The 71,604-nt window shown below is 41.2% G+C and overlaps 4 protein-coding genes and 1 long non-coding RNA gene across 7 annotated transcripts in view; 2 read left to right on the top strand and 3 right to left on the bottom strand.

Moving 5' to 3' along the window:
* The window catches only part of LOC307043515 (betaine--homocysteine S-methyltransferase 1), a 4,134-nt gene extending 741 nt beyond the window's left edge, over positions 1-3,393 (bottom strand). The window contains exons 1-7 of the mRNA XM_079688011.1: positions 3,275-3,393; positions 2,418-2,550; positions 2,132-2,244; positions 1,699-1,890; positions 1,457-1,604; positions 839-1,021; positions 1-66 (exon numbers count right to left, since the gene is read on the bottom strand). The exon at positions 1-66 is cut by the window's left edge and continues 163 nt beyond it. Coding sequence (XP_079544137.1) covers positions 1-66; positions 839-1,021; positions 1,457-1,604; positions 1,699-1,890; positions 2,132-2,244; positions 2,418-2,550; positions 3,275-3,292 — 853 coding nt within the window. The 5' untranslated portion in view covers positions 3,293-3,393. The remainder of the gene's footprint in view (positions 67-838; positions 1,022-1,456; positions 1,605-1,698; positions 1,891-2,131; positions 2,245-2,417; positions 2,551-3,274) is intronic.
* An 824-nt stretch (positions 3,394-4,217) lies between these two features.
* LOC307044352 (betaine--homocysteine S-methyltransferase 1-like) lies at positions 4,218-7,001 on the bottom strand. The gene is made up of 8 exons (XM_079689506.1): positions 6,853-7,001; positions 6,049-6,181; positions 5,820-5,932; positions 5,493-5,684; positions 5,249-5,396; positions 4,979-5,161; positions 4,666-4,894; positions 4,218-4,564 (listed from the first exon to the last, which is right to left on the bottom strand). Exons 1-8 carry the CDS (start codon positions 6,868-6,870, stop codon positions 4,375-4,377), a joined length of 1,206 nt encoding a protein of 401 aa, XP_079545632.1. The 5' UTR covers positions 6,871-7,001; the 3' UTR covers positions 4,218-4,374.
* A 3,221-nt stretch (positions 7,002-10,222) lies between these two features.
* On the top strand, positions 10,223-13,775 carry LOC307044357. Its single transcript, XR_013809611.1, has 3 exons — positions 10,223-10,401; positions 12,029-12,185; positions 12,666-13,775. It is a non-coding gene; the product is annotated as an uncharacterized lncRNA (long non-coding RNA).
* A 3,798-nt stretch (positions 13,776-17,573) lies between these two features.
* LOC307043583 (LHFPL tetraspan subfamily member 2a protein-like) lies at positions 17,574-29,260 on the top strand. Its single transcript, XM_079688110.1, has 3 exons — positions 17,574-17,806; positions 25,658-26,358; positions 27,421-29,260. The coding sequence occupies exons 2-3, from the start codon at positions 25,947-25,949 to the stop codon at positions 27,675-27,677; spliced, it is 669 nt and encodes a 222-aa protein (XP_079544236.1). The 5' UTR covers positions 17,574-17,806; positions 25,658-25,946; the 3' UTR covers positions 27,678-29,260.
* A 259-nt stretch (positions 29,261-29,519) lies between these two features.
* LOC307042208 (secretory carrier-associated membrane protein 1-like) lies at positions 29,520-39,371 on the bottom strand. Of its 3 annotated transcripts, XM_079685973.1 has the most exons (10): positions 39,088-39,363; positions 37,767-37,847; positions 37,474-37,587; positions 37,334-37,345; positions 36,946-37,051; positions 33,784-33,912; positions 33,387-33,546; positions 32,663-32,764; positions 32,460-32,577; positions 29,520-32,049 (listed from the first exon to the last, which is right to left on the bottom strand). In XM_079685973.1, the coding sequence occupies exons 1-10, from the start codon at positions 39,142-39,144 to the stop codon at positions 31,888-31,890; spliced, it is 1,041 nt and encodes a 346-aa protein (XP_079542099.1). In that variant the 5' UTR covers positions 39,145-39,363; the 3' UTR covers positions 29,520-31,887. The 3 variants fall into 3 exon arrangements, with proteins under 3 accessions (XP_079542099.1, XP_079542101.1, XP_079542100.1); XM_079685975.1 differs by lacking the exon at positions 32,663-32,764 and having other exon boundaries at positions 39,088-39,371; XM_079685974.1 differs by lacking the exon at positions 37,334-37,345 and having other exon boundaries at positions 39,088-39,359.
* Positions 39,372-71,604: the final 32,233 nt, after the last annotated feature.

The raw sequence follows: 71,604 nt of genomic DNA, 5'->3' as shown, positions 1-71,604 counted from the left end.
CAGTATTGTAGGCCTCTCTGGCGTATGCGTGCATGTCCCAGCGGGACAGGATCCTGGGCTCCAGACCTGGCAGAGGATTTATACACATTTTATTCCTGAGCGGTTGCTTTTGGGTAATTTCTTTATTTCTATATCAAATAATTGACCTTGCTGGATTAAGTAACAATACACTAGCAGTGGTTATACTCTATGTGCATGCACACTGAGAAAACTGCTTTTGACAGTTAGCCCCAAAATAAAAAATACACATTATCCTCTGACGTGTAGTGCTATATATTAATAAAGACACCAGCTAAGTGTATCACTGCACAGAAAGAAGTGTGCATCTATTTGTGGACGAGAAGCTTTCCTGAGCAATCTAACGTTACAGCCCAGCAAAGGAGGCACTATTAATGTTAACATCTCCAGCTGTCATGAGCCTCTCGTCCACGGGTAGATGCTCACTCCATTTGGTGCGGGTATACGGTCGGCAGATTTGGTTACGTAAAACAAAAAAAGTTCCTCCAGGAACCTACTCCCAACAGGGTCTGTATCATCTTGAATACTGGGTCACAATTAGGCTACTGGAAAGACGCTGTTAAGTTTTACAAATGTATTTTTTGGCACTTTGAGCACCACAAGCTGAGTGTGGTCTAACTTCTTTATATTCAAAAGATAGCAGGAATTTGTATAGCTGATATCCTCAACACAAGGCAAATCACTGCAGAACAATTAAGATTGATAAAGATATTACAGGTCAGAGGAAAAATATGTATTTTTGATTTTAGGTTTAAACTGCCTATGATATATTGTCATATGTGGTATGGTCAAATTTAAATGCAGCACAGTATATTATTACCAAAGGGGAATTCTGGCAGATCGATGAATCCCTGACAGCTGCAGTCTGGGGTGTGGTATGCCAGAGGCTGCACCATGTAGTGAGCCTTCAGACCGGCCTTCTCCACTCCCTCCTTCATCATCTTGACAGCTTTTACGCAGGTCATGGGGTCAAAGTGACAGTTGATTCCCACAATCTGAGCTCCTATAAAAGAATGTGAATTTATGTCAGCTGACTCTTACAGATGGGCAAAAAAAGCACACATGACGAAGAGACAGCGACAACTGTGGTTGAAGATTTTGGTTATATCTATTACACATTTTGCATTTGGCTGGTTTCTTTTAATGGTAATCATGTTGGTGCTGGTGGTGACATGACAAAGCAACTGCCAAAAAGGTTTTGGCACGTAGGCTTGGGCCAGTTGTTAATTAATGATACCAAGAGTATACAAACAGATGTGTCTTATCTTGTGTCTACCAGTTAGAAATCGGACCCTGCCAGGTCACACTGCAGAGAGGTCATGAGATGATAAGATATGTTTATATGAACAAGTTTAAACCTGAATCTCTAATATTTCGCTATAACTACTTTTCGTATCCATTAACTAGTTCTGTTTGAATTAAATAACACTGAACTCACCAGCTTTGACCAGCCTGACGGCACACTCTCCTGGTGAGACACCGTGCATGTCTCCATCTGGTCCGATACACAGACAGGCAGCGACGGGCTTTCCTGTCTCCTTCAGCACCTGCACGGCCCACACAGCCTCTTCCACATGCTCAAAGTACTGCAGGACAATGACATCAGCATTTTCTTAATATCCAGGAAAAAATCAAAGAAATCTGGAATGAATATGGTTATTCTAACGTTTTTATCCTGACCTCAGCAATCAGGAAGTCGACATCTTTCTTGACAAACACATCCAGCTGTTTCTTTAAGATGGCTTTAACCTCTGTCTCACTCTTGCAGCTCAGGTAGGATGGAGTCTGACAAACTCCCCCGGCAACCAGAGCGTCGCCCTCGTTGGCAACCTCACGGGCCAGATCGCAGGCGGCCTCGTTGATCTGAGCTCCCTGCAGAACAGAGCCAAAGAATGGTCAATAAAGGTGAGAATCAAAAAGACAACCCTGATACACATAAATACATATTTAAATAGAAAGTTTTCATTGAGATTAACAGTTTAATAAAACTGCTAATGTGCATTTCATCCGAATGTTTTATTTAGTTTGTTGTTTTAGTCACTGTTTTCAATGCGCCACATGCAGGATATTCTGCTTATTCCTATGGCAGTGGTGTGATGCCCCATTAACTTACAGTGAAGGAGAGCTTGTTGCCCCTGTTCTCCAGTTTGTCATCGCTGGCGTAGAAGGTGAAGGTCTGCATGACATTGGACCCGGACCTCAGGAACTCCCTGTGCAGCTGTCGCACTGAAATCATTAAACAAATAGGATTGCATAAGGGAAACATCCATCTTAACTGTAACATACAGTAAAATGCATAAGGAAAAGGCATTTGCAGGTAATACATGCAAAGGATTATTTTAAGGAAGTTATTTTTAGGTTGAAATAGAGAAAAAGCTGGTAAAATAGTTGGTTCTCACCTGCTTCAGGGTGCTCTACGGCGGCCTCAGGTGTCCAGGGACCGGCCTTTACGTAGCCTCTCTTCTCCAGAGCAAACACAAAACCTCCATCGCCGATCACAACCTCTCCAGCGTCAAGACGCTCCAAGATTCCCTGTCATGACAGGACAATATCAACTTAGAATCAAGCAGAATAAATATGAATATTATGCTGGTGATGAGCCTCTAGAATAACTCTTGTAGATCACAATGGCTCACTCGGATCAGACTGATTCTGTTTGATTAGGCCGGAGGAATAAAGACACTGGAATATGGATTATGCTTAGTGGTTTCCCAAATGTAATCTTACATGCCCCTTCTCTCAATGACCCTGATTCGTGAAGACAGCAGCACATGTCTGACAACAGCTGCACAGCTCCTCATGACTGAAAACTAAAGTCAATATAAATGAGGGATAATCGTCATCGCTATATTTGTCCAAAAGGAAAAACAGGTTTATTTAATCATTATTGTATAGCGAGGGGTCGAGAAGAGTTTTTGTCTGGTTTTTTTTCAGGACACATTATAACTACATGTCTACCTGAACTGCTTGAAGGTTAATTGGTCAGTGACATCTGACCTGATATGCCAGTTGTGCTGAAGATGCCTTGGATATACTATATCCCTCTGCCCATAATAAGCATCACACATATATGGTCATGGTCTAAGACACAAATATCTCAAAACCTATGGCAAAAACATAAACCATTCTTTAGTTTGCAGCTCAATATAATAAGACATATCAGACATTATAAATCCACAGAACTAATTCCCTGTGTTGTTCTTCTGCAGGATGGTCTCAATAACACACTCTTCCTAAAACAAAAGTTCACTCATACCTTCTTTGCTGGTGCCATAATCCTGCAGTAGTGTGGACCCCTGACTGGATTAGAAGGGAGCAGGAGGCCACTTTAAATCTCTCTGGAGGAGGGGAGGGGTCAAAGAAAGGGCTGCTCTGATTGGCAAGAGGCAATTTACACAACTGCAATATTGACTCGCTCCCCTCCCTTCTTTAGCTGAATGAGAGTATTGTGAGTGTCCCTGTTAATTATAGGTTTTGGGGTGTTTTTCTGTCTTGTTGATTTATGTGGGTCTATGTCTTTTGGACCCTGACTGGACAGATTCATAACTTGATAGTTAGAACCACTTTTAACAAGCAAGGCCCAAATCTGTGCATAATGTGAAATGTACGACATACAAACCCCAATTCCAATAGGTTGGGACGTTGTGTATAACGTCAATAAAAACAGAATACAATGATTTTCTAATCCTTTTCGACCTATATTCAATTGAATACACTACAAAGAAAATATATATAATGTTCAATCTGATAAACTTTATTGTTTTTTTGTAAATATTCAATCATTTTCAATTTCGCGCCTACAACACGTTCCAAAAAAGCTGAGTCAGGGGCCACAAAAGACTGGGAAAGTTGAAGAATGCTCGAAAAACACCTGTTTGTAATATTCCTCAGGTTGATTGGAAACAGGGAAGTGTCTGGAACGTGTTGCAGACATCAAATTCAAAATTAGTGAATATTTACAAAAATATATAAAGTTGATCAGTTTAAACATTACATATCTTGTCTTTGTAGTGCATTCAATTGATCATAGATCCAAAAGGATTTGCAAATCATTGTATTCTGTTTTTGTTTACGTTTTACACAACATCCCGACTTCATGGGAATTGGGGTTGGTATTTATGGTACAAGACACTGTTTTATATCTTTCTTAGAATGGAACAGTCTAAAAGTGCTTATTCCCCAATGAAAACACATAAACATAGGTGACAAACTCAGGTTTATTTTTGGGGGTTTACATAGGGTTATGTTTCAAGTGCTTTTGACATCCAAACTGAACCCAGAAAGACTTCCCTCCTTCCCCCGTCGCTCTCTTGTTGACAAACTGCAGGTATGGGTGCCTCGGTTTCCTCGACTTGCTCATGCAGATGACTTGGCCTTCTTCTGCATCTCCATCAGATGCTTTATCTCTTGACTGCTGGTGGCCTCTTTATGCTGCATGAGCTCAGCATGGCCCTTGGTCACACCCCAGCCTTCCGGTGTGGACAAGGACGGGCACTTGGGACGTCCAGATGCGGGAGCGATGTGCTCCCAGTAATCGCGACGAGCCCTGGGGGACAAAAAGACACATGTTACACATAGATACCTTGTAAAAATGATCTATACAAAAATGTGTGCATTCAAGTATAATCAATATTTGGGCTGGTGTACCTGGCTCTGACCCAGGGTTTGGTATGCATCTCTAGACCAGAACCCCACATTCCATGTTTCTCTGAGGCTGGGGGAAGGATCCCTCTCTCAGTGGCCAGCTCCTCAGCTATAGCCCTGATGTGGTAAGGCTCAAACCCACAGCAGCCTCCAATGAAGCGGATGCCAGCCTTGTAGGCCTCTCTGGCGTACGTATGCATGTCCCAGCGGGTCAGGATCCTGGGCTCCAAGGCTGAGAAAAAGGAGAGAGACAACTGTGAAAAGATGCCATATACACAACTGTTCCCTACATTTGTTTCCAAGACAAAAATATTACCAAAGGGGAATTCTGGCAGATCGATGAATCCCTGGCAGCTGCAGTCTGGGGTGTGGAATGCCAGAGGCTGCACCATGTAGTGAGCCTTCAGCCGCGCCTTCTCCACTCCCTCCTTCATCAACTTCACAGTCTTCACGCAGGTTTCAGGGTCAAAGTGGCAGTTGATTCCCACAATCTGGGCGCCTGGAGAAAATAGGAAATGCTTTATGAAATATCAGATAACACAGCTGACTTTAAGTAGGGAAACTAAGTCGTACATTGAAAACGTACCGGCCTTCACCAGCCTGACGGCACAGTCTCCTGGTGAGACACCGTGCATGTCTCCATCTGGTCCGATGCACATACAAGCAGCCACAGGCTTTCCACTGGCCTTGAGCACCTGCACAGCCCACTCTGCTTCCTCAACATGCTCAAAGTACTGCAAGGACAAAAACAACACAGAGGTATTATTTGCTCTACTGATTATATTTCACATTCATTGAAGTATCTATGATATGACATGACATGAATCCACCTCAGCAATCAGGAAATCCACATTCTTCTTCAAGAACACCTCCAGCTGTTTCTTGAAAATGGCCTTTACTTCTATCTCACTCTTGCAGCTAAGATAGGAAGGAGTCTGACACACTCCACCAGCTACTATGGCATCTCCTTCACTGGCGACTTCTCGTGCCAGGTCACAGGCTGCCTCGTTGATTTTTGCCCCCTGAAAGATTAAGGCATTCTGTTGATGACCATTGATCACACTCTTTGCAAATCACATTATGTTTATTCATAAATCAGCGTGAAGTAAACTAGAATTTGCAAGACTTGCACTGTGGTGCTTTGGCTCGGTACTCACAGAGATTTTTAAGTTCTGACCCCTGTTCTCCAGTTTGTCATCGCTGGCGTAGAAGGTGAATGTCTGCATGACATTAGATCCTGATCTCAGGAACTCCCTGTGCAGCTGCCGCACTGAAGGAAACACACAAATGTGTCATTTATGAGGCAAAACGTTGTTCTTTTAGGTCTGTGCACCTTCCCTCCATGTCGTTTTGGATACAATTATGTGTATGTACTACTTGACTAACCAGCCTCAGGGTGTGTGACAGCAGCCTCAGGAGTCCATGGCCCGGCCTTCACATAGCCTCTCTTCTCGAGAGCAAACACAAAGCCTCCGTCGCCAATCACCACCTCCCCAGCATTCAGACGCTCAATGATACCCTGTGAGGGCAGAGGGACACATGCATATCACACTTTTTACACTGAATGGTTTAAAAAAAGAATCCTGATGTTTTTATCGTTTTCATTTCTCAACAAGGACAACAAGGAATATATACAACTTCCAACAAACCAAACAGACAAAAGAATGCATGTGATTTTAAGTAATATAAAATACAATTTGATGTCATACAGTTCTGCAGTACCTTTTGCATTTTACAATTGATACATGTATGTTCTGTAAGTGTTTATGTGAGAGAAGCTGCAGTTCAAAGGTGCAAAGATAAAAGCAGTGTTTTGCCCGAGACTCTCCAGCAGTGACCGCTTTAGTCTGGCTATTACACAAACCTTGTGCAAGCTCACCAAATGCACACACACCAAAAACCTACACTGACAAGGTTTCTGTAACAACAGCATAGTCAAGATCAAGGGGAAAACTATGACCTGCAGTACATAGATGAACATGTTGCATACACAAAAGATATAAATGTATGTTTCCTCAAAACACAACATAGAAGTAATGCACATTCAGGTTAGTTTACCCTCCTGCTGTGTCCAAAGAAAGAGTTGATACAGTATCTGTGTGGAATGAACGTTATAACTTTGAACCAGATCTTTGGGAAATATATTCCCTCCACCTTAGCATGGAAAACTGGTGCTCGTGTTTTACTCACCTTCTTACCAGATGTCATCTCTTCTTCCCAGTTTGAGTTAGATCACTTATCACTTGGTAACAGCAAACCCCTGTTCTAGCCCGAAGAGTGCACACTGAGTTGCTGCCCACCACATTTATACTGCAGAGTGAATATGGGTGGATTTAAATTCGATGCCAAATTCATGGGTAATTGGCCCATGTCTGTTTGGACATTGCGCAACACAGTCGAGCTCACAGATCAATGCAGATGACATGGGCAGCAGTCAGTTCAAGTGAGGCAGAGTCATGTGGTCTAATATAGAAAGAGAGATATGCCAGTTTAAGGATTTTATGAATATCACTAGTTTAAGAAGTAACATACTCCCAAATCATTTGTGCTTTGCTGTAAACTTACATTTGGGAGACAGGGAACTACAGTGGAGTGTAACACATTAAAGATGTTTCAAAGGCCAGAGTTTGTTTGAAAAGTAGTTTCTGCAAAATAAGCCAAAATGGTTAAATATCAATATGTTATTAGTAAACCAGCCAGCTAACACCAATACAAATCCTTCAGGTATTCGTCATCTTCGTGTGACCCCAAAGTGTTTGTTGCAATTAGAGATTTAACAAACTTACAATGTCCCAACAGTTGGAGATGTCTCCAAAGTCATGAAGATAAAAACACTTGAAAGACAAGATTGATAATACATTACAGCAATGCTCCCTGTTCGAGCTCCTGTGGCTGATCTGTATGTTGTGGCTTTATACCAAAATCTCATAACAGAAGGGAAAGATTTGTGATTTATTCATTTTAGTCTTTGGCTGTGCAAAGAATCTATAACAAACTGAAACAAATATAAAGCTGCAACAAATCAAACAAAGTCATTGACATAACATGTATTAGTTTGATATCTCCTATGACAATTCCATTGCACATTTGTTTTTTTCTGATGTCTTTTAGATAAAACATTTAATTGAGAAAATGACCAACAACTCAATCAATAATTCAATTGTTGGTTATATGCAGCTCTGGACATATTATATTTTTCGAATTCAGCTTTTCCTGAATCAGAGCCCTGATGGACCATTTTGATATTTTCTCTGGATTAATAAAAAAAGTGCTGCATGTAGATCATTGCATTAGTTAAGGCTAACCAGTAGCTCGTCTGCCCACAGTCTTCATTGCTTCATTGCTGTCAGACACAGATACGTGGATATTGACCTTCAGTAGAGTGCGGCCTAGTTCTGTCAGCTCTGGGTCTATCCAGTTTCAGGGGGAATGTTTCAGATTGCCCTCCTCGAGCTGTTTATCAACAGAGACAAAGTTCAGAATACGCCTCTAATCTATGGTTCACTATAACATTTCCTCTGCTTGCATTGGGGAAACACAGTTACTCTCTGATCATCTAATAAGACTGTTTATTGCATTGCATAACATTGTTAGATCCAGACATTTATCTGGCAATAGTTTGTAGATACGCTGTTTTTTCTACAGAAAAGTATTTTCTGTCATTGAAATTCATGCTCTGCAGCCAAGCATTGTTCAAACTCATCGGACTAGACTTGATGTTGGACTGGAAATAGCAACAGGATGTGTTAAATCTTTAATGCATAAGACTTCATATTTCCATTTCATGAACATATCAACCCTATTTGGATATGTTACTCAATAAAATCATCACATATCTAAATGAAAAGCCCGGAACACATTTATTTAAGGGGAAATAAAAGGGGAAATTAGACAGATTCTTGTTTACAGGTTGAGGTATCTTTCTTCTGGCTTTTGCTTTTATTAAGTGGCATCAATCTAAAGGCCCAGATACACCGGCCCGAAATCGGCAGTAAATGGGAGTCGGGCCGAACAAGAGCGTGGGCACGCCCTATTCGGAGTGGTGTGCGCCGCACTGTCGGGTCTTTTCTGCCGACCTGACGCCTTTTCTTGCCGATTCAACATGTTGAATCAGCATCGGGAACACCACCGGAAGTCGGACAAAGGGATAACACTGATTGGCTGTTCAGCTAGCGAATCAGTGCATGAGAATTGTTAACGGAAGTGAGGGAGGTAAACAAATGATTTAAAATGGAAGATGGAACACACACGGACGGCTATTTCACCTCATCGGTTTATAGAGCTCCTGTTCGTTCATGTTTTGGATGGACGAGAGTGAAAATGGAAAGAAAAACGCTATTTGTTGTTTGTTTATATCACGGAGTCTGTTCTTCTTCTCTTTCTTCCGGTTGTTCCGGTTGTTGCCTCTTTTGAATGATGAATACACACTACCGCCGCCTGCTGGTGAGGAGAGTTATTGCCACTCACGCATGCGCAGTTCATACGTGCTCGGCTCGGATTTGCGGTGTGTTCCAGTGCGCGAAGTCGCCAAATACGGTGACTGGCCGGTCACCTGAGAAGTTGCCGACGCCGACACCGACTGTTGCGTCGCCGGACTCTCCTGCGTATTTGCCGACTTCGCGCACTGGAACACACCGCAAATCCGAGCCGAGCACGTATGAACTGCGCATGCGTGAGTGGCAATAACTCTCCTCACCAGCAGGCGGCGGTAGTGTGTATTCATCATTCAAAAGAGGCAACAACCGGAACAACCGGAAGAAAGAGAAGAAGAACAGACTCCGTGATATAAACAAACAACAAATAGCGTTTTTCTTTCCATTTTCACTCTCGTACATTGAAAACATGAACGAACAACAGCTCTATAAACCGATGAGGTGAAATAGCCGTCCGTGTGTGTTCCATCTTCCATTTTAAATCATTTGTTTACCTCCCTCACTTCCGTTAACGCTTCTCATGCACTGATTCGCTAGCTGAACAGCCAATCAGTGTTATCCCTTTGTCCGTCTTCCGGTGGTGTTCCCGACGCTGATTCAACATGTTGAATCGACAAGAAAAGGCGTCAGGTCGGCAGAAAAGACCCAACGGTGCGGCGCACACCACTCCGAATAGGGCGTGCCCACGCTCATGTTCGGCCCGACTCCCATTTACTGTCGATTTCGGGCCGGTGCATGGGCGCGGGAAGGGGGGTGCTGAGGGCGCTGCAGCACCCCCTAGCGGCAGGCAGGGGGTGCGGAGCTCCCCTGTCTGAATTATTATTTGACGGTTATTGCTGCTCCCGCTGTGCATAATCTGTGTAATATGTAGCCAATAAATTCCACATTGTTGGTAAAATAATATTTTGGCCTGCCCCGAATGTTTTTTCTGGAGCCCCGGACAATTCTACCTCAATAATATAATACATTAACCGTGCTTTACGTGAACCTCATCAAGACACTAGGAAGGACGGCAGGACTGTAATTTCCCGTGTTCAGTGAATGCAACAGAGGCAAGACACCAGACCAATCAGAGAGTTGCATGGAAATAAAAGTGTGCTTGTGTCATTCAAGCTTGCGGCTCTGTGTGTGTGCGGAAATAGCGCATTTAGTGTGTGTGAGAAAGGGGGAGAGAGAGAGGGACCGGTGCCAGCAGCAGGGACCGTGTTGTTAGCATCTGGTTAGCTAGCTGCACTAACGGACATACGGAGCTGTTTGTTCCACAACAAGCTGGAGGAGAGCTCTCCTCTCAGACTGAGAGGCTCAGGTGAGCTAAAGGACTCTCTGAGTGTTTAGATAGTTAACTTTAGTCTAAGTTATCTCAGTGGGTCTCAAACGGTTTGGTCAAAAATTATTCAAAAGATTATTTCCGCGGCACACCTTCATATGATCATTATAGTTATAAAAAAAAAAGAGAATAAAGGAAAAACAGTTATGAAATACTATATGGCAGTAAAACAAGAATACAGTTTGAAAGGGGAGTGATTTGTAAAATATCCATAAAGAAAAAGAACATCTGCTTACAGTTGTGTTTCATCTGGGTGTTGAGAGATGTATCCATAGATCTCTTAATGTTGCTCTCAAAGTGCACCAGATTGATGCTTTTAACTTCAATATTTTAAAAAAATCTTCCCGGGGGAGCATCCCCCCGGACCCCCCTAGAGGAGGTGAGGTCCGCTCCCCACTCGTAAAAAATAGCACTTTACCCCTGCCTATATTGCCGTGAGCTGATTATCGAGCCTTCATTGTAACAGTCGCGGGTTTACTGTGTGTTTGCGTCTGGGGAGTTTTTTTGTGCGTGCTCTATAGTGCCCGTAATAGTGTTCACTGGAGTCCAGCACCTCAGCACCCCCACTCAAAATACCTTCCCGCGCCTCTGGGCCGGTGTATCTGGGCCTTTAGCCTGCAAACAGGGACAAAACAGAGTAGCCAGGAGAAAAAGTTAAAAAGTCACTAAAAGCAGTTTCTCAAACTGGTGGGAAGGTAATGGCTGTTTACATACTACCTAGCATTCATCAAACAGAGAAGTCGTTTCTCCTCACAGGCAGCTGAGTTGTTTTGCACTGAGTGGTCTGTTGACCATAGGTGCAGTGCTACAGTAGCTGCACTTGCAGAGGAATCACAGCCGCACAACAAGAACTCTCTGAGCCCTTTCCTCAGGCACAACTGTTTAAGTGTGTTGTGCACATGCTTTCTTCAAGTCAACATGTTTGCTAGCGTGTGGTATTTATGTGTAGAGCAGACATAAAATATGTGACAAGTGTCACTTAAGTGCAGAGTTGTGGAAAATCTTCATGGGAGAAGAGACCCTCAAATTCCAAGTGCAGACTGACCTACGAGCCTGGTCTGAAAAGAGCTAAACAAATGCACCAAAGTGAACTCTGCTCCGCATGACCCTTATTAACTCATTTTGACCGACCTAATGTTATCCATTACACAACGAAGGGACCAAAGGAGCTCGAAATTACACAGGGGTTACTCTCCCCAAGTGATCAGTTTCTTTTGGGAAATGTACTGTAACTTAATTGACCTTCTCTTTCTCAGAGTTATAATACGATACAATACGATGCGATAAGACTTTAATTATCAGATCAAGTCTGGTATTTGATTTGCATCACAGCAGCTCTTTCTGTAACATCAACATGAACAAACATCAAGACATAATACATGGAAAAAAAACTAACATTTAACATCACAACCACTGAGAAAAACCCTTTAGCGTACATTTGATCTGGGATTTATTTAACATATGGGACCATATGATTTTCATTCAGTTCTATGAAATCTATTTATATGGTATGTATCTACCATATCTTATTAGTTATTCCAGCTATTCCAGTCAGAGTATCATGCTTTGACCAGCAGCTGTACTCAGTGACATGTTTTCTTTGCAGCCACAACTAGTTCTCGCAGGCTGAGGCTGGAACTGAGGCCGTCCGTGCAGCTGCAAAGAGACCAAAGGCTGAAGCAGAGGGTGAGGGGAAGGACTGATGGCTGATTGGGAGGGGGAGGAACACTTCACGGTGGGCTGGAGCTCCAATAGTTGAAGGGGTGAGCATCATGAGTGAGACTGGCAGGGAAAAAGGCCAGATTTGATGCGAGAGAGCGGAGAAAAAGCGTGCACAAAATTGCATGCTTGGTTCTTTCTGTGAGGAAACACCTAATATGTGAATGACCTGGGCTGACACTGATAAAGTTGAGGTTAACTTTTAACTCCTGATGAACTGATCAGATGTTGGGCTTGTCACATGGTTTTTTGGTCAGGTGGTACACAAGTTAAAAAGATAGAAGGTGGTCCAACATTTGAAATTGTATGTTTTTATATTGCAAACTTTATCACAATGAAGGTAATGTTGCTGAACGTTAACTTTAATTAAGTTTTCACAATTTCTTCAGTTTATAAGTATATCATTGAAAATTCACAAGTTTAAGTGTGTGTAAAAGTTCCCCATGTGCTGAGTACCCTAAGCAATATCCCACATACATGTTGTGTTTCCTGTGTTGCCTGACTCTCTACTCTCCCTGTTATAGAGGGACTCCCTGTTTACCTCCACCCCTTGCTCTGGTCCAATCACAGCTCAAGCTGAAGAAGACATTCTGCTGAAACCGTCCATTCTTTGTGGATTTGAAGGCCGCAGAAAGTCAGATAGGGAGAGAGACTTGAGTGTGAAATGAGCCAGAGAAAGAGAGGGAGCACTCTGTGACCTTTTAAACTTGATTTAGTTTTCATAGGCTTTTTCTAAAGTCTCTTACGATTCCACCACGCTATAGTGGTAGAGAATAACACTAAGGCATACTTTTTCATAGGTTCTTGAAATGTTTAAAATGTACTGGATAAAAAGAATGCAGTAAAATGATACACTGCAATACTTCTTTCAGACACCAGAGGGCACAATAGTACACTTTCTTCAGTATCTGCTTTGTATGGACAAGAAACTTGATTTAATGGGTAAAGAAACATGAATCAGATGTTTTATACAAGAGATCACAGAATGGTGTATTTGTAGTAAATATGGGAATTACATGTTAAGGTTGTTATGGGTCATCAAAACTCAATTTATTTAAAGTTGAGGTGGCGTGTTGAGGCTTGTGTGCTATCCAACAAAAAACACAAAATGAGTGAAAATCTTCTGAAAAACTGTTCATGCCATCATATATACAGAAATTATACATGTATATTTCTTAATAGGCTATACGTTTTTACACAAGCATTAAAAGACAAAATAAACCCAAAAGGCCTGGGCATACAGCTTCTCAGGGTTGCTATGGTGTCCAGTTATATTGTCTCTTAAAGGTGGGGTAGGTAATTTTGGAGAAACCAGCTCGAGTGGGCTAGAATTTGAAAATACACAACAGGGAAAAATCTGCCACTTCCTTACAGAGCCCCTCCTCCAACACACACGAACACGCACATGACCAATGAGGGCACGAGATAAGTTTGTGCACAGATGGAAGGCTGACAGGTAGGTAGGCCATCCAGTTATTTTAGCCTGGCCGGCTAAAATGATTGGTCGTGCTTTTTAGAGCGCCACGACTTCCACAGATGAAATGTTTTTATGTATTTATTGTCAAAGCATTTAATATATTCATTGTTATCGGGATGTTAAGAGCATTCCATGGAATATAACAAAAAGTGTTTCTGAAATAAATTACATACCCCACCTTTAAGTGTCAGCATTTTTGCACTATGTTGACACTTCTCCACATTTGTATGTACATTCTTGTTTCAAAGTTTAAGTTTTTCAGCACACCAGCTACAGCTCAGTCATAGCAGCTGCATCGCAACAGGTGAACACATATTTTAGATACCCATAAAGTTAAAAGAGGTTTGATCAAACAACTTGTAGTTCACTGTAATAAAGCAGCTGCACAGCTTTTCATTACATCTTGTTAAGAATACATGTAGAACTCTATAGAAGGTGTACATCAACGTTTCACCTTCTTCTTATAATCACACAGCTTGACTCCAAAGAAACCTGTTGAATGTGCATAGAAAGATAATCACATAGGAAACATAAAATAATACTCTCTTTACATCCTTGTCACTATTATAGGATTATGAAGAGCACTATTGAGGAATGAACCTTTAAAACTGAGTTAGCTGGTGCCTGTTGTTTGTTAGCAACCACTGATGTGTTATCCAAATACAATTCATTAATCACCATCACCAAAGCGTTGTGTTGATTCTGGCTAAACAAACTGCAGTGTAATGCTGTTGATGTTGGGTTGATGTGCTTGATCTGATTTTAGTGCATGCTGCTGCCTTTAAGGTTGTTACTTGTGTCTTCAAGTTGATTAATATGTTGAGATAAGTAGAAGAGGATTTGTCGGATAAACAAAATTCGATAAGCAAGACTCAAAATATTTGTAAAGGATGTGGTGAGCCAAAAGTAAAAAGTCCACAAAATCACCATATATGATGATCCCTTTGGGTGTTTATGTCTACACGTGTGAGTCACACACAGACTGCTTTTGTTTATGCATTAAATTAAACACATTAATTATCTATCATGATGAAAATATGTTTTTCCTGAAAGGAGATATACAAGTTTTTTCTGTGTCTATTTCTGAAGCCTTAAATCATGCACAGCTTGTCCCAGCAAGGTCTGTTTGAGTGACTAACCCGGCTCGTGTCACCTTTATGTCATTCTTTATTTGTGTTTCATGTGAGTTGGCTGTGACCTCATTTACAACATCAAACTCTATAATAGAAACGCAATACTGCTGTGAAAACCCCCCAAAAACTAAAATAGAAATAATGGATTATCCTCGTTTATTTTTGAAATCCATGTGACCACACTGCTGCCTGCTGTATGCTCACGTTTACCTCACTGGACTGAAGTATATACATTATATATATAGTAGTTAGTTCAACCAAATTCAATACATGGTCAAAGTTGAAAGAGACAAAACGACTTACACTGAACAATAATAACTCCATCTACAAAACATTTACATTTTCATGTTTAAGATGTTCTTTTGAACTACTTTATTTCCCCAAACAATCATTATACAAAATGGATTGCTCACAACATTTCCACAAATAAACTCCACAACTCAGACTTAAGTTTTAGAAACAGTGCATATATATTTAAAGCCCTACTGCAATTAACACAATTATACCAGCAATTATACCAGCCCTTATTTTCAGAGTCAAATACATATCTGTGCACGCACCAGGAATGGCATCATGGCATTATTTCTGCAAGGAGAGTGTAACTTCCTCCCCACAGCCACTAACCATCAAAACCAATCCTCTCTCAGTGTCTCTTGGGTCCTGTCTGTGTTTCCCATGGAGTGGCCCTGCAGCTCAGAGCATCTTCCTCCTGAGACCGGAGCGCTGTGGTCACCACACATTCATCTATTTACATACTCCCCTGCCTCCCACAGTGTTCTCACCAGGAGGACACACACAGACAGATCTGGTGTGCAAAGAGGAAGTCCTGAAGGCAGGCCCGACCAAATGACACAGTGGCTGGGCCGCGGTGGAGGAGCAAGGCCCCGTGTGAGCGAAGAGACAAACTGTAGGGTACGAAGTCTCAGGCGGTGAAGAATGTCAGCAGGGCAGCGTGAAGAGCTGCACTCAACAACTCCCACTGCAGCATCCCACAGAGGAAATTAGAGCTGGTGTTAACAGGCTGGGGAGAGGAGTTGCTGTTGAAGGGTTTTCTATATGGTCTTGTAGAAAATAACAGAAACAGCATGCAGTGAGAACGCAGTAAACCAATGTGGTAAAACTCATAATGATGGACTTGCTCAGTGATACACACAGTACAAATATGGTTTGGCAAACCTATAACAAACTTCAAGATGCATGTCAAACACATGAAGTAATCACAATTAGAACCTCATCAATGTGACACTTTGTGGGGTCTTTGCTTATAACATCATTATTTATAGTCTCAACAAAATATGTACAGCTTGATCTTCACCAAATTGTGAATTACTGCAGGGATATTGGACTATACTATGAAATATAACATAACAAGCTAACTGAACTGATATTGTAGTGGTAACAAAGAATAAAAATGACATTGATGACCGTGCGAAAATATGTGTCTGGCACAAGCTGTATTATTTAGTCATAGTATACCGTGTGTTAGATTAAAGTTCAATTAAAAACTGCAAGACCCCAAAAAGACAAGAACGGAGAATGTCTACACCAGATTACTACGTTATATTTGTAAATCAGAACAAAAGTCACTAAATAGAGCAGGTAAAAAGATATTCAGTCTTCTCGGGTCTAACTTTAAGGGTGTATTTGATATGAAGGTAAGACTAATTACAGGACATTTCATTCGAATGGGTAGCTTACAGAGCTTGCCAGAAAGCTTAAATAACAATAAATAAGAAACACCAGCATGGGTAATTTAGGGCATTAATGATTTTTTTTAAAGGCTAAAAAAAGGTTCAAGAGGAAGAGAAACAAATAGAGGAGCGAGAAGGATAAAGGAGTACGTTTTTAATATTTCATTTTTAGTAGAAGAGTTTACCAGTTTATTCAGATTTAAAGTAAGTCCTCTTCAGCTGCAGTATTTGAATTACATTTTGTGATTTTGCTGCTTCATGTTTTTAGTTTGGACTCTTGGATCTGTAAGCCGACTGCTTTATGATTTAAACCAGACTTATAGACAAGGAGGAATATTTTAAACATGATTCCAAAACACACCAGAGGCCAATGCAGAGAGCTGAAAAGACCATTGTTTCCATTCTGCACAAAATAAAAGCATGAACATGTTTAACAAACCTGTCTGTAAGGATATTCTGATATTCCAAGTGACTCTAAACAGATTCTATATGGACTTCCTCCAGAAATGTATCACTGTCAACATTTGACCATTGCTTACAAGCCACACACATCCTTCAAAACATGCAGTTAGGGCCCAGTGACATTCACTGTGTGGTTAATGTCTGTAGCTCAAGAAGAAATAACACCGTTTATTTTTTACAGGAGACACAGTTTATGATTTAAAAATGTTTCTGGAGCCTCACATGAAGAAAATAATGAAGTGTGTTCTCTTGTTACTTAGTGCTGCCTAATGAAGCTAAACAAAGCTACAGTGGAGACACTACTGTTTTAGATCCAAAGCCATCAAAACACATGGACATGAAAAATAATAATAATTAAATACAAATTCAAGAACCTATACCTGGCAATGTTTAAAGAGTTAATCAGGTCAAATCATTCATATTTAAAGGATGTTGCTTTGAAGTTTTTTAGAATCTTACTTTTGCCTTTGACCTGTGAGAAAATGCATTGTGAGCTTACTTATAAGTAGGCAACACTGGAAAAAAAGGAGAACTTGAAACTGAGAAAAAGCTGAAAAAAAAGCGTGACTAAATTAGCCTGGATAAGTTTCATGGAGTTTTTGGGAAGTCGCGTTTCAGGAAGTCGTCATCATCTTTGACATCATCTTCGCAACTTGTATTCTTCTTTCTCTCTGACAAACGGAGTGGGGGAAGGGAGAAGTGCGAGGGAGGAGAGAAGGGGAGAAAGGGCGACGTCAGACGGTGGTGGGATGGATCTATGTGAGGGGAGAAGGAAAGAGAAAACGTCCTGAAGAAAGGAGCCTGGAGTGAGTGAGCGCTGGGCTGCACCGGGAACACAGCAGCGGTTCAAAACAGAGGACGGCTCCTTCACGTCGGCTGCAACATCATACCACGTCGGCTCTGTGAGTAGAAGACAATGCGACGAGCAAACACAATTTAGCTCTTTTACGTTAAGATTTCACACATCTCCTTTTTGGCTGGTAGATTCAACTCGTGTTTCTGAAAGTGTCATTTACGAAATGGTATTTTTTCTGATTGGCATACTCAATGCAAGAAGTCTAGCTGACGTTCAAGTTATTCTAACTGTCAGAACACCTACTTTAAACTTTTTTCTCAGTCAAGCTCCTCTTTGCATATCTATGTATTCCCAACTGTTATGGAGAAAGTGTGCATGCTTCATTGATTCAGATGCTGAAGCAGCCACCTACATACAATTTGAATGGAGGTAGTTGATGAATGTGGATTTGGAGAAAGTGACATTTCTACAACTTGGTGTTCAGGGACACCATCTTGCAGCATTTGACACCACAGCACAGTAGCAATTAGAGAAATCGCCTCCACTAGAACCTTAACTATAGCATTTTTTTGTTATTATTACTTAATCCACCTTTCACATGTCCATGCAACAGCCTTTTTGCTCTAAGTTGCTCTTTCCACCACACAAGGCCATGTCCTTGAGGTGCAGGGAGGAGGTCAATCTGTGTGAGAGCCACCATGGAGCTCTCTGCCTGACACACACTGCACTGAGAGGGGAAGTGGTGCAACATCATAAACCAAACAAAACCAGGAAAAGGTTCAGTGTTTATACTAGCTGAGTTCAAGGACAAACTAAAGTGACACGATGAGAGGAGGGAATTATCACCACCCATTCAGTGCTATTACACTTCTATACTGTTACAAATCAGAGTTTTTGTATTAAATATAATACATTCCAGGACTGATTTTATGATGAAATTGTGCTGTATATTATCTAAGTGGGATTGCTCTCACCTGCCTCCTTTTCCTAGAATTAGTTTTGACAAGCGCAAACTTGTCAATGCTAAATGGATAGAGGGAGGTTTTATTCAAAAGTGAAAAGAAAAATGTTGATGCTTTAAAAACTGTCTTGTGGCTATATGTCAACTGGATTTATAGAGATTTTTTTACCAGATATAGAAAACATTGATTACTATGCCTCTTCTGTGATTTATTTCGTCCCCTGTATTTGGAACATCAGCAGAAAGTTAATGAAGAAGAATCCATGAAGAACTTGACCGTGATTTATGATTAGAACTACCAGAGAATGAAAGACTCCTTGTATGTTATAATATGTATTACTCATTGGCAGTTCTTCACATTGTTGCTTAGTTTCTTACTAGTTATTTGAAGGTTTAGGTTACTTGATGAATTTCCTATCTTCTAGGACACTACTGTCCCTCTCCATCTTGCAATTTTGAAATGATCTGTCATGGATCCTGAAGTTCAGTTTTCTCAGACTAAGAAGTACTTTTCATTAGAGGTACACTGATCTTCTGCACGTTTTCATATTGTATGGAAACCAGCAGCTACCAGTATAAGCAACTTTAAGTTAGTAATTATTCAACATTAACCAAAACACCTGTGAGGTCCTTCAAACATCACTAAGGAACAGTATAGAGTTCTTAAGAAAAATAAGAAGTGAAAAGTTGGCATCCATCATCTTAAAAACAAGTAAGAAAAGACGATGGGCTATAGCAAGGCCATGTAGTTCCTGTCTTTGTGTCAGTGAAATGCGAGGGTCACTCAGGGGCTTTGCTGCAGAGTCAGTGCGGGGAGTGAAGGCCGGGGTGTTGCGCAGATTGAATAGGTTAGGGGCCAAAGCGACCTGCCTTTGAGAATGAGGGAGTGCATTCGGGGCCAACGGTGGCATGTCTTTGAGAGCTGAAGAGTGCGTGAGGGGGCCGGCGTCGGCATGTCTTTGTGCAGCCTTTGTTTAAGTTGAGTGGCACCAGATGAAGTGGGCCGATTTTATTCAGGCTTTTTGGCACAAACACATGCACACAAACAGGCTTGGCTGATACTTTCCTCTAGGGAAGTCGTGCGTTTTGATGCGATTATAGCTTGGACAAGTGAGCACAGGATGGCAGCTTTCACAGTTTATGGCTGTATATTTATTTATATGTTTGTGCGTCAGTAAAGTGGGTTGTATTGTTTCAGAACACTGGTGGAGGGCTCATCACTTGTTGTGTACATTTCTACAGACCCCTTTTGTCATCGAAAACCTCAAGCCACCTCGTTGTATTTGAAAGCTGAAACTTCTGCCATGTCTTTAATCTCAATACACAGTCAAAGAATAACAACTAATGGCTTTAAGCATCTTGAATTGTTTTATAGTGTTTAATCTGGGTCTGTAAAATACATCCAAACTAACTCCAGAGCAAACAAATATGCTTTTGATGGCTGCAATCACTCACAGAAGTTATGAGACACACAACTTGTGGTAAGTGTTTATCCATGGGAAGCATTTTCCCTCTTGCAACTCTTTTATTCGCCGTTTATGGAGGGCTACCAAAGCAGTGGCTCACATGGTTATGCTTAGCAAGAACGAGCTCTTTAGGATAGCAGCTTGAGTTGCCTCACATTATCTGGGAAAATTGAGAGAGCTAAACGTATCTCTGTCTGTTTGTTGTGTTTTGCAAGACTCTTTTGTCTTCTGTCCTCTGTGTGTAGCACACTGTGAGAGCAGCTGGATGTTTGCCACCCTAAGGCTTCGGTGTGACAATCAAAGGGATGTACAACTCATTAGTTCCTCATGCAAGTTCCATCCTTTTGTTCGAAAGGCTTTGTTCTCTCTACTTCTGATGGTTTGGGTTTCTTAAGTTCACAGATCTACTTTCACACTGCTAAGGGCAACTGGAGCACATTGTTGATCTGTTGTTGTTCAGCAGGTATAAATGAGAGTTCATGAGGCATTTCTGCAGGGTATGGGCGTCTCTATTCGGACTGGTGTTATGGCTTGCCTGTTCTTACATCATCCACTCTGCCATGCCAGCACAGATACTTTATAAGGAATGGGAAGCCTTCCCTTTCCAATGACTATGACATTTATTGAGATATTGAGAGTTGAGTGTGTAATGGGTGTGTGGGAGGTTCAGTATTCAAGCTACATTGCTTCATTCTCCCTCACTCCACCTGGAGCTCAACGGCATTCTTTTATGAAAGAGGGATATGTTTGGTCCTGCCCAACTCTGACTGTTTCATATCTCTTAGGTTTTTGGATTCTTGGAGATACTGATGGAAATGAAACCCTCAGTGGCCTGTGATTTCCTCACCATACACATTTTGTTTGTGTAGCTGTGTGTAGCCTGAAGATGGTGAAGCAGCCTCTTATGTGGTTTTGGTTTGAGGGCCTTCCTCCTGGCTGGTCCAGATGCATTACCAGAGCAGACCAGCTTGGGGAACAGATTGCCTTGGTTTGAGGTCTCTGGTACAGGATCTGTGCGTCAAGAGAAAATGAGCTAATCGAGTCCTCCCAGCCCAGATCAACTGGGGGGTCATCGGATCTGGGCGGTGGATCTAACAGCTTGAATACATTTTCCTAAACAGGGACACGCTCTTGCCATTATAGAGAAACAAAATAATTTCCATCATCTCTCAGAATTGTTTTATTTTTGTAAATCAATGGAGTTGTTTATCTCAAACTCTGTGTCTCACCTCTTTGAAGAACAATCTGGGTCAACTGAGCTTCAGATCTCTGCACCACCCACCTTCAGTCCTCATTCACTTTCACTCTCAAGAGCACACTACAGCGGCCGGCCCTCATTACCTCAGCACATTGGCATGCTACCAGAGCTTTTGCTGATATCTCGGACCAATTACTCTAGAGTTACTACTCAGTGGGCTCCTTTAACCAACGGCCAACCGACTGACCCTCATATGCTTTGAGGCTTTGAAAGGGCTCCACTCAAACTGACGCTTCATTAGTAGACATGTTATTGAGCATATACTTTAGGGCTGCCTGGCCAAAAAGTTTTCACAGCCAAACCTGTAGTCCACATGGCTGGCTGCTGGCCCGTGGTTTGTATTTTTTGTGAATTCCAAAAGAGGAAGTTTGTCTCATAGCAGCAAGGACACTGTTCATGTTGGCCGGCTCAATGAAGGTTTGGAGAACTGTGTGTAAGTTGGCTCCAGGCCTTCACTACATGAATATAATCCTGTGTGGCAGCACTTGGGTTTTTGTCAGGACATGAAAACAGTGTGGGAATCTTTATACAGTCTATGGTGGGAATGAGCCGGTCCAGATCAGATGCAGAACCACATTACTCCTTTCATCTTGTATAGTATCTACTGTATCATCAGTTAACTAAGTATCGTGGAGGATTCATGAAAGATACACAAGACCCCATGACCTGTCAGTGTTAGTGATAATGCATATCTATGTCGGTGTCTCCACAGGCACATGGAGAGCTGCAGTAAAAAAGATCTGACAGTTCTTTAAGATACATATCTATCAAAAGCAACTTGGAGGCCGAGACCTCTCACCCACAGCGCCTTGATTGCGGGGTTATGAATAAGTCATAATTGTGATGTGCCGCGAAGTGTAAAACACTCCTCCCTCAGCGCTCACTTAAACACACAAAAAGACTTGACCTTACCAAGGAAGTGCTGTTCAAGCACTTTCCCAGAAGTCTGTTTAACAACCAGCAAACAAGCGGAAAGTATTCATCACTTTCAGGATGTAGTGACCTTTCTGCTCGCTTAATGACAAAGCAGCATACACCCTAACACACACATACACACATGCAAGCATGCAAAAACATACACACAAGCAAATCACCAGATTTCTCAAACTCAAATGATTTTAACACCAAAAAGTGCTAAAGATGTATTCATATTTAGATGATCAGCTAATATATAGCATTTAAACACAACTGATTCTTTAAATAAAAAATAAATATGTTAATTGGGTTATGAAGGTGTTAGAATCATAATGTTCATCCTCGAAGACAACATACTTCGTCTAAATTCTCTGCTCTTTGCCCCACTAATACAAATAAAAAGTCCTTTCATGTTTCCCCCTTCCTCTGAGTGCAGTCCTCTGTGAGACTACAGAGAGCCGTGATGAGGTATGAGTGAAGATATTTCCTGTAAGTACTGGGGGAGATCACACACTGTGCCTTCTGACTACCTTGACAAGGCATGTTTAGGCTCCATCCCGGTAGTTTAAAGAGGCAGAACTGCTAATTTGAGGGCATTGTAGTCTCAATCGAGAGCACCATGCCCGGCCTGGAGGGGCTATAATCTGCTGTAAACAGAAGACTTAACGTTCACTGAGAATCCAAGACTGTTCACAGTGTGGCTAAAAAACTAAAACCCATTCAAACAAACATAGGCATTTACACACATATGTTTATTCAGGATGCACACACACAACATCAGTAATTGCTGTAATGCTAAGGTTTGCTTTAAATAGTGCTAAAAGACGGCCGGGCAGAGTGAGAGCTGTTGTTGAAACCATTGAAACTTCTGCTGAATGGAAACTTTGATGACAATAAGGACAGCTATGATTTTGAGAGGAGGCCTGGAATGGACTAGAATAGAATAGGGCACACCCCAAACCACCCTCAAACACATAAACACAGTTCAAATATGAACATCTGATTATATTTCTTGTTGCTGTCATTCCTGGAAGTAGAAACACAAACGCAAACATGTTTCTTCAGAACATTTTTTTATAAGTTTGGTGGAAACTTGCTAGAAAATTCAGATTGAAAGACTTTTTAGCAGTTTATCATGACATACAACAATGCTTCCTGTTTGCTTCCTGCTTGTTACGGCCGTTGCCTTTGTAGGCCGATAATATTGTCGTTATAGTGTCTTACATGTCTGCTATAACATTCGGCTCAGTTGAAACTGAAATGTACCTCAGTTTATCTTCAAGCTGGGTAATTATATGTAGACAGTGTATTCTGGCTGAGGGTTCTTGAAATCTTGAATTAGGATGCAAAATTGTAGAATGAGAATAAAGCAATGTTAAGCAGAGACGTTCCTGTGATATTCCGCTTGAGCAAAGTAGATGGTAAGATACAAACTTGACGGTGAATGTTAGATGGGCATCAATATCAAATTCAAGACAAAGCAAACTGGGAGCACAACAAACCTGTCACAACTACAGCAGAACTCCTTGAAAACACAACCGTGAAGTGCAGACATGAGTAAATCTCGCTGAACTGAGTTATGCCCGCATCTTAAGTGTTTCACATCTCATACCTTAGCTCTTTAGATGTTGTCATGCCTGTGACTCTGTTTTGCTGGTTTCTACTCGACCCCGGCCTCAGATGAATCAGTCAGACTTTTAGCTGCATGAGATAATGCTCTTAGTTTGAGGCCGGGGAATTGTGACTCAGATCATATCAGACAACATGCAGGATAGTGTTCATTCCCTGCAGATGTAGTGGGATGATTTACCATCCTGACTGGAGGCGTGCACGTTATGGATAACCTAATACCACATTCATTCCCCTCAGGTCACCAGACTGACTTTTAATTAAAGTTTTTGGACAGAAGTTTTCATCACCAACAAAATGACACACATTCAGTTAGAATGAGAGCATTAACATGATAACAGTCAACTCATCTGTTTAGCTGCCCTTCACTTTTAATGTGAAAGCTTTGAAGAATTTCTTTCATTTTATAGTTAACAGCAATTTCTCTTTCTAGAAAAAATATCCTGTTACAAACCTCACTGTCAGCAGTTGAAAGGGAGCTTTACTTCAGTAGGAAGAGCTGTTTCCCCCCATGGGACAATCGATCGACAAAACAGAGCTTTGTTGGTGGAATTGAGAATATGGACAACATCATCTAATTACAGAGCAGGAAAGATAGCTAAATCCATGCGGAGCAGAATACATCAGTACATCATCACAGATTTTTTAAAGTTGCTTTATCAAAGTTATAGCTGGGAAGCTGACCTCTACTGCATCCTCTGTTACAAAATAATTATGCTCATGCTGATGGGAACGTCACAAGAGAAAGTAATCCTCAACTAAAAACAGGAACAATCCTCAAATGAGATTAAACAAATAGGCATTTTGCTGAGGTAATCATTGAATTAGATTCTATAGATACTACTAGAGCTATAACAGCAGAGTCAACCCTGCTGTGTTTAAACCCAGATCCCACACACTTTCCTGTGTGTTTGATAATGCTGGATGATGACATCAGAGGGTTTCTTAGAAAGCCTCGGTGCTCCCATGAGACCATAGCTGTGTCGAGGCCAGTTTGGTCACGGCAACTGTATCATAACATAGCAACAGTATCACAGTCACTCTGATTGGGACTCATTTACGCTCACTCAAATACACAGAGTTCCACCCTGAATCAAATTCAGACACACATGCAGCAGCATTGAGCACTCAAGTCATCTGTTACAAGTTATACTTTTTTTTGTAATCAAGTATTGATTGCTGTTGAATAAAGAACAAAGACATTTGATTTTGATCCAGACTGTAATTTGAATAGTGAACTCCAGTTGGTGTGACGTGGATGCTTGCCCCTGCATTTAGGATCTGGCATGTTACCCTGTGTGTTACTGTGAAATGTGACATGCTGTAACAGAGCTCGGCGCTGATCTGTGCTGACAGCTGCTCAGTTGCAAAACACACAAGGCTCCTGTCATTTCACAGATACAATCAATGACTCAAAGGCCAGTAGTCACAAGTAAAATGAAGACAGTATAAACTTGCAGTTTTGTGTGTGATTCATCGTCCAACAGACATCTGAAAGTGTTGCTCATGCTACACTCACAGCTGGCTGAATATGAAGTAGCTTACCATGGGAAGACATTAAACATCCTGTAGGACAAACCCGAGGGAGTTTGATGATTCATGGTGGATGGGAAATCATTTGCCGTTCACCCTTCTTATCGTGTGTCAGGCATTTCTCCCCCTTATCCCCCCTTTTTAAGTTTACAGATTCTGCTTGTGTCTGATCCTCTTGTGTCTCTGTGTCTATAGGTGTGCTTTCTCAAACGTTACCATGGCTGAGGGAAGCTGCTTCGGTGCGTTGTAGCTGTTTGCGATGACCAGACCTTGCCCCATTAAAGAAGAAGAAGAGGCGAGAGCAAAGAATACTGACTGAGAGGAGGAAAAACATCTGCTCAGAGAGGATAAGAACAGAACAGGGAACCTACTGGAACCTTCTCTTTGTAGTAAAGGAATTTAAACTCCCCAGTATCAGTCAGTTGAAGGGTTCAAGAATTATATATTTTTTTACTTTGTGACCATCTCAGAAAGAGTGAGCATCATGTGCCATGTTATTGTAACCTGCCGCTCTATGCTCTGGACACTACTCAGCATTGTGGTGGCCTTTGCTGAGCTTATTGCCTTCATGAGCCCTGATTGGCTGCTGGGATCCCCCCGCTCGGACTCTAGTGCGAGCGGGGCGGGCGTGGACTCGGGGGAGTACCGGCCGTCTCTCGGCATGTACAGTCGCTGCCTTCGTGTTGGGGCCCGGGGAATTGGGGTGAGCTGCGGGCCCTACGCTCGGACATTTGGAGAAGTGGCCAGCGGCTTCTGGCAGGCGGCCATGTTGTTTCTGGCAGCAGGGATCTTAGTTCTAGCAGGAGTCGCCTGTATCTCCATCTTCAGCCTGTGCTTCCAGAGCATCCTGAAGAAGAGCATATTCAACATCTGTGGACTGCTCCAGGCTATCGGAGGTGAGATGTCCGTTTGAGTTTATGTTTTTCATCAACTTCTTCAAGTGTTCATTAGGAGTTGACATGAAAGATTTGAATGAGATAAAGAGATATCCGACCACAGGGCCAACAGGAAACCTACAATAATATACATTATTTGTATATACTGCAAACAACTTAAGTATTTTGCAATATATCTTAATTTCAGACATTTAATTATTGTGTCCTTCTTAAAAAAGGCTGGTGGACTATGTGAACAGAAAATACAATGGAAATATGTCTGATATCATGTATTTTTATAACTTTATAATAATGTTGTCACCAAACTGAATGGCAACTATTTCCAGACAAAACAAGATGAGGATCTCAGATCAGACTTCTGCAATATAAAGATGTGATGTCAAACAAAAATCTGGATCAAAATGATCAAATATTTTGTGTTAGTTAAGTAAATTAGAAGTTAAAAAAGAAATAGATTGGAAGTTGCTACAATAATCCTACCTGTATTTTTCAGTGACTGATCTCAGGAAATGTAGGGAAGAGCCATCGAGAGACTCAAAATGCTGAGCAGCTGGATTGCATTTATCGTTGCTAATGCTAATAGTCTAGGATCCCGGACACAGAGTTTATAGTGGTTACATGTCTATACAAGCCTATGATGGTTGTATTATCATGCCTAGCCTTCAGGGAATGCTTGTGTTGTTATTAAGTTTACAAGTTGAAACATCTACGTTCATAAATTGGCATCATCTAGTTGCGTTCCTTCAAAATGTTCCTAGTTGTAGTTTGGATATTCCAACCAAACCTCTCCAAGTCTCCTTCATATTTCTACAACAATGGCCACAGGTCTGTTTGATTGCTCATGTCTGTCAAGTAGGTAATCTATCATTATGTGACATGTGGTCAAATGGGGTCTTTCCTGTCAACACAAATCAAGTGCTTGTCAGCTGAAAAATACATGTATTCTTTCCCAGAGTTGAGTCACCATGTTCCCAGCTGCACTGTGATCTGTTTGTGCTTTCTTCCCCGATGTTTACGCGTACGTGACTAAACAACTGGTCTCATCCTCTGCTATGCTTCCAGGCCTGTTGCTGATGGTGGGCCTCATGCTGTACCCTGCTGGTTGGGGATCAGAGAAGGTGATCAGCTACTGTGGCGCTGAGGCCTTGCCCTTTAGGCCGGCCCTCTGTTCCCTAGGCTGGGCCTTCTACGCCGCGATAGGAGGAACGCTGGGGTCCTTCCTGTGTGCCGTTTTGTCTGCACAGGCTGAGATTGCCACTTCCAGCGACAAGGTCCAGGAGGAGATTGAAGAAGGGAAGAGTCTAATCTGCCTGCTCTGAGCCTTCAAACAACCTGGGGAAACCATCCTTGGTGTCTTTTCTCTTTTACACACATTTTTAGATCTCGGTGGAGGAGAACAGACATTTCTTTCTGCAATTTTCTTTATGATGAGATCGCTGGTTGTTGAAAAAATCGAAGCCCTGAAAACAAAATGTTAATATGCAGATCACGCTACCAATATCATCCTACCTAATGATAAACATGGACAAAGTAAAACGTATATTTCCCTTCTACAGCTGCAGGTTGAACTGCCAAAAATGCTCTTGTACAGCAGCAGGCTAAAGAACATTACCTGCAGACGTATTCAATGTTTTTGAACAAGATAGTGTTTATTTTTCGAATTATCTTTGCCATGAACAAACCACTGTACTGGAGAAGCAGGAGATTAGTTAAAGAAATCGGTAGTCGATGAGTCATTAGCATTTTTGTGGACAGGTTAATGACTGCAAGTCAGTGCGTATGTTTATAATGTCCTTATAATGTTCATTCACACGGTTCACCTGCAAAACGTAACAAACCACTGAATACTAGCAGATGTGTCCATTTAGACTCCCAACAAGGGCTTGGGTGGGTGGGTGTGTGTGTGTGTGTGTGTGTGTGTGTGTGTGTGTGTGTGTGTGTGTGTGTGTGTGTGTGTGTGTGTGTGTGTGTGTGTGTGTGTGTGTGTGTGTGTGTGTGTGTGTGTGTGTGTGTGTGTGTGTGTGTGTGTGTGTGTGTGTGTGTGTGTGTGTGTGTGTGTGTGTGTGTGTGTGTGTGTGTGTGTGTGTGTGTGTGTGTGTGTGACAAACATTTACTGTTTTGTTTGCTAAACTTCTTTATGATCTGATTGTGTGGCACAGCAGGACTCTCTAACTTTCCATATGCCACTTAAGGGATAATTCACTTTAAAGGTGGTTTCCCTGTTAAATGGATTGTTTGTGGGTCTCTAAAAGCTTATTAACTGGCAGAGTGTGTGAACAGAACCGAGACTCGCCATGTGTTTTTCTATGGTGGACTTTCATGAGGAGATGTTTGCTCAAAGCGAGATAAAGGCTGCACCAGAGATTATCACAGGTTACCTTACGACACAGCACACAGACGAGATCTGGTTTGTAAAGATGCCAAAAGAACCGGTTACATTTTGAAAAGGCTTTGTTGGGCTTTTGCTAAATGAATGGGTTTGCAGTGATGCTTTGATTAGGGCAGACCTCTCTGTTTTGTTTGGTACTTTTGGAGATCAGAGTATTGTATTTTGCACTTGGTTCTCAATTCATTTCAAATTGCTTCATAACTTTCCTAACCCTGCTTCATCAAGTTGCTGTAAATGTAACATCATGTGATCACTTTTATTATTTGTAGATAAGATGTGCAATAATTCAACTATATTGTGTCTGCTTTGAGAGAGAGTGGACTGAGAGGATGAGATGTTTCTAGTCTGTCTGTGCTAAAATGTATATGTTGACTGTACTCTGTTTTGTTACATTAACAAAAGGGTAACAGCATCCGTGGCACATTGTATAAAGCCGCATGTATGAGAGGTTGATATGTGTGAGAGATCTGTCTGTACTTTGTACTCAAATAAACCAGGCCTTCTTTAAATATATCTGTGATGAGTTTTAAAACATGTATTTTTCTCTCAGTTCCTTTTTTCATGTTGCTTCCCCTTTAAATCAAACTAAGGAAACACTGACACCTAGAGACGAAGAGTAGACCCCCCGTTTCGGTTGAATTACTGTCGACTTCTGTACATTCAAACAGACAAGAGGATTTAAAGGATGACTTAACTCTAATCTGAAGCAAATATTTCAGACAATCTTTTACACAAAAAAAAAGTTCTGTAACTTTCAGGAAATAAGTCAATCAATATTTCTTTCAAATTTTATTCCATGTTAATACCATAAATATACAAAACTCAAACTATTTCACATGCAACAAAGGCCAGACAAGAGTGCATTACGTTTTCTTTTTACATGTAATTGATAATGGGGATCAAATGTTCAACTTTACAAAATATACAAGTGTCCCTTTTTGAATAGGTTTCTTCTCTGATTCAGTGAAATAACATGGTCACGGGTCAAAAAAAGTGATGTGTCAGCAAACTTCAAATACATCGTTTATACTGCGGACCAACTTGCCCAAATACATCGAGAAATTACTCTCTGTGGCATGGCTTCATTTGACAACTTTTCAAAACTTTAGACACATGGGAATCATGTGGGTGTTTGTAGCAAAATAAAAGTAATATCTTAAAGTAAAATATGGCAAGGGAACACATCACTAACCAAGATTTAAAAACAAATCTATATGGACATTTGGTAGATTTCTCACAGCTTTTCTGCACAGAATAACACTTTAGGGCCTTTAATACCAATCCTACACATTCTCATCCATTCCAGCACATCTTGCAGGGTCAAGTTGCAAAGTCATTAAACACTCTTAAATCTAGCTGATGCTATGATCACGTCATTACAAAACCACACAAACATAACACATCATGTAAAATCAAACCAAACGAAATGGAAAATGCAAACAACTTAAATTACACCATAAATAAAAACGCTTGTCTTTTGCACTAAGTTCAACGTAAAACAAGAAAGTGCAATGAACTTAAAACAAAAATATTAACAAACAAAAACAATACTGTCGAGGCGTTGGCTGATTTCCTAACAAATCATTGATCGTCAACTTGGTTCTATTCACAAGATTATTTCATCCACTATAATGTTCGGTCCATACATTTGTAAAACCGGCATCACCAGTCATCGTGCACAGCTTCAGACGTTCACCACCACTACGAGGTGCTAAAGCGAGACAAATAACACACGTCCATATTTCTGTACAACTTAGTTCTGAATAACACTGTTATTATTGTATATACATTCATTCATTTAGTCATACCACTGAATCCTCTCTTACTAAATGTTCAATTTAGATATGAAACTTCTTATGCCAGAGGAAAAACAACTGGACTGACTGCTTTTGTCTTTAGAAAAGCAAATGGAGTGTTAGCTATGTTGTGGAGGTAAACACAGTATCAATGTTTAACTTTTTTATGTATGCAGGTTAATCTCTAGAAAAATCTAAACCAATGTCATCGTCAAAGAAAGGCTGTTCACTTCTCTCCGTCTTCCCTATGAATGTGTCTTTTTCCAAAAGAATAATCACAGCACAAGATTCATAGCAGCGTTAGTTTTAAACAGTGTGAAGTGCTACAAAAACAACTGAGATGAAGCCACACAGTAGTCTGTTAATGCCAAACCTAAAGTACATAAAGAAAAGTGGATATTTCTCATGTTTGTCCTTTTTTAGTTACACCTGGCCATGAAAGCATCTGACTGACCCTCTTTTGGGTTTGTGGTGAGAACTGGTGACCCTGCTGACCTGGGGGTTCAGTGTGTCTTCACTAATAGATCCAAACATCATCAATCAGTCAAACAGGGACATGCACTGACTTCACAGTTCACTTCATCAAATCTTATGAAGCTATCCCACTTTGGTGTTTGAAGTAGCTCACAAACAGGGAATATTTCAGAAATAAGTCACTGCTAAGGGCTGCAGGAAGGTCCTAGATAAAATAGTACTGAAATACTTTTACTAATATGAATTACCAGGAGTGTATTCATCTCAGAATAGAAGCACAGATGTAGGACAAGGATGATTAACCTTTCAGATCTAAATGAAAGAGTTCTCGTTAAGTGAAGTACACATTCACGCGCAGGCCCAGCCATACAAACACCCTCTGTACTTTCATTTTGTGACCAAGAAAACAGAACTATGTGCAAAACACCCTGATCATATTATCACTTTTCATTAATCTATACTGAATGTACCAGGCAGGAAGCTGTCTGGAGGTCATCACCATGACAAAAATAAGGTATACTAGAACTGCAACCTCTGCCTGACTTAGAAACACCTCAACGGGACAGGAGGACGGGGAAAGAGGAGCAAGTTATGAAATCCCACACACTCAGAGCACATCTTGAGTCTCTTTGTGGATGATTCAACTACTTGAGAGTTTTTACTAAAACTGGATCTTAAGTGAAGGTGGACAACTCTGGTTACTTTTTTTTTAGCAACGTGTGTAGGCCAATCTTAGAATAACAACATTCAGAAATAGAATTAATTTGATCTGAGAGCCTGCAAGGCCAGAGTTGTACACCTCCAACATTTGTGTGTGTGAGTGTATGCTTGTATTTGTGAGCATGTGTGCATGTATGTGGGCGCTTCTGTTTATGGCTGAGGTTTGAAGGCCCCACGAGCAGCATTGGTTGCAGCATTAGCTGCGGCGTTGGCGGCCGCGGTCTGGACGGTCTTGTTAGACATGACCCCAGTTGCAAACTCCTGCTGAGCCTTCTCAAAACTGGCCCCGGTGGTGCGATATAGTGCGTGCACCTGGAAAGAGCAGAAAAATATAAATAAGTTACGTTATACAAGTCAGGTAATATTAAATCTCCCGGCATGCCTTTGGAAGAATAACACAATACAGTTAGGCAGAGGTTTAACTTCCTGGCTCATCACAACACTGACATTTGTCTCAACATTAGTAGTGACGCACAGTATTCTGTTTATTCTTGTCACTTTTGCCTGCTTGCACTCACATTTCATAATGCAGTCAGCTTGTTAGTCAGATTGCATCTCCCCACTCTCTATTCAAACATTTATTTATAGTGTTGATAGCAATGGTGTTTAACTTATTTGTATATATTTTAACTTTATTATCATGGGCAGTCTCCAATAATGAGATGCTAGCTATTCAGGTAGAAACGCAGCCGGCGCTGATATGTATTTTGTGTGATTGTTACCCTTTTAAACATGATGAGTGATCCCACGGACAGCGCAGTGAACAGAGCTGAGATCAGCACCATGATGATGCCCACTGGGATGTTGATGTTCAGACCAGTTAAAGCTGCGATCCAACCACTACCAAAACAAAACAATAACAATTTAAGTAATCTTTAGCACTTACTCATAGAGTTACAGAATCAGTAAAGGCACAATTACTAACCATGTACCCCAGCCAGCGATGCCAATACTTTGTAAAACGTGAACGCCAAACTGACAGATATAGATGAAGAAGAAGACAAAGAAGCGGAATGAACTGTCACTCCTGTAGAGGACACAGAGAACAAGGTAGTAAGAGTGGGCTATTAAATAAAAAGAGGCATTGTTCATTAAACAGGAATTTATGTCTGAAGGTCTGGCTTTATTCATGTCTTAAAGGTAGGGTAGGTAAGAATGGAGAAACCAGCACAAGTAAGCTAGAATTTGAAAGTACACAAGAGATGGAGGCTGGCAGGCAGGTAGGCCATCCAATTGGCCTACCTGCCTGCCAATTGGTCGTGCTTTTTTACAGCGCCACCGCTTCCACAGATGAAATATTTGTATGTATTTATTCTCAAAGCTTTTAATTTATTCATTGCTATCGGGATGTTAAGAGCATTCCATGGAATATAACAAAAAGTTTTTCTGAAGTGAATTACCTACCCTACCTTTAACTTGGTACTTCATTATAGAGTTGGAAAAAAAGAAGAGGATAAAGAATGAGCATCAATAACCTCAAGAAGTAAGAGCATATTAAGGTCAAATAGCCACTGCTTTTTTCTATTTTTATTCATACTTGGATCACATACTGCTAAGCTTCATTTGCATACATCATGGCTGTGCACAGAGAACTCTTCTCTAATAATAATAATAATAATCTCAATGTTATTTTCCATGTATCTGCTTACCTAAAAGCCCCGTAAAGCGGTCTGTACCAGCAGACAAAGGAACAGGGAGTGAACAGCAGGAACCATAGCATGGCCAAGCCAAAATCTACACCGCGAGATGTATCCACACAGAACCAGGCCAGGCAGCCGAACATGTTCACAAAGAGCGTGCATGCATGGACTGGGAGAAAAACAACAAAATAAAAGACACAGTTAATCATAATTTATGCTCAGCATAATTACACATATTTTTGTTTTCTAATGTCCTTGTTGTTGATGTGCTCGTGTGTTTAATGTCCAAATTCAATGCAGTCTCACAATCCCATATATTGCATTGAAGAGAAGCCAAGTGTGATCACGGGTCACAGGTATAGGAGGCAATACAGCTCATTAGGGGTGTGTTGGGTGTTCCACTTACACATCCAAAGCTTGTACATGATCTTCACTGTCTTTTGGAACTCTACAGGAATGTCCACTGCAATGTCGTGGTAGAAACATGGACCAACAGGGAACTTCTCTGGCAGTGGAGGCCAGTTGTTCTTACGCCCTGTGTGGACAAAGGCAACAGTGTTTTAATGATAAGCAATGTAAAGAATAAGAGTTAGATGTTATACTATGAAGTATAATACTTTGAAGCAACATGTGTGTGTACAACGATAGAAACAAAATGTACAGTGTATAGTACAATCTGCAAATGAAAAAAATACATAGGAAACCTGTATTTTGCAATTTTTTGGTTAAATCTAAAGCATTGTGATTACGGCATATAAACTGAAATATGCAAACAAATATTAATGCATGAGTGTGAGTAAAATATTTGTCACTTTTTTTATTCGAAATCGCCTGGGTATTTTGATGCCTTAATTAGATTAGCAACCCTTCGTAGAAAACGGGGGGTTACGTATTGTAACCCTAGTTCTATCTCACACAGGCTCCACCCTCTACTGGACTCTATGGGTACTACTCTAATCAATGATATGCGAGCGTTCACACACTGAAGTTGTATAAACGTAGCCAGCCAATCAGGGCGAGCCTACCTGAATGCGCGTGCAGGCCCACAGTATATAAGGCGCTACGCCTCCTGACTGTCATCCTACACCCTCTTCAGCGAGCCTAGGAAAGACAGGGCCCCTAGGTAGAGGGCTCCGCCTGTGCTTGTTACAATATGTAACCAGGGGCAGCGGGTACTGTAGGCTAGGGAAGGCTAAGCCTTCCCAAATATTTTTGTCACAGCATCCTGGTAAAATACTGTACTACGAAGCCAGTTCAACAGACCCTGGATATGTTTGAGTTATCTTAACTAACCCTAACAAACGAGATCTCGCTAAGCGGTCCTACGACACTGGTTATCAACTCGGTAAATCAGGCCAGGGTTTCTCTCTCCAGCTGAGAGCGCGTTCACGTGAAAGGGGCGGGGTTAGCTACATTTGACCAATCACAAACAGGGACTAGTGTAGTGACAGCGCAGTGTCATACTTCATTAATGAAAAGTAAACTAATATTAAACAAACATGAACTTTAAACATCCATGACTTAAACATATAATCCAGGATACAAGCCCCATAGTTGCACCTTCAAGGTGAATGTAGAACAACTGGTTGAGTGTTTGAAAGCGTACAACAGTTTTATGATATCACTGCCCCATCTAAGACACGAGTAGATCTGACTTTAATTACATTTGAGTTGAGTGTTTCTTGAACTTAATGTGTTGCTTAAAATAATACTTCTGCATACAGTATGTGACACTGTAAGTGTTGCACGGCCAGTTACGGGTCAGCTGACTCAGATAAGGAAATATTGTGATATTATATGATCGATGATCTGATTGATCATGTGATATCAGTGTGATATGAATGATGATTGCGATACGTCGGCGTCTTCTCTGCAACGGCAGTTTAAACTGTGTTTCCTTTATCCTGTAATATGACTTGATAGATTAAAACTCTGCACACTGAGCTCGTTGGTCAGCAGGCGTTGCTTTCACTGAGTTGATCTCTTTTCTATAGTGTAGTGGCAATTTCTTATGTTACCTTATATGGTAAAACCAAATGCTTCTGAAAGCATTGTCTAACACTACTGTACCATTTCTTCATATTTGCTGTTTCATCTGTTTACTCTAATGAGGGTTATTATTCTCAAGCGCTTCAAGGCCACAGAGCTGATTTGGCAGACTATGTTGAAACTACTCCTCTTCACACAAAGTTTGAACTTCCATATTCTGATAACCATTATACTTTATACAGCTCAAGGACACAGGTGCCTAATAACAATATGAAACATCCGTGTGAAAGCAGATTTCTGAGGCGTTCCGCCATGCTACACAAAAACTCTGTCTGCCCGCCCTATCTTGTATATAAGCTTTGCTATTCGGTGACTATTGCGCACACTCCTGCAGACTACCCTGTACTCTGTGAGACTTGTGCCTTCGAGGCGCCTCGAATAAAGATCCAGAAAGACAACTCTGTTTGTTTCACCAGTTTATTGATTGATCATTCTAATTGTATATCTCCACAGTATTGACTAGGTCTAAGATTTCCATCACAATAGACGCTGGGGGCGGGCAGCGTCAGGTAAAAAAAAGTTATTTAGCCTTCCCAAACTTGAGCCTCACGTGCCGCCTATGATCGGCGCCTGCTATTAAGCCAGGGCACGAAGGACAGGCCCGGGGTCTCTAGAAGTGGCGACTCCATGAAGGTACGATAACTTCTTTCTTCTTCTTTCAAACGTTTTACTTTTCTCTGTCAGGTGTTGTCCTGCTCGCTGAAGAAAAAAGGATGACAGTCAGGAGGCGTAGCGCCTTATATACTGTGGACCTGCGCGCGCATTCAGGTAGGCTCGCCCTGATTGGCCGGCTACGTTTATACAACTTCAGTGTGTGAACGCTCGCGTATCATTGATGAGAGTAGTACCCATAGAGTCCAGTAGAGGGTGGAGCCTGTGTGAGATAGAACCTACTTTCCTTTTGTTTTACAACACAAGTTTTCTCTTCTCATTCATGACATCATGACATGACTACCGTGAGTCTTAAAGGTAACCCTAACATTAATGACAGAGGTATTTTGCATCAAAATCCAAGTATTATATATGCAATAATTCGCTTCAGAGAAAATGCCTAATAATGCTTTACCGTGAAGTTTAATTTTACATTTGCACTGTTGACACTGCCATTACTTAAACCCTAATAAATGTGAGTTTTGTTTCTATGACAACCATATATTGACAAACAAATCAGTGACTACACCAGGGCCTTTCTGAAAAGTTATGGTATATTCAACAAGTAGGGCTTATATCAGCTGAACGTAAAAAAAACATATAAAATACTCAATATACGTTCTATCCTCATTGATAAAAAAAAAGCCACTTTGTATGGACCCTCAGTCTAAAGAAACACAGTTTGATGTTTGTATTGAATGTAATATATGACTCACAGATATGCTGTAATCACAAATAGAAACAAAGGATGTTGTTGCTATGGTAACACATCCACTTTCTGAGTCTAAACATTGTCATTAACCAAGCTTTTATTGGGATGAGCCTTCAGACTGAGGTTGATGAGTTAGTAGTAGATAAACTGACTGACCTCCTCCGTGGGACTGGAGTTCTCTCTCCCGACGATCGAGCTCTGCCGCTTTCTTCTCCAGCACCTCCTGCCTTCTCAACAACTCCGCCTGAACACGTGCTTGGTCCTGACACAGAAATACTTGTTAAAGTGACTGTCCAACATCTGAGGAGGTATGATATCCAATCAGGTAAGTAGTTAAGGTATTTTTCCACTTAGGTAAGCTCAGGGGTTTGCTATTTTGAGAAGGAGGAACAAAGGGGTTATAATTGGAAAGGCAAGGTGTTATTGTGGTTCACGCTTTTTCTCAACCTATCTCTACATTTAAACAGCATGAGAAAAGCTGGGGAAAGTTCTGAATTCACACTAGTCAAGACAAAGACACAATTCTTAAGATGGTAGACAGTACCTCATTGCGCCGCTGTTGGGCCATCAGAGAACAGATGAAAGAATGACGGGAATTAAGAAATGTGAACCAGAAACTAAAAGATAAAGAGTGACTGTAAATATGCTATAAAACTGCAGGCGATTCAATACATAAACAAGTACCTGACTCTGTTGCTGTGAGTAGGCTGGCGGCTCCTCTGTGGGTTTCATGATGGCAGGTTGTGTGTTCTGCTGGGAAGGTACAGGAGTCGCTTTGGGAGCATTCCCAGGGGCCGCCTGTAAACCAGCATGGACTATTTTAATATATGTGCAACCTTAAGACAGACAGCAAATTTAAAGTGTAATTAGGCCACAGTCATTTTTTGTCACTTTGTAGCTGAAGGGAGAAGTAGGGTAGTGGATAAAATGAGGTTAATAAGCACAGAAACAACTGGTAATCATTTAGTAAAGCTGACCGTTTTGGCATCTGTGAAGGGATTATACTCCTCCAGACCACCAGGAGGGGCAGACCGGGTCACCTGAGTCACTGAGGGATCCTACAGGACAGAAAAGGGACCATGATGGGTACTACTACAACCAAAACGCTTATATATTGTAGTTTTTAGATGACTGCATAAACACTTGGTCCAGTAATTCACTTGTTCTTGTCAGTTATTAATGTTGTGTTGACAGCAGGTAAGGTGGAACCAGAGACTAAGGTTTAGATGCAACACAATACAAATAATAACCTAATAAACAATGTAAATTGGTCTTGATATTGCGGCCATTTAAGACTTTAGGAATGGGATCAGGAGGGGAACTGAGAAACACCAGGGACATGTTTGCTAGGGAGGACAGTCTTTGGTAGTGTCAGGTTGTGGTAATGTAAGGTTATGGTAGTGTAAGGTTATAGCAGTGTAAGGTTATGGTGGTGTAAGGTTATGGAAGTTTAAGGTGGTGCACCATGTGACATGAAGAGCCAACAGTTGACTGATTTTCATTCCAACCAAGACTCCACCCACTGGTTACCACACCTGCAGGGGAGGGACTTAACATTTAAATCACCCACTCAGGGGTGCTGTTAGGATGAAGAGCAGCAGACTGTCTTGGTTGAAGGTAAGATCAACTCAACTATAGCCGAAAGAAACAGCTTGTTGCCTCCATCTAGCCTACAATACAAAATAGCCTAGCCTTTTCTGTACGATCAGATATGTAAGATGTAGAGAAATTACCCTTTTATATTATGCCACAATAAGATGAGTAGGAAGTCAATGTTTTAGTCAATGTTGTGTGCGATGTTTATTTTTGAATTAGAGCACTGATGTGTTTTATATAGAACTCCAATAACACGTTTAAATGTCCAAGACCTGCGTGCCAGTGAGATTTGGATATAATTCTAAGCATACAATGCTCATAAGAGAGGTAACTATTCAGTTATCAAACTTATTTACCAAGCTAGCAGGTGACAGCAAGTGATCACTGACGGTGGGCATCTAGCTAGCTAACAGCATGTGTCTTTGTTCTTAGTTGCTATATACATTTATCGCAACGTTGATAACAAACATCCTCAGCAACAGATTGTTAGCTGAGCCTTTACTGCCTCGTTTACTAAGTGAGCTGCCATATACCGTGTCAGTGATGAGATGAATATTATGAATGAGGATTAGCTTGTTCTGCTTCCCAGGGAAAGCTCTAGCTAACTAGCTTGGACAGATAGCAGGGATGGTAACCTAAGACTGGCCTCATTGGGTTATGAAGCGTATGTAGGATAGCAGGCTAGATGGCTCAGTTGGCTACCTGAAAGGGATTGCTGAAGTCCGGGTCTGCGAACGGGTTGCTGTCAAAATCGGACATTGTACAGCCTTTCTAATAACTGTTTCCTGTGTGGAAGAGCCCCCCGGTTCTCCAGGTAAGGTTCAGTCTCTTGATTCGACTGCTCTCTCTGTTTGCCCGCTGTCTTTCTCCGCCTCCTGCTGATGGAGACCCCTTGCTAAGCAAGCTAGCCAGTAGCACAAAAATGGCAGGAGCGGATGCGTGATGAGCGTCAACTTCCTACGTCACTGCTTCAGCATCGCGGACAGCATGACGTCTTGACAGGTACAGAACATCCATGAACTGTGTATGGAAAGTAGGCCTACATCACAGTGAATTGTGTATAAGAATAATATGCCCTTTTGTCTCGCTGTCTTACATATAAAAATCATATTTATTATTAAAACTGAGGATTAGATTGGAATATATAGGCCTATATTGACTTGTCGGATACACACTTTCTCATTCAATCATGATTGTCATTTTTTGTAATTCTTCTTTAATTTTGGGACCCTATTGACGTCCTCCACTACCATCTCCCACCATCTGTGAGTGTTGCAGGCCCACCTATCCTGCCTCCAAGTTTACAACAAGTACAGTGCACAAAGCATTACATGGCATTTTCTTTATTCCCTCAGACACAAAAATCAATCAGGCCTCATTAGCTGGATTACTGCCTGGTCCCACAATTTGTTTGTTTGTTTGTTTGTGGTCATTTAAATAAACATGTCTTTGTTTAAGTTTAGGTTTAAAACACATGGCCCACCACAACCCATGGCCCACTTATGAAAGAACAACCTGATTATTTGGATCTGCTTTAGATCAAATCGTGATCACATTTCGATCGCATTACTGTACACTTTATTGGTTTACAATCTCTAGCTTCTGTAGACCTGACCCTCTGGCAGTTGCCTGCTTTCCCCAGTTTAATCCTGCCTTAATACAATATTTTAAAAATGTTTACCTTAAGTCACGGGTGTCCAAACTTTTTTCACTGAGGGCAACATATAGAGAAATATATGAAGCGCTGGGCCACTTAGAGCAGTGTTTCTCAAACTTTTTAATACCAAGGACCACTTACCAATAGAACAACACTCACAGACCATCTAACTCCACAAATATACCAAAACAAAAGGCCTGCTTACCACTCCAATAGTTTATAACAATTTACACCCTAATAATGACAGCTTAACTTCTCTATATCGCCTCGTTCACAAATTAAATTAACAATACAAATACAACTACAGATTATATAAGCATTCCGTTCAAATGCGATTTAAAATGCTCACAGGTTTTACACCTCTTATGAAATGTAGACTACATTTCAACAGACTTCATGCAATGCTTCATTGGATGCATAAATTAGATACTAATCTCTATCTCACTCCTAAAACATCTAAATTTACTTCCAGCATGGATAAATGTTCATAAAATACATCCATTGTTTGTTCTTTATGCTTCTTGAAATCCTAAAAACATTGTTTTTCTAGAACAGATCACAAATCGCCTGAAAATGGTACAAACAAGTGGCAACATGTGTGACGAAGGGGTTGCGCTGGGCTATACCATCCAATCGAAAGTGAAACTTAAATTATAAGTTACCAACTCAATAAAATGTAGATCAATTATGCTTGATACTTGAATATGCTTTAAGAAAGGAAAAAAAACAGCCTCCATCACAGCTGTCACTAGGGTTTTATTTATTTTGTTACAAAAATTGTTGGCAGCTCATTCCTTAATATAGAAACCTCAGATTGCTTACAATAAAGGGAAATATGAAGGGTCTATTTCAAGCTTGTTATGCAAATAAGTTATTTGGCTTTTTTTATGAAGTAAGATTTGTTAGAAAATGTTTTGAACTTTGACTAAATGTATTTGAAAAGTGGGCATCTTAATACATGAATACTACGGTGTGATTGAGTTTACATATATATTTAAGAACAAACATTTTTACGGGCCGCCGTTGGTCCCCGGGCCATAGTTTGGACACCCCTGCATTAAGTATTTCCAGTATTGTGTTACTGCATGTTTTCAGTCAAGCCCCAAATAAAAAAATAAAAAAATAAATGTTTTCACTGCACACACTGTATAGATTGAATGGCAGATCTCGCCCACATGGTATTTGAAGTTTCAAAAATAAAACAAGGTACATTTATACATGTATATGGTTGGTATTATTTGTATTACTGTCCATGCTTACTTTGTCACACAGTATTTGAGCTCCTGTAGGTCAAACTCCTCAGACATCACCTCCACCTGATGATTAAGTTAATGATGATAATGATGATAATGATGATGACGAGGATGATATATGGAAGTGTCTGCTGCCCAGTTGATCTCTTGCCTGTGAGAAAGAGCTGGAAAGGCGAACCCAGTGTTCTCATTTGATGATATGTAACACTGACCTCTTTCTCAGCAGCAATCCCAGACAATTGACTGAAAATCATTTTATTTAACTTGTCTCTATAAGAAGAATCGGACCACATTGGCTTTGGGCTTCTGTTAGTTGCCCAAAATGGCCACTTGGGGGAGCTATGATTCAATATGTCTGCTCAACCAGTTCTGCTAAATCCTTTCTCATTTGCCACCAATTTATTTTCATTCAAACAAAGGGTGACCATGTGAAGAACATCACATCAGTTGACAGCCTGTAAATGTGATTTAAACATTTAAGCACCATTTACCCAGATTAAGTTTCAATTGAAGAACAAATGCTATTAGGTGGAAATCGTACAGTGTGTGGTAAATGAAGGAGGTTAAATATTCCCTTTTATCGTTTGATTCCTATTGCTCATTTTCAAACAAAGGCACTGTGTTACTTTGGTTTTATGGTAGATAACATGTTATACCTTATAAACTGTGTTTTGATAATAATTTACTAATCACCTAATAACCCTAATGTGCATCTTATGGACTGCACCTAGATAATGTTTTGCAGTGATAAACACAAACTGGATTCATTACAATTCAACTCCTGTCCACAAACACACACAAAATGAGCATCAGTTCCTTCCCTAATCTTGTATTAATGGACCCAATCACAGACTCTATGAATAATCAATGGTCAGTGGTCTGCAACCACAGTGCTGAGACCTTGAGTGAAACTGAATTGTTCTAATAAGACACACACACACACACACACACACACACACACACACACACACACACACACACACACACACACAGACATATACACTCACACACACCTAGAGGCCCTAATAAGCACTAATGCACTGTGGGCTGAGAATACGTCACATGGTTTGTTTGCTGCAGAATGTGAAAGATAAACATGCTGTGCAACGTTTGTGTCTGTGTGTATTGTATATGTGTGTGTGGAGAAGAATAGCGTGAAAGCAGGGCGATGTCTGTCCTTGCCCACTCTCTCCTGCCTTTCTATGCTGCTTTCCACAGATGACTGTGAGGAAACAACCGCTTTGGCTAATAGCTGCAACATTAGTCTCTTAACCAGCTGGTCATGGCCATTTAGAAATGTTCATTAGGTCGCGGACCAGAGTGGATAGGTGTGATGGTTCACTCCCAGATGTTGACTGTAAGAGACAGAGAGAGGAGAGAGAGGCAGGCAGAAGGACAGACGGAGAGGAAGAGAGGCAATTTACTGGCCAACATGACGCCCAAGTGTTAAAAGCCACAGATGCAATTATCATATTGCCCTGAATAAGAACCTTGTGCATAATTAGATCCCATTAAGGTCTATGAGTGTTATTTTAGGGCCCTGAAAAGGTTGGATAAGCAGGACTTGATATTATGGGTTATTAATGCTGCGACATCTGCTGCCATTCTGGCAATAGGTTGATAGTTGTCTAAATGGGCAGGGAAGTCAGAATTGAAATTATGTTACAACCATAAAGTAAAATATAATATAGAATGCAATATTTTTCTATAAATATTTATATGGCACGGTATAGATATGGTTTAAAAATATGGCTTTATATATTTTGTGTGTGTATGCTTGGGAATTTTTTTTGTGCCTTCGACCAGTCGGAGCACATTTCACACCGCAGAGGGAAACTGCACGCTGTCTCCGGAAAAGCGATTGATTCTCCATTTCCATATTAATGAGCAGATTTGTTAAGAGCCTGCAGGAGTGGGAGAAAATAACAGGGTCTTCATAGGGCACGACATTTATAAATAAAGCTGATGCAGAGAAAAATGGAAATTAAACCTTTTAGTTTAATAAATTTGAGGCGTCCGCAGCAAAGCGAGCGATTTGCATTTCCATTTGTGGCCAAATAATGAGAGTGCGGGTCCATGATGAGCTCGCTGGTGCTGCTTTTGGGTCTCAAACAGTCAGACAATCACTCCAGCGTGCAGCCCTCCACATCAATGTCATTAGCTCAGGCCTGTTAACTTCCACTTGGCTTTCTAAGATGACTTGGTGAACTGCAGATTCCTATTGTCAGTGTGAAGAGGAATAGCAATATGCTCAAAGTAAAATGTATCTTCTTATGCATTTCCTGTATTTCCCAGCCTGGATGTGTCATTATCTTTTTTTCTTCTTGAATATTCAACATTCTATATATATTCAGATGTCATTTTAAAATGATCTTTTGTTGTTCTAAAACAACTCAGTCAGAAACTGTCTTTCGCTTTGCCGTAAACACTTGCACTTAGACACACGCAACGCGCAACTCTTACACACACTCGCACACACAAAGCTTCACTGATTGAATTTATTGGGGAATGGATGTTGACTAGACCACTCCACGTAGGCTAGATTGTTGTTGTTCCCAGATTGACAGACAGACCCAGAGCGGCTGATTGAAAGTGCCTTTTAGCTTGCTCTCACTGTATATTTGATTTAGCAAAATGGAAGGGGAGTCCAGTCTTCTCCCGGGATGCAAACAGTCCCTGTGTTTGTGTGTTTATGTGGGTGTGTTTGTGTGTGGTATGCGACTGGTGGATGCTTTAGTAAATGCTGCATAAAACATACGCCTTTCAGGTATTAATTGAATAATGCAAGCACTCCTCTTGTCAGCCATCAAGTGAGCCACTTTCTCAGTGGCCTCTGCTGCTCTCATGCCTGTGAATTGACTAGATTTATCCGTGTTGTTCCAGCCAATGGAGGCCATTTGTTCCAAATGTTTGACATAAACATGTAAAGAGCAGAGGCGTGCACTCATAAAACAAGCTTCTACAGAGTTGTTTTACAGCCCAAAGGGACCGATGGGGGGGCCTCTCAGCCTATCGAATCATGTGGAGCTCTTGCTGAGCCAACGGCGTGTTAAAGTTCTCTTTCAACCAATGATGTGATGAAAAGGAACAATTGCCACCATAAAGAAAGAAAGGGGGGCAAGAGGAGAGGGAGACGAAAGGAAAAGGAGCATGGAGGAGAGAGACAAAGTACTTTGGGAGGATGGAGAGTGCAGCGTTCTGCTAAATATGCATACTTATTTTCCATGCTTTTAATGGGACACATCTCATTGGGCGCCTTATGTCTGCTTCCAAACTATAAAAGATATTTTACACCTGCAGGAAATTCCCCATAATAAAGACAATATTGGCGTATGGAGTCCGCTGAATCTGCGCTATGCTTTCTAGTGCTGTCAAGACACCTATGGTATATGCTGTTTGAACTTAATACAACTCTTAACTTTTATTTTTGCACAGAAATGATATCAGGATATACTTTAATGTTGGTACTAGAAATCTTGTAGAGGTAGACATTTTACCTAGATGTTGTCTATATTACTTATGGATTAGACTCAGGTGTGTGTGCATGGGTTTGTGTGAGTGTGTGTATTGTGCACACTAATGTTCGATTTGCTGATTTAGCACCTCTCTAATTTTCCAGAGGGTAATATTTGCCATCTGTTTTTATTCTCTGGGTGAATATGTTTGTCTAAGGGATATCAATAATCAAAAACAAAGCCATGACTCTTTCACCTATCCCTCTGCTTCCCCCTCTCCATACAGTATCTCCAGCTGTCTCTCACACTAGAGTGCACACAGTCTGCATATTTCAACGTGCAATTTGTGAAAAGCAAACATTATCAACCCTTGTTTCAGTCAAACTATTGGCGCACACAGAAGTACATAACCACACACACACATACATTCACACACACTGCGCCGTGGCTCATGCCTTGACTGAGTGTGTGCTCTCCTATTACAGACAGTAATTACCGTCAGTCACCCTGTGTGTCCATAACAAGCCAGCATAATGCCCTAATCAGGCCTGGATTAATCCAACCCTCTCTCTAATCACTCTAAAAGTGATTTATATTGTTTTTCCTGTTCGGAACAAATGAAATCTGTAGCCTAAATTAATACTGGCTTTTCATCACTGGGAAGTTAAAAAGCCAGTAACCATCACATACTTGTCATTAAGGCTGCATCTGAGGACACACACACACACACACACACACACACACACACACACACACACACACACACACACGCACACGCACACGCACACGCACACGCACACACACATATTATGAAAAGGAACAAATATATAAAGTAATATTCAATTAACTTGGCAAACTAATGGCATTCATCTTCGGCTGAGAAAGGTTTTCAGACCACGCATATAGGGTCATCAGAGTAATAAATACAATATTATTGCTACTATTTCATATTACATATCCTGCTTTCATTTAAAAATCACAATCACAAAATGGTTTCTGTGAATTACTTTTACATTGTACAATTGTATGTCACTTTTTTAAGCTGTATATTAAGTGCACTATGAGTTTATTGCTCACGTCTTTCAGGAAAGCAATATTTTTACTGTTATAGACATGAAATCAGTTTTTTTTATCCATCTACCAATTATTGTGATGAAAAATGCTCTATATCATTCTGTACAAGTCATTTGTCAAATTGTATCAGCCACAATCTTGCAATTTCTTGGTCCCGAGCTTCAATTTAAGAAGGCATGCCTCCTACTTTGTTCGTTTTCCATTGTTAAACAAATCAATTCCAACCCTGACTCACTTCCCATTGTTTTTCATTATGAAGAACGACGACCGGACACGAATCATAACAGAACCCTGAAATGTCCTGCTCACTACTCAGTTTGTGCTCGGAATACAAACCAACTCACAAGACGCACATTTAACAAATGCAAATTGTGTGCCAATCTGGTGGAGCTATCTGGGGCTCTCGGTTCCATATTCATTTCCTCCTCCCCACTGTTCACAAACTCCAAAAACAATCCTGGGGTTAACCTGAGAGGGAAAGGAAATGGAGGTCTGACAGTGTCCACTATCTCCCTTCTCTTCACCTTCTATCTCTTCCTCTTCCACACCGTCTCTCACCTTTGCTCCCCTCGCCTTCCTCCCCTCTCCCCCTCTTCTCCCTTCAGTCCCCTCTCCCCTGTTCTCTTCATGCTGTGTAATTCTCATCTTACACACTCTGTTGCTCTGGACGATGAATAATGCATGGTGTGTGAGAAATCCTCAATCTCATGCTTGGCTCCCAGCGAGCATTACGGAGCTTGCATCTCTATTACGGAGATGAATAGGAGAGAGGGGAATATCGCATAGGATACGCTCTAACTTTATTGTTTATTTTTTAGAATTGAAGCCCCAATCTGGGATTTCTTTAAGTACAAATGAATTATGTATTTAAAAATACAAGGAGAGGCATGCTGATGAAAATAATACAATCAAAACTTTTCTTATCCACTGTATCGTCACCATTTCGCTCCAGTGTTACAATAAAAATAGATATGAACAACAAGAGCAAACCATTTACAGCTCCAGAATAGATTCAGAATTCATGCACTCGTATTCTGCCAGCCCTTGAAAAATAATTTATTTTCAGTTAATCAATTTTTTATAGAGAACTACTTTATATTCAATCAAATAATGCTATAAAAAGCAGTTTCAGCATATTTTCGCCGCAATATGTTGCCCTCCTGTAGGGTTTTCATTGTTACCTTCTCTGATTTTGATTGTTCTGAAATGATAAGATGGCAGCTGCTGGGATCAAATTAACAAACAAATGCAGGAGTCTGGTTGGGTACATGTTTAGATGAATCTCTGTATCAGTCCCACCATTGGAAATTAGTTTATTGCTGAAATGCAAAAATCAAAGCAGAGTCAGAGTGCTGCTCACACTGGTAAACAAAAACTCTTTTAGAAAAGGTAAATTAAAAGTCCATTATGTTCAATCCGAACACAATACTGCCTGGACCTTTCTGCAGACATAGTGGATGGTGTAAACCTCAGGATGTGACTCTGCTCTGTTGCTGGTGATGTGAACACTAAGCAGTTCACAAATGTCTCAACAGTTTCTTTGGCAATCTTTTCCAGTCTGTTTGGTAACCTCCTCTTATTCACTATTAACTAGGGGACACTCACAATAACACATTTGTCATTAAACATTGTTTTTAGAAAGATTCTGGATTCTTCTGACAACCATGCTACCTTCGTAGCGTTGTGTGTGTGTGTGTGTGTGTGTGTGTGTGTGTGTGTGTGTGTGTGTGTGTGTGTGTGTGTGTGTGTGTGTGTGTGTGTGTGTTACTCTACTGTGTGAGCCATGCTATACGACATAGATCCATGTTTTATGGAGTGTGTACATGCGATAAAAGCACTGAAGAGTTAAAGTGCTTTTCTACCATGCTCAAAGCCATGTGTCAGCACTAGACCACTAAATCCACACAATTCCCTTGAACAGTTTCCCTTCCTCTGATAGTCTATCATTCCTCTGTTTCAGGTGGCTGGCCACTGTGGCTGACAGGGCCAAGTCCTTGAGGAGATCATGTGTCTGTGGAAAGTACAGGACAAACACTGATGTTTGAGCTTTCAAACCAGTGTCCCTTCTGTTGCCTTTTCCCCTTGTCTCTGCTGTGTTTCATTCAATGCCTGTATGGCGGAGGTCCATGGGTTGACACTGATTTGGTACTGTTGGAGTGCTCAAAAGTAGCATTTACAGTGTGATTATATACAATCATTAACATGTTATCCATTATTTGATCATGAGTATAAACAAACCTCCTCTTTCTTGAATATGTTCACCAATCTTTTTGTTTTCCATATTAATGTTCTGCTTTACCCACTATCGCATCATTTGTGATATAAAGCAGGGATGTTATGGGTAAAAACCTCCCCATTATTCCGTGCAGCTGGAACCTTAGAGAAATATGCCTCCTATTTTGGTAGACATGGCTTACTCTTTGTCTGTTTCATGCCCATTCTGGATTACGCCCAGATGAATCACACTAACGACCTGGGCCCTGTGCTGCAGCAGTGCTCCGAAATTAATATCTAAGGAATGGAGATATAGGGCGAATAGATGAGAATAGGAACCCGATATTCACTCTTGGGTACTACGTGCTCAGGCACAGACACACACACATACATGCAATTGCGTATACTGCACACAGAGCCTGACAGGCAGGCTATTATCCCCCAGCCCGGGCTGCCGTAATTGGCTATCGCTTTTTACGAATGTGGCTCCGTCTGACTCGCATATCAGCTCCCGTCTCATCAACCGTGTAGGGGTCACAATGTCCGTTCTTGTGTGTGTGTGTGTGTGTGTGTGTGTGTGTGTGTGTGTGTGTGTGTGTGTGTGTGTGTGTGTGTGTGTGTGTGTGTGTGTGTGTGTGTGTGTGTGTGTGTGTGTGTGTGTGTGTGTGTGTGTGTGTGTGTGTGTGTGTGTGTGTGTGGTGGGGCATGTGTCTGTATGTGTGCATGTATATATGTAGGGGTCACTGGTGTGCCCATCCCTCTCATGTCTCCATTTCAAATTCTCATTTATGTCCATGCTAAACGAGCCCACGGTTGCTAAGTGTGTCAGTGGCTGCCTCCTCCTAGCAGTGCCGGAGTATTTAGCCATTAGGCTGCTAATAGCATCAAGATCATTCCAACACTGGCTAGCTTATGATGAAATATTAGCTTAGCTCAGGCCATCATTAGTTAGTCTGGGCTTGCCTTGGAGGTCAGGTCCATCTTATTACCCACACACAGGGATCAAACCCAGTTATTAACTGAATGTATAGATTCAATTCTTGATTATCTCAGTTTAAATAAGTTGGCTTAATATTAAAGTCTTGTTTAAGTCATTGCTACTTTTCTCTTTCATCTGCTTGGAGTGTCTTGATTAGCTTTTTGTAGCATTTGCTTTTGTTTGACAGTTAAAGGAGTTGGGACAGAAGCAAGTTTAAAAGCAGGGGGGCTTGACAAGCAGCAAACTGAGGACATTGCGTTATGTTAGCACGCGGTCCTGTTTTTACTAACTTAAAGCTTTAACATGTATTACCTTAATGTATTTGCTATTCCAGCATATTTTGTGCATTCGTGTTTATCTTCAAAATAATGTTCAGGGAGGCAAACATACATTTCTACAAGTTAATTATGCCATCTGCTGGAGTATTCTAAACACTGTTAGCTGTATTTACCAGACTTACAGGGTTTGATACGAATATATAAAACTGGTTATTTTATATATTACATTACCCTTGCATTCAGCTTATCCCACAGGAAAACACTTGATGAATAATAATAATACATCCTCTATGGCAGGGGTCGGCAACAGGCGGACCGCGGTCCGGATCCGGACCCAGACGCCGGACAACTTCTCACTTCAAAAAAAGAAGAAGAAATCTAGACCGCAAAAATAATTAAACAAGGGAGTACCTGTTTTTCCTGGCCAAGGAAAGGTTCCTTGAACACAACACGAGTGTAACGTGTCTTCACGTGGTATATGTCTCGTCTGAAAGGAGTGCTGACAGAGAGCACCGGAACGCCGCTCCAGCCCTTCAAATATTGCAGTACCCATAAGGAGCAGTACACATGCCGCAGTGTTTGCGTGGCTGTGTCTTTAGTTGTAAGCACAGTGGCGATCTGTTGTTATTAGCATCTGGTTAGCTAGCTATGCTAACGAATTGAAAGAGCTTTTCTACAACCAGGTGGAAGAGAGCTCTCTCCTGAGAGGCTCAAATAACCTCAGCTCAGTGAGGTTAAGGCACACCTTGATATGATCATTATAGTTATTAATGAGACTAAATGAAAAACAGGTAGGCTATAAAATACTATATGACAGTAACAAAAAAGTTGTTAAAAATAACAACAATAGAGAAAGATGAATCCATAGATCTCTTCCTTTTGCTCTCAAAGTGCACTAGATTGATGCTTTTAACTTCAATATTTAAAAAAAAAATCTTCCGGGGGAGCATGCCCCCGGACCCCCCTAGAGGAGGCCTCCCCCCACTTAAATCATGTTCACATGGATAGGATACTAAACACATTTGCACACATCTTGTATCCATAACTTTCTGTTTTGGTGGTCATGCCACAACCGTACACATGCATGCATACGTGAGTTATGGTAAAATATCTGGATTAAGAGGTTGCTTTTTCTTTGCACAGCATGAAAGAAAGGCCAAATGAATGGCTGTGATTTTAGTTTTTTTAAGCAGAGGTTGAGTTCAATCATTTGTACGACCCTCGGAGGATGTTGTAAAAATTGATAGGAAAAAGGTTCCCCACCCCTGCTGTAAATAATAATAAAACCCCTTGATTTATAACTTAACATCTCTGTCTCCTATTGATCTGAGTATATTATAAAGAATAGCCAGTTAATTGAAGCATTATAGCACAGGCCTTTGTCAGATGGTATATTACGCAGTTTTTTTCCTGTTTCGAATAGTTCTCTTTTTTTTCACCATACCTGTGTTTGCATCACTGTAACCAATGAGCACCTGCATGTGTATGAGAATGGCCCTGACACCATTTCAGCCCAGATTTACAAACTCCTGGCAGGACAAGCTCGAGCTCAATTCTCGCACTGAATTAAAAAAAAAGTGAGTGAGGGACTGCAATATAAGAGGGAAAGAAAGAGAAAATGTAAAACTGTTCAATTGTTATGATGTGTAAAGACTGATATTGTTCTATAATCGTCTGAAACAGTTAAGTCATGATGTGAAACGGTTAACAAAGAAAAAGGGAAACTCTAGCTGCTGCTACACTTTATTTTATTTATCTAAAATTAAGCACTTTTAAGATGCACACATTTTCAAAAGCTATTTTATTTATTTTCTCTATTTTATTTTTAAGTGCAGCCCAAGAGGAACATTACACATATCCACAGTATTTACTGTATATCTGTAGAGTTCAATGTTAATTGACAATAAATATTGTTGTTTTTGAATTGTACTTTCGTTATTTGATTGGCTGTCAGTTGTTGATTACATGCAGACGTTGATAAAGCTACAGGTCACTTCAATATATATCACACTAATTCATGAAGCAAGTTAGACATTTTGATGTTCCGGACCTTTGCATGGGGAGATTTTCTCTAACTGGACCTCGTTGAATTTTAGTTGAATACCCCTGCTCTATGGTGTGAAAAATGCATCTGAGTTATTCGACACTCCTATAGATTATTTAAATAAAAGGCCTCTGTCTTTCTTTAAAAAAAGAAAGCAATTGTTCTTTAAACCTTAATTATAGATTATCATTACTGAGCCATAGCCTCTAAGGAACCTGCATGCCAACCTGGATCATTTAAACCCTGCTGTGGCCGGTCAAGCTGATATGCCCAGAGGTGGGCATTTAAAATTGGTCCCTCCATCTAATTCTTTCTGAATACTTCATAGGGTTAAACAGCTTTCACACTGATGTGACTGCACAATGGGAGATGTTGCATGACTTATAAAAGATTGTGTGAAAATGACTGGCTGAATGAACCACCTCTCATTTGTGTCGGTGTGACTCAGGTTGGTAGTTTTACTTTAAGGAGAGTCCCTGAAGTCATGGCACAATTACTTTCCCACTAGGCGGGGCTCTGCAGCTGAAATTACATCCCACATAATGGGGTTGATTTAAACTTATATTCGAGAAGGCAACTGCTTGCCTATCATACTCTTGCACCTTGTTAATCCTTAACCAATGAATTAACCCTCATTACCAGTGTTTGAATATAGATGAGCGCTCTCTCTCTCCTGCTCGACTCCCAATCTTTTCCCCTCTATCCCTTTCTTACCTCCATCTAGCTTTCTGTGATGGGGGACGTCTGGGGTCAGTGATTCTGTCCTGTGTCGCCCCTGATAGTTCCTCCTGCATTCAGATTATTCTGACCTTAGATCAGCCCTATCAGCTGACCACTAAAGCACTTTAAACCCCAACCTATCCAACAGCCAGCTGCTCCCCACAGAGTAAAGATTGCCTCACGCCTCTCAGCTTGTTTGTCTATCTGTCTCTGTCTCGTATGAACTGAGGGACCAGTACGCCTAAAAAGGAAACCATGAGCGAATGTTCTTCAGCAACGCTTCAATTTCAAATGACAAAGTAGACAGAGGGCTGAGCACTGGTGTGAGATGAGCTTTATCCTCAGCTGTCATTTAAACCTGGCCACCTCTAGTCCGTAAATAACATGCCTCAGCTCCTCTTTGCACACAAGAGTCAAGTGCTCTCAGCCAGGATTTGGGTAGTGTGATTGTGTGAGGAATCTTTATAAAGCGCGTGAATCAATTCAGCTCTTAGAATTCCCTCTTGCCGTCACTGCGTGAGTTTTGTTTTCCTTGTTTCAAAATCCAATATGTTTTTGAAGTAAATTCATTAAGTCACAGCTCTGTGCCCCTGGCGTAACAAAGGTGTTTTTCTAATGATTGCATTTGATTGACACCTGGCACTCAGTTACGCTTTGATGCAGCCAATCCTTCAGACCCCTGACAACAAGCTAAACACTAGAAAATGTGTGGGCAGAAAATGTGTTTCAAGCATTAACACGATACATAAAAACAAGGGAAAAATAATTTGATTAACATGTTCTATACACATGCTTCATCGCAACACTTTTTTGGTCTTTTTTACTTTTTTCCTGCGAGAGGCGGCGTGCCTCTGCTTTTGCATCCAGATGAACGTTCAGTCTTATTGTGTGTGACCTCCGTCTCGCTGGCTGTTTGCTGTCTTGGATAACATTTTGACATTCCAGTCTCCTCTCTCAGACACTGCGATGCCTCGGACCCAGGGTGGATGGGGGGCCCAATGATAAGGCTTCACTCACAATTAGCAGGCAGGAGCAGGGAGGCGAGAGGGGGAAATTGAACTGTCAGAGAGAGAAGAGAAGAGAGGAGGAGTGGAGGAGTGGAGGAGGGTGTGACCCCATCCGGCAAAATGGAGCCCGTCATAATTTGTTCATTTGGTGCCCATCAGGCTCTACCTTCCCTTTCTAACAGCGCTCTGCTGACCTCCCTCCCTCACTTTCACCCTCTCCCATCCCTCCTCACTCTTCCACCTCTCATCCTCCATTTCACCTTCCTGCTTACCTTCACTCATCACAGCATCCCCTCCTTATTTTATACTATTTTCATTCACTGTACTTGTCATATGAATGCGCTCTTTCCTTTTGCCACACTCACGCTAACAATATTATTCTTATTAATGCATCAATTGGTTATTTAAGTAAAGAATTACCTTGAGGTTTTAGAGCTGGGAGTCAGGAGAAAAGGAGCTAAAGGATGAAGGCCTATGCCTGCTCTTCCACTCCGTTGGATGTGATGAATGGTAATGTTAATATTAAAAAAGCAGAGGGCCTTTTAGCAGCTCTGTATTTTAATGTCAAATGCTGATGGGCCCTAATGAGATAATACTGCTCAGAGCAATTAGCCTGCTGCACACAGAATACTATTCACACCAACAAATGTAGAATCACACAAACAGAAGTGTAATCGTGTACTTATATAAATACTGTACAATTCTGAGAAAAGGAAACAACTGCCTCTAAAGGGGACATTTAAATATAAATCACAGCTGATTGTTTGTGTTCTGAAAGTGTTAAAGTAATTCTAACTAAAATGTTAACTCTTCTATTATGTAACCAGGTGTCACCACCAACAACCTACATTTGAGCTAATCATCATACATTCACATACTGTACATGACATAGTATGTGTCTACGACTTTCCTCATAAGGTTTGCTCTGGCACAACAATGCCTTTTTTTGAAATATGTAAAATAAAAATTGCTTCCTTTTTATTATGGGCATGTTTCCCTATGTCACTGGAATGAATGCTCTAATGGATTCCTTAGACTGTATTGTTTATGTTTATATATTTTCTCTGTGTCCGTCTGTTTTTACAAGAGCAGGAAAGAAAATGGTTTACATTGCTAAGTAATGACATGCACATTGTCGTATTACCATATTCATGCCATCACATTAGCTAAAAACTGTGGACTTTAAAGTTGTGTTGTAAACGCGGTAACGGCAGCCACAGGTTAAACTGAGTCACTGCTGATAAGACGGTATAGATTTTCATATTTCTAAATCTCTGTCACACACACACACACACACACACACACACACACACACACACACACACACACACACACACACACACACACACACACACACACACACACACACACACACACACACACACACACACACAGAGGATACAGGTGTTGTTAGTAACCGCTGAAGGTGACTGCTGGTCTCATCCATCAAACAGGCTTTCCTCAGGCTGATCTCTAATGGATCCCCTCAATCAGAGCCGCTCACTGTCAGTCGCACTGCAACAAAATGAGAAATCAGGCAACTGGTCGCGCAGCCAAGGTTGTGAGTCATATAAAGGGGACAAAGTGATAAAGACCAGCTTGTGTCCAGCCTGTTGATAAGTATTGAGTGATCCCAACCTTTCAGCCGCTCATGACCAAAGCAGGACATCAAGCTGTACAAAGCTACATCTTCAACAACTAATTCAGCTAAATATTCTGTAATCTATACCAAGACCTGCAACATTTGGCTGTGGTTTTAAGTAATGTACGTGCCTTGTAATTGCACTTGCTGTATTAAATTAACAAGTTTTAATAATTCAATATAATCTGATAAGAGACAATGATTGTTCCAGATGTTTTTATTTAATTCTGTTCAGTTGACAGCATTAACGGTAATTGTAAATAGGGTAAACCCTCTCTGTGCCTTAAAAAAAATAGTCCTGGGGCTAATGTTAATGCTCTTCACTTTATTATAGGACATTAAAATCTATGAAGGGAGGACAGATTCAAACAGAGCATTCACTTCATCCCTCTGTGTGTCCAGGCCTCTTCACTATGTGAAATGCTGCTTCTGTCTTCCCTTCATGGTGATTTGATTTGAGAAGCTAATATACTGAAAGCCTCTTCTTGCTGTTTGTCTCCAGCTACTCATTCTTTCAGCTTTAAAAGCCTAAAGCCTTTATTATTGAAAAGGCCTCTATTTGGTTTTAGGGTCTTACAATATTGGGTACCACTTTTTTCTCGGTGAACAAAGAATGAAAAGGGGTTGATTGCCATTGGTGCCTAAAAAAATATTCATTATAGTACGTGTGTTTGGCTTCTAAAAAGAGAGGAAAGCCTGAGGGGATTAATAGAGATATAGAGGCACAGTATTAACACTGAAAGCCCTCACATATTATATTTCCATAGCCTTTGTAAGTTTGAGCGATATCTTTTAATATGAGCTACTTTCCTAAAGCCAGAAACAAGAGAAGAAAAGTCTCAGACTTGTGGTCATCAAGTTTAAAGTCAAGAACTGATTCATTAACAATATATGAGATAATGATTTAGTGGACCCATGAAATTGTTTTTTTATACCCAATTGAACGGTATACTATCGTCGTGTTGGGAAAACTGAAAACATCCAAATACACTCACATAACATTTCCCTGGGTGCTCTCTGTAACATAACATCCTTACTGGTTGTTAGTACTGGTTTTTAACCAGCTCTCACTATGAAATATAATGTTCTCATGTTCAGTCCCCAAATGAACTTACATATTTTGTCAGAGAGAGCAGAAGGCTCATAGGCTCCTGCCTACAGGGCCAAAAAGCATTTCTCCCCAGGACCCCATCGTGGTTAAGCCTGGCTCTGCGGCAGCTGTAAGTGTCCAAGACACCCTAATAACTACATTAAATAAACACAGTTTTTTGTCATCGTCTTCCATAACGGCTCTTAGACTGCTTCTCAATGTTCTTATGAATTTTTTTGTATCTGCCATCTCAAGATGTATGTAGGTTAAGGCCACTAAAACTAGGTTAAGGTTGAGAAAAGATCGTTCTCATGGTTAGAAACTAAAATATTTACATCTTCAAGAGACAGCTTATCAAGTAAGTCTCCGATGTCAGTCAAATACTTTGTAAGTCAAACGTAGCCACGATTTAGGAATTTCTTTGCCAATTATATCCACAATCTGTTGAACTGTATTCACATATACAAGTTGGTTGTCAGGAAAACAAAACTTGGCATTTGTAAGCGTTAAAACAAATAAAAACGTATGTAATGTTCCTGGTGAGACCACAGGAGAGAACAATAATGGTTACTAATATTTTTGGTTCTAGTCTTGTTGTGAATTAAGAACAATTATAGTGTAAGTAAGTCTTATCCATTATGTTCGTTCTTTGTCCTTGTTGCAGCCTGTTGACACACAGTATGTGTGGTGATATTAATATTGCTGGTGACATTAATATTGCTGGCAATATTGATTTGGAGGCCTGCACGCAGTCATACATACAGCTGTCTGGTGGTGGGCCCACCGATCACCATAAGTCAGTGTCTGGCTGGGAACACCAGGGGTGGTGTGAGCAGCCGTCATGAATGAATCAGGGAGAATAAAATCAGCTTTCCTATCAACTACTGTTCTTCAGAAGTTCATACTGTTCTCACGTTATTCATACAATGTCATATAGTTAGCTGGTGTGTGACTGCAGTTTAAGAGAAACTCAGCAAATGAAAGTATGATGATCAGCTTTGGTTTGAAGCTACTGTTTTATAAATATAATTTACCTTGATTCTGGAGCTTAGATAATGCTCCTGTTTTTGGATTTACAAAATGTTTGAAAATATCGCCACAAGCAATGTCATATACGCAATTTAATAAGAGGACATCTGTCTTTACATCTGTTTGAAGTCTGGCCGCTCTGTGGCTCTTTGTTTCACCCTCCACGTTCTCTTCTCTCTCACAAGCTAATGAAGGCTCCTTGGTTACAGTCCATGATTATCATACAGATAGGATCATATACCATTGATTTTATGCAGATGATCACCTTTCTGTGTACGCAGGGTTGATGGTGGTAGTAATTTACAGAAGAAAATCAATTACCCTTCTCGTCTGCAGGAGTAATTGTTTATTATTTTCCTATTAGACAAACTGTGTTGATCAATGTTATGGAAAGATTGCCCATGAATACTATCAACAGAAATAGATTTACCTTTGACATTAGTACCAGTTTTCCTTTTAATGACCTGTACAATGTCAGACCAATGGCACAGGCTGAGATTTAACCACTGTGTGTGTGTGTGTGTGTGTGTGTGTGTGTGTGTGTGTGTGTGTGTGTGTGTGTGTGTGTGTGTGTGTGTGTGTGTGTGTGTGTGTGTGTGTGTGTGTGTGTGTGTGTGTGTATAATGGTCTAACAATGGATGCAGTGTTTCTTTGTGGAGGAAATTCAGAATTGTAACTTTTTGCAAGCCTCTGGATCGTCTCTAGGTCTTCACTTCACCTCCACGTCCACAGATATGTACTCCGTGGAGGTTTGGCACGATGAAACAATTACATTGAAGATACTTAGCACAGGATCCTACTACGACACTGTTGTTGTTTCACAAATGTGCTGCTGATGTGAATAGTCAGTGGTTCCCCTGGCCCCATCCACAGCCTCTCTGCAGGTATCAGTGTGGATTGATCTAGACACAAACTAATCACTATTACTCACTGAAGTAATTGGCCCGGCCCAGATCACAGAGTAGCAACCGATCGACTGGTTGGGGATCGATACTCTGATCAGAAGAGGTGGAGGCAGAAAGAGAGGGCTGCAGAGGAAGGAGGAGGGATGTTTTGTAATGTGGCAGATCAATCCGGCTGAACAGCACAGTTTCTGGGTGTGTTCTTGTCCACCACCACATCCACTGTGCAGCCTATTTTAACTTTGCTCCTGTGCTAATTTCTTAGGTTCTCCTATGTTCATTTCAAATGCTCACACACTTCTGCTCAAACTTCCTAGTCTCTACAAAAAGCCATCACCATCAACAAGTTACCAGATAAAGGTTGAACACAGGTTGGCCAACACACACATCACAGCAATTCCATTATAAAAGAAAAGGTAAGTCGGCACTACAGCAGGATTTTAGAAACTTAAGTCAATGTCTAGAAACGACGAGAAACTCAAAACATACAGGCACGCACGCCTGGTATTCATTAACATGACTGTCACCTCCACCTGCTCCTGATACTGGTTTGATTGTAAAACCGAAAGATTACCAATGCAAAAAATACCCTCTCTTTTAGAGTAACTCCACTCTTCATGTCAATCTTGACAATTGATAAAGGGGAGCAAATATAATATTTCTTTAAGATATTAAATTGAACTCTTTTAATAATAAAAAAAATAATTGTCTGCTTTTGAAATGTGACTTATTTTCTTAAGTTTAAAATGATTGAACAAATATATTTAGATATTTAACTGTACTGAAGATGGTCTCTTTGACATACATGTGTGATTAGCATTTTTAACATCAAGAGAAATAATCAAAATATGAACAAATTGTTTAAATACACAAATTAATAAAGCGTGAGCTCTTTAATACTACCGATGGGAATTCTATTTTATCCTTGATCTGACCACTTCAGCTGATTATGGATTGTGACTGAATTGTGCAAAGAAACCAAAGCTGCCAGAAGGATGTAAATAACAAACAAACGCGTAAACATACATAAAACATAGAAAGACTCTTTATCACAGAATCTGATTCCTTTTCTCCTAAGAGGCGACAGAGCCAACGACTGAGCCACTAAGCCCACTCAGAACACAATACACATTCACCTGCTCAGCCTATTTCATGAAAAGCGCAGGTGGTCCTAATATTTCATGCGTTCAATGTGTTTGCAACCCTTAGCCCCCGACTCCTGCCCCTGTCTTTTGCTCATCCCACTGAGCCCACTTCTCTTTCATTCCCGCAGGTTGTCGCCCTGCTTTTAGGAGCTTCCTGCTCGGCCAGACAGAACGCTGAGCACAGTTTCGGAGCGCTGGCCCTCCTCTCAACATTCTCATCTCAGCATCTCCCCCGACGCTGCTCCTGTCTCGCTTTCTCCTCTCCTCCATCTCCCTCTGCTGCCCTTCTCCCCCTTTGCTTTCCTCTTTCTTCCCCTTCTCTCTTTCTTTTCCTTTCCCTCTCTCTTTCTCTCTCTGTGGTTGTTGATTGGGTGTCTGAGTGCTTGTGGCAGCTGTGTGTTGTGTGTAATAGAGCAGAGAGGCTAGTCTGAATACAGCGATGGGAGAATTTGTTTATGTGAGAGATGCATAGATGGAGACAGGTCTCCAGACGCTGCAGGCTCTCTCTTGCTGTCATCCTGCATTCAGGCTCTGACAGGAGATCTGAGATGGCCAAATATGCCAGACGCTCGCCCCAAATCCCCAAGCTGCACCCCACAATCCAACCGATGTGTGTTTGTGTTTATTCAGATTTGACAGACATTCTGTGTGTGTGAATGCATGTGTGCGTGGACGTGTCTCCAGGATAGCTTGCTTGATCAAATTCCCCTGCCATGGGCTTGGTCCAGGGTCCATTACCACTGAGCGATAGAGGGGAGAGACTCTGCCAACTATCCTCGTTTTATCCCATCCCAGTGATCTCTTTCTCTTTCTCTGATATGTTAAGTCTGTTCAGTGGGGCAAAGATTCAGCTCCCATCGCTTCCCGAGATGTGTGTCCACCTCAAACAGCTCATTTAACATTTTCATTCCCCTCTACTTGGTGCATTTGTATCAAAATGTTTGCAGCAGTTTGTCCAAGTTAGCCTTGTCACTTCAGCCTCACATCTTCAGGGACTTTTTTCTTTGTCTTTGTGTCACTGTGATGTACGACAATGTGTTATTTAAATCAACTGTTTCAATTGAATAACCTCTGCTTTTGGTTCTTACCGAGCTTCCTTGACTCCGCCAAGCTATAGACTATAGCCTAGCACTGCGTTGCCTGGTGCTGTACTGAGCGGCACTCTTTTTCCTGAATGAAAACAAACTAATGTATCGCAATGAGATGCTTAGAGGAAAAGACACTAAAGCAGACGTAATGAAGAGTGAATCTGGAATGGCTGGTTGGCTCTGCAGCTGTTGTTAGGATCCATGCTTACATCAATGCAGCTCGACGTAACGCAAAGGCTGCAATCTCAGAGCGACCACAGTCGGCATGTTGTGGCCTTTTAACTGCCTTCAGCAATCACATTTGATGCTCCTTAATTATCAAACACTCTCCCCCTTCTGCCTTGCTGCCTCCTCTCTGCTCAGCCGCAGAGAAGGTGCGTTTGCTTACCGCTCTGCCTCTGCCTAAGTGTTCGCCTGCATGTAAATTAATCTTGATTCACTTTACCCTGCCCTGCTGAGTGCTACAAATTACCCTATAGCAACGAAACAGCACTAGTGAAAAAAGCCAAATTGCTGCACTTGATAGGCTGTTGCTCCTGTGCTTTATGCCATTACATTAGGGCTACATAATGAATGCTCTCTTTCGAGTAGTAGTGTGTTGTGGGTTTTTAATTCATCCTGAATAGGGAATGTTTGTGCATCTTTGTCTCACTGTGTTTGTCTGGAGGAAGCTTTAATAAAGGAGGCCTTGCTGGGTTACCATGAAGCACACATTCACTCCCAGTGCCCCCCTCTCACCTCCCAAACGTCAGCATCCATCATTCCATTTACAGGAGCTTGACAAAATTAGCTGCCTTTGTGCCATAGTCCCTCTAATTGGGCGGAGGAAGAAAAACAGGCTTTTGACACAAACACAGGCAACAATTCATTTACCGCAGCACTTGCCTCTCTGTGGATGTTAATGTGATAGAGGTTTAGGTTTTAATTCACCAGAACAGAATAGCCTCTGGCTTGAGTGCTTCGTTTTCTACCCTGGCCGCTCTTCACAAATGTCCCTTCCGTCTTTTATTGCTTTTAAACCACAGTTTTATGTTCTTTTTTCACTGATGGATGTTCACTCGGTACTTACTTGCTTGTCTGGAGAGAATATGTCCCTTAAGAAGTCAGTCTTTGTTCTGTCATAATGACCGAGTATTTTTGATTTGCTGTGTTTGATATTGCAATATTAGTCAAATATTCTACTGCATATAAAATAACCTTGACTATTGACAAAGCAAGGACACTCACTGTGGGTATGTTCTCGGGTGTGTGTGTGTGTGTGTGTAAATCAATGACAGTGAATGGGAGGAACCCCTCTACAAACCCTCATCTTTCATCTTGAATAACCGATATCATAAACAGACGCTACTCATCAATCTCACCTGTGTTCCCAATACAGAGATGGGAGGCAGGCCTATTTCCCTCTCTTTCTGCAGACCTGATGACATTTACTAAATTGCCCTATGCGTGTGTGTGTATGTATACGCAGAGAGCAAGTGAGTGTGTATTTCTGCGTGCATGTGCCCAATGTTTGTGCTGGGCAACATTTGTGTAAACTTGATGCTGTCTGTTTGTGTTCCAATAATATTGTAGATCGATGTGGTTTGAGTGGACAGTTTGCTTTTCAGTGATCTTTCCCTCTTTTGTATTTGCACTTCTCCGTGCAGCTGCCTAACCATCCACAGAGGGGCAGTGCAGCAGTTTGCAGCTACTGTGGACCGGGAGAGAAAAGGAATAAAAGTGGGAATAAATCAGGAAAACCAGCGCACATGAAGAGGAGGTAAAGATTGAATTATGTTTAATGATGTCATTTGGAGAGGAGTGCGCTATATTATAACAAATGATAAAAGTGTGTTTTAATGAGTAGTCATAAAGACTCTGTAGACAATCTTATTCAATAGGCCTCAGAATTGGCTTGCAATGGTCCTCAGAGTTGAAAAAGAACAAAGTGACTTTGGGACAATTATTGCACAACTGTTTATTATCACTCACCAAATTCACGCCAAATTGAGTCTACTGGAAGTGTGTGTGTGTGTGTGTGTGTGTGTGTGTGTGTGTGTGTGTGTGTGTGTGTGTGTGTGTGTGTGTGTGTGTGTGTGTGTGTGTGTGTGTGTGTGTGTGTGTGTGTGTGTGTGTGTGTGTGTGTGTGTGTGTGTGTGTGTGTGTGTGTGTGTGTGTGTGTGTGTGTGTGTGTGTGTGTGTGTGTGTGTGTGTGTGTGTGTGTGTGTGTGTGTGTGTGTGTGTGTGAGCGTAATCTTGTGTGAGTGGCCCAAGGTCATGGTAAAAATTGTACATCACTACCTTCAGGCAACAGTGATAATCCATGGATAAATAATAGATGGGGTATATAAATCAATTAGCCCCATAAAGACATTTATCCTTCTGAGAGGGGGATTACCAAAATAAGACCCTTTGTGTGTGTCTGTCCGTGTGTCAGCAGAGGTAAAGAACGATCACCATTAATTAAAGCATTTTTGTCAACACATTACTGTCATCCAAAACCTCCACTCTTTATCCTTAATATTGCTTTTTCTTTGCAGAAACATTACACAAACATTTGTCGCAAGGTTCAAACTTGCTCAATTAAATGTTTTCCTACCAACTGTTTCCTTTCCAAACTTAAACCAAACAAAGTTCCCAGCAACTGCAAAACAAGCTGTGTCATAGCAATTAGGGGGGAACAATTAAATATCATTATGTTGTAATTAATCTGCACACAATTCATTAAATACTAATTCCATATGAAAATCGGGTTGAGAAGAATGCCATCAATACGATGCTTTAATTAGCATGTGATTGACAGCGTGCTGAAATAGAGAGTTTTTGAATGGGATGACTCGGCATGTGTGTGAGAGTGTGTGCAAAGTGGATCATCTTAAGTGTTTAAAGATAAACTCCCCTCTGTCTGTTGATGGTAATTAAGCTTGCTCCCTGTGGGGCTGCTGGTATGGCCAGGTGGGGGGGAGAGGGGTGGGGGACATGATCCGTGCTAATTGTTGTACATGAGTGTGTGTGTGTGTGTTTGTGTGTGTGTGCGTGTTCAATGGGTGTGAAACTGAATGGAGCCATATGACTAAGGTTCACTCCCAAAGTGCCGTTGCTAGGTTACACATCTGAAGCATTATGGAGGGGAGGTACCAGGGTACTCCATCTTCAGCACCCCCCCACCACCCTGATCCTGCTTCCTCCCCTCTGTCCCCCCGTACACTTCCCCCTGGGGTTTGGCTGAATGGCCGGGGCTGACAGGGGCTGAATGGTACGGGGTGACAGGGGGGTGGTGTCCTATTTGTTCCTAAATGCTTCTCTATAGACCCCTGATAATAGACTGGCTGCCTGTTCCCCTTCCCCACCAGCCCCACCAAACCTCCGCCGCCTCTACGGCCACCTTCACCCACTCTGTCTCTGTCTCCTTGTCTCATTGTCTCCCCCCTCACCCCCTCTGTCTCGCTTTCCTCCCTATCATGTCTCCTTCTCTTTCTATCTCTTTCTCTGTCTCTCTTTTTCTTTTCTCTTCCTGCTGCTGCACCTCTTCGGGTTAGGCTCAGATGTATAAGCATTCTTTGCTGCTTGTTAGATTGTCTGTGTGCTGCGTTCAAGTGCTGGCAGTGTGCATGTGAAAGCAGAGGGTCACTGCTTATTACTTACGTCTCCAGCTCCTCAGCATTGTCCAGCAGCTCGGGCTCTGCCAGTGTTAATAGGAGCTGCTTTTGATGTTGTTCTTTCATGCTTTGTTGGGAGACATAGCTGAGGATATCTTTGATGACTGCAGGCCTGTTAGTCAGGCTGTGTGATAAATGAGAGGAAGTAAGGAAAAGTATTTTTAATGACAGATGTATGATCAAAAAAAATAATAATGAAGCGATGAATCCAACCTGAACAGAAGCTTTGAAAAGAATACGAAGATCAAACCTCTGTATTCAGCACACACTCGAAAGGGAGGCCCACGGATAGGTCAGCAACCTGCATCTGGTTTACCCTCTGCTTAGTGATTAATTCCCATCATATGTTTTTGTTTGCTTCACTGTGGGAAAAAAAGTGTTTACTTACTTGAATGTGCATGAATGCATGCTTTATTTTATGTGAGTCTGTGTCTACGTGTGAGCATGCTCGCCTGTGTTAGGGGTCAGGAGTGAAGATGTTACCCTCTGGTCATTCATCACAAGCATGACACGCTCTCCCCTGCGCTCCGGTACGCAGAGGCAATGTTTTATAAAAGAATAACACGTCAGCGGGCACCTGCCGGCCATCCATTACCACCCCGTGCAACCTGCACAGTGTACAAGACACTCAGATATCTCATGCACTCACTGCGCACCACACTTATTGTCGGCATACAAAATATAAATCATTATCCTGCCCATTTTATGATGTGGAGGACTTAGAGGAGCACATTTTATTTTACCTAAAATTCTGCATCACTTAGCACTGTGTGCATACAGGAAAGGTAGAACAAGGCAGAGGATGGGTAGGTGTAAGAGGCAGGAGGCCTGGGAAGCAGAAGTAGAGTTTGTTTATGGTAGCTAAACAATTATTGAGAGTGGTCGGTGCTGCACGGAAAATGTCTTTATCTCCCATTTCAGACACACACACACACACACACACACACACACACACACACACACACACACGCACACACACACGCACACGCACACGCACACGCACACGCACACACACACACACACACGCACGAGTCAAGGCTGCCTTTACATGGCTCATCACTCATCTAGCTGACAGCACCTGCTACACACATTCTTAAACACTTACTTTTGTCATTTTAATCAACAATAAAGAATGTAGAAAATCGTATTGTGTGTATGCAAACACACAGTAAGCCTGCATGTGAGGGAGACGTTTATTTTATTATATCATTATTGAGTGGTACAACATGAGACCACATATATCTAATATCACATCAAAGATCTCAAAAGAAAAGCCTATTCTGTTATTTTTCTAAATCTACATTTTTTTTGTATCACAAACTGATCATAATTTAAAAGGAATTTTTCCATAATATAAGCTTTTATACTTTCTAACTACCTTCTGTAGTTCAGAAGGTTGATACTCCTTTCGGTGCCAATTAACTTTAAAAAAACCTACAGCCTAAAGAAAATGTAAAGATTACAAGTTATCTTTTTATGGTTTGTCTTGATTGCAAAGCTTCTAAGCAATAATTGGAGATACAAAAAACATGTTATCACTGCCAGCCTAAACTTATTCTGACATAACCCCATATAATAAATAATATAGTAATATAATATTGAAAATGGTTGTTACAGATTAAACACTGATCTGTTAATTAGTGAGTTTCAGAGGTGTTTACATTGGACGAAGCAGGCTATGAGCGTTCTTTGTGCTAAGCTTACTGTCTGCTATGTCCAGATTCACATATAATGAACAAACATACAAGTATTATCGGTCATCTTCTCTGCAGTAACTCTCCAACAGACGGCAAAGGGTCTTTCTCAAAATTTCTAAAATATGACTTTAAGGGATGAGTGCTATATAGTAAATAAGCATTTATGCCATTTATGAACAGTATTTAATCTCTGATGTAACAAACAATAACCAGCTCAACAAGTTTTAAAGACTTAGATTTATTTCACATGTATTGGTGTGTGTATTAAAATACCAATCAATATATTTGAGAGTGATTTGCAAGTTCCAGTGTAGTTTTTCCTCATTTGTCTTTTCCCTTTTGTTTACATTTGCATTGTGGTTTGTGCCTTTGGGCGAATCAGTATTTTGGATGCGACAGCTTGTGCTGTGTAAGACAGAACAAGTTGAGGACGTTGTGAGTTATTGAGCTCTTAGACCAGTTTACGAGGACTATTATCTCTCAGTTAGTCTCAGTTTTATGTGCATTTTCTCTGGGCTGGTCTGGAACCATCAATTTAATGCTTTCATAAAGCAAGGTTAGATAGCACTGAATCAAACAGAACACTCGCTGACACTCTCCTCTGCTTTAGAGCTAAAGTCACAAAGAGGAGACGAAAGAAGACGAGGAGAGGGGATGAAAGATGGAGAGACAGTTTTATGATGTCTTTTTAAAGCCAATTTGTAGCAAAAGTTTAGTTTCCAGCTGCAATAACAATTATAAATGTATTCCCACAGTGAACCCCAAACAAATATATTCCCCCCTGTCTGTTGAGTGTCTGTTGCATGGACACTTTATTGTCTGGCTTGACTCCGTGTTCATGTATCAAACAGACGTATGCGTTTTTTGAGGCACCCATTTTTTATGGTACTCATGGCTAGTTTTATAGCATATCATTCCCTTCATGATGTTGCTCTATCACCTGCTGTTTCCTGTCAGCCGTCTGAGAAACAAAGACTTTGTCGTTAGTCCCAACATGTACACACTTCAAAACAAATGAAAAAGAGAGATCGATATGGGTTGAAACGGAGTGTAGTCCTTATGGACAAAACACAGTTTTTGAAGCAGGCATTCAATAAAGTCTGATTCCATTTCACCTCATTTATGATGTGTGTGTGACACGGTGCATGTGTAATCCATCTGCTGTAGTGTAAAACGTTAATTTGATATGCTGGTGGAGACACAGCAGGCATAGAAAAGAAATGGATGAGGGTATGAGGGGTGGAGGAAAAAAGAAAGGAGGAGAGAGTAAAGGAAGAAAAGCTAAAGTGACCCAAGTAGAGATTTGTTTGTGTACGTGTGTTTGTGTGTGTGTGTGTGTGTGTGTGTGTTTGTGTGTGTGTGTGTGTGTGTGTGTGTGTGTGCGCGCGTGTGCGTGTGCGCACGTGTGTGCGTGTGTGTGTGCGTGTGTGTGTGTCTAAAGATGCAGTGCCAGCACTCTCTGACAAGGAAGAGGAGATTTATCACCTCTCAGTGGTACCTTACACCCTGACAGAACCGCAGTGTGAGAATCCCCCTGACACATAAACACAGATGTACCCTGGTGTGTCGACTGTGTGTGTGTGTGTGTGTGTGTGTGTGTGTGTGTGTGTGTGTGTGTGTGTGTGTGTGTGTGTGTGTGTGTGTGTGTGTGTGTGTGTGTGTGTGTGTGTGTGTGTGTGTGTGTGTGTGTGTCTGTGTTGTGACAGGCTGCAGGTTCTTTTGTCTGGCTTTGACGAGTATGTCATTAGCAGAGACGAGGAGAGACAGAGGGCCTCATCAGTATTTAAATAGTCTGACATCTCTGCCACCACATTTCTGTGGGGGCTTCCTGCTCTCCATTCCCACTTTTCCATATTTTCTCTTATCAGCCCTTTTTATCCATCTGTTCTTTTACTCACCTTTCATCCATATTTCTTCTTCCAGGCCACTCTCATGCTCTGTCAATTCCTTTTTCTGCTATTTATTTCAGCGACTGTGAAATGTATTCCCTTTCTTTTTGTTTTGTCTCAGTGTGTGTTGGAATTTGTAACACTGTGTTACCCGCTGTGCCTGACTAGCTGGTGTAAAGTATTAGGTTCTCTTTACTTTGGCTGCGCTGAGTGAGTTTTTGGCTCTAGTGAAATTTAACATGGCGACAGTTCAAGATTTCCATTTTTCTGGCAATATTCCATGGAAATGGTGGCTGTTAATATCTTTCTAGGCTTATACTTTTCAGGCCAGCTTTGTTTGAGGCAGCTGGGCGTCCCTGACAGAAGTCCTGTTCATGAATAAGCAGCAACGCATCTCTTTATACAAAGATGTACTCAAATCTACAGAAGGAAAAAAAAACAGGTCAGGACTGGCTTAATTGTGATTCTGATTTGAATGAGAAAGCACCTTAACAAAAGGGCCATCGGAGGCAGAGAGGTAAAAGGTTTTACCTTTAACAAGCGCTGCGCTAAAACAACTCTGAACCTGAAGAGGTGCGCTCTGAAAGGCATGTATAAAGCTCTTTGTAAGTGTCTGCTTAAGAGTGTGTATACGTGTTAGCAGTTGTTCATGTGTTTGCACAAACACACACACACACACACACACACACACACACACACACACACACACACACACACACACACACACACACACACACACACACACACACACACACACACACACACACACACACACACACACACACACACACAATGATTTATTCCAAGCACAGGGCAGGTAAATTGAAGCAGGCCTTTCAGGTTGGTTTTCAGCTCCAGGTCTAATGAGAGCAGCGGTTCCCATCCCTCCAAACAATGCGCTGCTGTCTCTTAAGAGTCCTTCCACCCGCCTGCAGCCGAGCCACTCTACATTAGATCTGTGGCCTGCAGCAGCCACTACAGTGAAAGGCCTCAGCCTCTGAAATGGCTGTTTGATTCTCTCCCTGCTTTGCCTCTAAATGAATGATTTATTGGCTGTCAATGAGGAGGCCAAGCGTAATGGACAAAAGCAGCACTGCAGAGCCCCAGTCAAGAGGATGTTGTTGTGGATGTTCTCTTTGAGGATCTCCCTGCCTCTGTCTGAAACTGTAATGAAGAGTAAACATCCTTGCTAGTGCCAGACCAAAGATAGTTGGGCCGCATTAGGAATCACATGACTTTAAGTTGATGTTGACACATTGCACCTTTCAGCATTAAGTACAAACATTTTATACATTTAATTCAAGTTTTATGAAATTGTTGCGACAATAATATGTTTTCTCAAAATATTTGGGTAGTGCTGCTTTTAAACTGTCTGCAATCATATAGATTAGGATTGTGAGAATGAGCTGGACTTGTGAGCCACAGATGCAGGTTGAGGTAGGCTATCAGACACACCAATTCCTTCTGTTAGCACACGACTGCAATCAATTAACGCCGCTGAGTATAAGATTCCACACTCACACCATGACTGGAGTGGACGCAGGCGGCAGTGGAAACGTGTTATTTAAAATCCCTACTGCTTTTGTTCCCGTTAAAGGGGACATTAACACCCGCTCGTCCTTTGGCCTCTGCTTGTCATCCAAACGGCTAATTTCCCCAGATCCCCCTAATCCCCCAGGAGGGCCAGCAGGGTCCAGGGCCAGCAGGGACGAGGGCCTCAGAGCCCGGCCGCTACAATAGACAGTCGATGGGTGCTTTTAGAATTGACGTTCTAAAACGTGCCTTTGTTTGCATCATGCTCCCTGGTGTCCCGCCTTTCAGCAGCTCTAATGATAAGTGACAGGCCATTAATTGAAGCTCTTTAGGAAGCCATCATCAGACACACGTCTGATCCTTCTCCTCTGAGAGCAGAACAACAGTATTGCAGAGTCGTACAGAGAAAATTGTGGGGTTAGGTTGCTAATCGGTTCGAATTTAGTGGTGCTTGTTATAAGAATGAGGATATTATTGGCTGGAAAATATTTTCTTTATAGCCAAATTTTTCTCCTGCTTCTTTTGAGTGGAAACATTTTGGTCAATTTAAATTCATTTCTTTAGTTTAAAACTAAAAGAAGAAGTTGCTGTCAAAAAACTAAAAGGATTTCTAGTAATGGAACTACAGTTTTTTTTTTTTCTTGTGCTTTTTATTTATTTTGTAAACAAAGAAAACGCATACAAACTTTTACAATCAAAAGTGTTGCTTAAAGCAAGGTCATGTATCATATACTGCATATTTTAGAAACTTACAATAGGGAAAACAAAAAGAAAATAGTAAAATATATGTGTAAACATTCATTTAGTAAACCACTGTCTACATAAAAAAAACCATCTTATTTTAGTCTTTGTTCCAAGCATGATGTATTGCGTTCATAAAGCTCACTGTGAAGCCATCAACTATTTTTATTTAGATTTCGATGTGTGCTTCCACTATAAGCTGTCGTCTCCCCCCCTCAACGTGATATTTTCCAGCACAAATAAACACCAGGAGTGTTTTGCTCTGCAGCTTGGGAAATATAAAAGTATATATAATTATATAGAAAACATTTGCATAATTTTGATACATAAGTTCCAGTTGTTAATTTGTAGTTTTGCTCCTAAAATAAGCAAGAGCAATTGTCTTTGCTTTCCAATTTAAACCCACCAATAGATGAAAATAAATAGGAACAGTTTAAATAATAAACTACAAATTAAATTAGCAACTGTTTTAACAGATATTTTTCAGTCTGTATCTTTATATCCCTTACCTTAACAACTGTTTCAACCTTTTTAAAAACAACAAAATACATAATATATAATGCTGTCATCTCCCCAGTGACTATCTTATAGTCTACAAGGTCAACACCCTCACTGGCCACAATCAAATGAGAATCATCTGAACTCCTACAACTGAGACCTGCATTGAATTTAATCTACATCCCCAAATCCAGTCATCCAGCTACAGTTCATTCCCCTCAACCAATTTACCATCTGTGCATCTCTCCATCTTCTCCCTAAAACAGGGAAGGAAACAATTGTCGCTGTTTGGGTTTTAGGGGCTAAATGATGTCGCTAATCACCAGCCTTTAGTGGGGCTGATTTATGGAAGGGACATTAATTGTTATAGGTTGACTTGTGTGTGTGTGTGTGTGTGTGTGTGTGTGTGTGTGTGTGTGTGTGTGTGTGTGTGTGTGTGTGTGTGTGTGTGTGTGTGTGTGTGTGTGTGTGTGTGTGTGTGTGTGTGTGTGTGTGTGTGTGTATATGTGTGTGTGTGTTTGGGTGTGTGTTTGGGTAGGTGTCAGAGAGGCAGCCTGTGGGATAGGCTAAATAGTCCTATTATTTATCGTCTCAGAGCGGCCTCTCTGAACGGAAGAGCGGCTCTCCAAATTGAAATATAGCTGAGTTTACCCTTCTGATTACCGCAGTAGTTTACTCCCAGCGCCCAAGGAGATCATTAAACAATGGACGCCACTAGCAACTCAGCACCCCATTATGGCCCAGGATAAATGCTTGCAGTGTGCCTTACAGGCATTATTTTCTCCCCCTAGAAAACCTACATCAGTTGTTTCCTCAACCCATGCCGTCATAAAAACAGCAATTGTGCCTTGAGTGATTTCTACTTGAACAATTTACTGATTTTTGGATGAGAAAAGGCACTCTATTTGGAAAGTAAACTGGCCAGCTAATGTTGTGACAAGCACTGTAATTAGTTAAAAGATCTAACAAGATGATTAAAATATGATAATGGACATTGAGTACACATGAGTGCCTCACTGTCCTTATTGTTGTTCAAGTTATTCAGCATGATGGCTTACTACAAAGTCATTAAAATGAAAACATTTTTGTTTTAAGTTAGTTTCTGTGTTTAACGTATCAAGAGAATATGAGTATATAAAGACATAAGAGAGACACTGATGGCAGCAGTACCGATGTGAGAAAAATGGGTTATCTCAGAGGAACCATGTCTCATTCTATCCCAGCCGTCACCATCATCCAGCATTTCCACAATGACCTTTGCAGGCATGATGTTGGTCGGGGTTGCAGGCCCAGTCCTTCACACGCTGCTGCTCTGATTACTGCAACATCTGTAACATAAACAGCAGAGCAGGACATCAGCACAGCAGACCTAACAGCCATGACAGTGAAGTGACAGTGTCAGCTCAAGACAAGATGACAATGATGTTTCTGTCTCAGTGTGTTGATTATGCACCACAGTGTGTCTCATAGAGCTAGAGGCTGTTCTGGATAAATGGGGAATGATGCTCCGGCGTACATCATGGCAGCCTTTTATGTCACAAAATTAAACTTTGACCTGCGATTACTTCTATGATTAATGCGAACTGCACAAAAACATTTCTGATAGGACCGTGGCACAGTCTGGTTTGTGCTGCAACACGGTACCC

Source organism: Notothenia rossii (assembly GCF_949606895.1).
Source record: "Notothenia rossii genome assembly, chromosome: 6".
NCBI lineage: Eukaryota > Metazoa > Chordata > Actinopteri > Perciformes > Nototheniidae > Notothenia > Notothenia rossii.
This window is presented reverse-complemented; position numbering and strand designations above follow the sequence as displayed.

What these genes read in the sequence shown, in the direction of transcription:
- LOC307042208 (XM_079685973.1), bottom strand. Translation starts at nt 39,144, where the DNA reads ATGTCCGATTTTGACAGCAACCCGTTCGCAGACCCGGACTTCAGCAAT. An exon ending in ACTCCAGTCCCACGGAGGAG is followed by an intron (nt 33,913 to 36,945) that starts GTCAGTCAGTTT and finishes TTGTCCACACAG; the next exon opens with GGCGTAAGAACAACTGGCCT. An exon ending in CCGCTTTACGGGGCTTTTAG is followed by an intron (nt 32,765 to 33,386) that starts GTAAGCAGATAC and finishes TGTCCTCTACAG; the next exon opens with GAGTGACAGTTCATTCCGCT.
- LOC307043583 (XM_079688110.1), top strand. Translation starts at nt 25,947, where the DNA reads ATGTGCCATGTTATTGTAACCTGCCGCTCTATGCTCTGGACACTACTC. An exon ending in ACTGCTCCAGGCTATCGGAG is followed by an intron (nt 26,359 to 27,420) that starts GTGAGATGTCCG and finishes CTATGCTTCCAG; the next exon opens with GCCTGTTGCTGATGGTGGGC.
- LOC307044352 (XM_079689506.1), bottom strand. An exon ending in TGTCACACACCCTGAGGCTG is followed by an intron (nt 5,933 to 6,048) that starts GTTAGTCAAGTA and finishes TGTTTCCTTCAG; the next exon opens with TGCGGCAGCTGCACAGGGAG. An exon ending in CGTCAGGCTGGTGAAGGCCG is followed by an intron (nt 5,162 to 5,248) that starts GTACGTTTTCAA and finishes TATTTTCTCCAG; the next exon opens with GCGCCCAGATTGTGGGAATC.